General features: G+C 44.1%; 1 protein-coding gene across 1 annotated transcript; it reads right to left on the bottom strand.

Annotated features, from left to right (window-relative positions):
- Positions 1-23,041: 23,041 nt before the first annotated feature.
- LOC137586089 (uncharacterized) lies at positions 23,042-46,173 on the bottom strand. Its single transcript, XM_068302090.1, has 10 exons — positions 46,132-46,173; positions 44,904-45,478; positions 41,035-41,698; positions 34,416-35,049; positions 33,949-34,081; positions 30,579-31,242; positions 29,936-30,261; positions 23,644-23,783; positions 23,427-23,534; positions 23,042-23,358 (listed from the first exon to the last, which is right to left on the bottom strand). The coding sequence occupies exons 1-10, from the start codon at positions 46,171-46,173 to the stop codon at positions 23,042-23,044; spliced, it is 3,603 nt and encodes a 1,200-aa protein (XP_068158191.1).
- Positions 46,174-72,089: the final 25,916 nt, after the last annotated feature.

Genomic DNA, 72,089 nt, shown 5'->3' with positions numbered 1-72,089 from the left:
AGCTATGTAAATACCATCTTTAATTTCCTGGTTTGGAATCAATACACTGTCTTCTTGGGAATTTAATTGAATGTTTCTAATAACTTGGGATCTTGCTGGTAACAGTATTGAGTTGTTGCCAGAACTGTATGTTATTGGTATATAAATTGGATATTTAAGGTTATCGGGTCCGATTATTAACCAATCTTCAGACGGCTTGAAGACTAATTGACAGTTGTATTTCTTTATGAAGTCGATTCCTAATATGCCATCGCATGGAATAGCGAAATGTAAATCCACGATATGAAAGTCGTGTTGGATTATATATTTAGTTGTCTGTATCTCAATAGAGGTTAAACCTTTCGATTTTGTTACCTCCTGACTTATTCCTTTTATGTCTATTATATAGTTAACGTTTATGTCATGATAGACATCAGAATTTTCTTTGACTATTGAAATGTCTGCACCTGTGTCTACTAGAAAAACCAGTTATTTTCCTGTAGATACGTTAGAAAAAGTGACAAATATATTCTGACTGAGATTAAAGGGGCTTGAGAGTTTCCCGATGTATTTTGGGCTATTCTCACGTTGTTATTGTTATTGTGGCCTCGATTTGAGTTACCACGTCTTCGATTATTTCCTCTGTATTGACCTTTTCCATTATTATTATAGCTGGTACCATTGTAGTTGTTGTGATTATTATTACGACCACGATAGTTACCTCTGGAATTTCCAAGTCCGCGGTTTCCACCACGCTGAGGATAATTTCCATAATAAAGGACAGTATTTGGTTGTCCAGTTACCAGCCTGCATGACAAGTTTTACCTTATCAATTGCGCAATTTTTCGTCATTGCCTTAACTGCAAACTGTGTAGAATAACTTCTGGCTAACGCAAGGGGTAGTCCGTCCGTTATGTACGCACTTTCTAGAGCTTTTGTCATCTGCTCAACCTCTGAAGTATATTGGTTAGCTGTTTTGTTGCGTTGCTGTAGATTCATCAGCTTAGCTGATAATACTTCTACAGTTTCGCCTTTGACATTGCCTCTTAGTCCGGAAATGACTTCTGATATAGTTGTCTCATTTCCGACTAGGTTTCTGGCGAGACCTTTTAGCTTTGTTTTTATTATTGAAATAGCTAATTGTTCGCGTTCGCCTTTTATTGATTCTATAATTTCCAATGCATCGAGAAAACTTGTTAAGTTCTCTGCTTTACCATCAAATACTGGTATAAGCTTTGATGCAGTGTTGATAAAATCAGTATTTGACTGTGCCATTGTAATCAATTTCTTTTCAACTACACTCGAGCTAGTGTCTGAATCTGTAGAATCGTCCAAACCAGACATTAATATAGCGGGGATAGTGAGATTATCTATTCCTTCCTCTTCCAAATCCTTTTGCTCGATATTAATAACTCTTTTTGATTCTGGTTCTTCACCAGTTTCAATTGTTACTGAGGTATTGAGAATATTAGGTATTGATATATCGAGGTCGAATTTTTCTCTAATAGTTGTCAAATTGGATCTTAGTCTGATCAAAAACTTTGATACGTGAGACCAATGATCTTGAGTAAGTTTATCTTTGTTTTCTAACTGTGGTTTTCTGTATCGGTCTATTTTGTGTTAGTGACTTATGCGATTTGTCGAATTCTGCTTTAATGTTTGATAATTCCTTTGATAATTCATTCCATTCCATTATATTATGGATGTGAATTATTTCTTGGATACCATCATAACAATTACTCTACCTAAAATTGGATGTTCATCTATTCTTGATCTAACCTGCACACCTGGAATTGTTGTTAATACTATTGCTTTTTGGGTTCCAGTGCAGTGAAACAGTGGTGAGTGATAACAGTTAAATGTCTCTATAAAAAGTATTTCTAACTCGTATACACTAACAGGGGTTGTGGATACTAACTGCTGAACTCTTCTACTGAAATATAGGTCCCTTTCATATGTTTTTCTTATGGCTCTTTGGGTATCCATACTTGATATGCATATATATATATATATATTGTTTTAATTTTTTTCTTTATTTATTTCATTTTCTTGTCGTTACTTATTTAATAACATTTAAGTCCAAGTCGTTTGCTCGGCTCATATATTTTTTTCTCAAACATTTATTGTGCACTTTGTACAGTTTATAAAAGCAATTGGCACACATTATAATGACGATTATTAGAAGCATTATGTTTACATATTCTAATTCAATGTTATTTGGTTCAACTTTATTTATCACGTTAGCAGTGGAATCCACTGATTTAACGTCTACTACTTAGACCCATTATGGTTTTGTTAAAATTATAATTAGAATTATGATTATTATCTACATCCTCACTGAATTTACTTACTTACCATCATAACCTGGGATTTTCTCCGCTTTAAGGCGGTCAATTTCGAACCTGACTTCCTTTGGAGTGATTCGAACAATTGGGAGAGCCATTTGGTATGGGGCCTCGAGGAAAGACGAGATGGCGACCACATCTTCGGCGCTGCATGTGCTGAAAGGGATAAATGTGTTCTCCAGATGTGTTGCAAACTCTTCGGGCCTGCGCTGCCTTGAACCCGTAGTTATTGGGCTTCCTTATACACCCAGCATCCTCTGTAAGTGGCGGTGTGACTACCTCCGCAGTTCACCAATTCTGGGGATTGAGCATCGTCCTTAGGGCACTTGCCTGGCTCGTGTTGCTTGGTGCACTTGACGCATCTACTCTGTTTTCCACAGAAATTTTGAGGTTGAATTCCTGGCACTTGAAGCATTGTGGGACTTCCTTTTTTTTCCTGGGAGGCTCTATTGTAATAATGGCATTACAAAGGCGTTTCACGTTGAATATGTCCTTAATGTTCGTCGATGGCTCAAAGTCGATGAAAAACAAAGTCATTGGGTTTTTCGTTTGGGGCTGTTTAGCGTTCGTCAGCTGACGCACTCTATGACCTAGCTTTGCAAGTTCTTCGCGGATGAAGTCAAGTGGAGTGCTGTGGTGGAGATTACGGATTACAGCCCTGTAAGCTCTTTGCATAGGAGGGTTGAATTTCCTTCTTTTAGGTCTTCCTTCCTTCAGAAATTGCAAACGCACAGAGAATTTTTTTTTCACTATATGTTTTGTATTCACAGATAAATTGCAACTAACTCTCGCTTAACTAAGAGCGGTGAACCAAGCCCCGCTTGGAGCGAAGTGTGGGGAGTTCTTTTCGTGGGGAGAGCGATGGACATCATCGGAAGAGCGGCGCGAGGTGAAAGATCCCGCCTCCCTTAACCCTTGTGTTGCCCGTTGGGCATAAACATTGTCCCACTCGGCGTACGACGGAGCATGGAGTGCGTCGACGTGGCTCCTCGTGGAAATGGAGTAGCGTGTGGTGGTCCTCCCTACATATGCGGCACCTATCACCGCTCAAACAGCTTCCTCCGGAGTGTTGGTGGGCCAGGCAGTTGGCGCAGTACTTGTTGGCAAGCACTGCCCTCATCCTCTTCTCCACGTTCAGCCACAGGAAGCGACGGCATCGCTTCAGAGGATGGATTCCGCGACAGACTCGGTAACGGAAGGACTCAGTTGCTCGCGAACATCTGCGCTCCTCCTTCGATGCCTGTACTGAACGTGGTCTCGGAGCCATGGAAACGGGATATAGAGTGAAGGATATTAGGAAGCTGCCGGGACAAATAACGAAAAAAGCTGATTAATGTAGGACTATAGAATACACATATTACTACTGGCAGTTCGGCCGTTCTTATTTGGGAGGAAGGACCAAGTGCTGGACGCTACTGTAACTTTACGTAATGAGTTTGAATTCTTTCTTCTGGAAGAAGAAAGATCAGCTTTGCGACTGGACGCTTTACAACACCGCGAGCGGTAAGCAGATCGACGACGCGGACGTTGCCGTCACTGCAAGGGTACGTTTGGTGGATTCGCCCGAGACGCCATTCGTTAAATGGAAGATTGTCATCCTTAAGTACCACCAGATCGCCCACTTCAAGATTTTTAGAAGGGAATCGCTACTTATTGTGCTTATGTAACTCCTTTAGATATTCCTCTTTCCACCGGGTGCAGAACTGCTGACTCACAGCCTTCAGACGCTGCCACCGGTTAATGATAGACGGAACCTGATCCTTGATTTCAGGTTCCGTGACGGATAGCAATGGACCGCCCACTAGGTCAAAGCCAAAGAATCGGTGGGGTCTTCAGACATAGGAGAAATCGGCCGCGAGTTCAAACAAGCTTCTACCTTAGCAAGCAGAGTAGAGAACTCTTCAAAGGTATACTTTTGGTTGAAAGTGGCCTTGTAAGACAGAGTTTTAAAACTCTTAACTCCAGCCTCCCACAACCCTCCCATGTGTGGGGACCCGGGAGGGGTGAAATGCCAGGACAGATTCTGATGGCTATAATGGGATAAGATTTTCTGCTGGGTAGACCTCAGGCAATCTTTTTCAAAAACTCTGGATGCACCTACGAAGTTTTTACCGTTGTCAGACTGCACTTGCTGGGGACACACTCGCCTCGATACAAAGCGAGCGAATGCTGCCAGAAATGTTTCGGTACTTAAGTCCGAAGTGAATGGCTTTTGTGGAAAAGCCAACAAAGACACACACATATCCCTTTGATATGCGACAGGCGCGGCCGGTGAAACTCTTGGTCGTAAAAGGACGTGCGAAAGTGGTTCGCTGGGACGGAAGGGTGCCCATTAGCTGTGATTGCAGCCTTCTTTTGTAAACCACACAGACCTTGCATGAATTGACCACCGATTTGACTAGATTCCGCAGTCTTGGAATCCAGTATCTCTGTCGGATGAGACGGACTACCAGTTGACTGCCCCCATGGAGAGAGATTTGATGCGTGAAAAGCACCAACAGCCGGGGCAATGAACTTACGAATGGCAACAGAATGGGGTTACGCTCATCGTAACTGAGGGCCGCTGCTTGTTGCACGCGCCCACATGCTCGCATTACACCTGATGCGTCAATGAACGGATTCAAATTGAGAATGGTGCTAGACGTGGGCGTGTTCAGTCGGGAAGTATTAAGTGTCACCAGACAGTTCATTAACATACTGATTCAGCCCTGGGCAAGCGACGTTATGCTCTACCCCTGGTGTTATCGATAAGTATCAAAGAGTTGGTAACAAAACGTTGACGAGAAAGGGTGCGAACGAATAAGCTCCTACGATCGGTGGTAACGAACGGCCACCACGAACGAATCCAACGGCATCGCCTTGCAAACGTCACTTTATTGTTAAGTCTCAATTAGTTAATAAACTTATATTAATTATCTACCTAAACGTACGAGTCTGGCATTTCTATTGTTCCTATAAGTCGCACTCCCCGCCGAAGCCTTCCTGACAGCTTCTCCATCTACAATCTTCTACTGGGTAATGTGATTTGCAACCGACATTCTCAGAAGTGGGTTTTAGGTGTGACAATTTTCAGAAGTGGGATGGTGTCCACTTTAGAATTTGGATAGTGTGCAAAAAGGAACTGATATTTCTCATAAGTAGAAGTGTGTGAAGACAAAGGTAACGCGCAATTTTCCGCGGTAAAATAGCGTGGCATGAGAAACTCGCAAAGTGTAATAGTGTGTGTTCTGCGCATAAACGAACTAGTGGAAACGAGAACGAAAGACGAATAAGCAAAACGAAAAATCAACGAACATACAAGTGTGAAAGAGACAACAATAATGCCGCAGAAAAACTACGTTTCAAAGAAAGCTTTGCAGCAAAAATGTAGACAAGCTGGATTGTCAACATCAGGAAATCGAGAACAATTACAGAGAAAATTAACCGCGATCTGTAGTGACGACGAATACACCAGTGCGGAAAATCAATCAATGGCTAAAAAGATAAACGAACTAGAAAAAACGATTAGAGTATTGCAGGAGCGTTCATTCCAACCTGCAATGATTTCGTCACCAATTGTGCTTAGTGACGTAAACGTACAAGAAGTTTCTGGAGAAAGAAACGTGCTTGTGACAAACGAACAAACAAACGTAACGTATTTGCCAAACGGTAACACTGCTACGTCTCAGCAGTACGGTAATGTTGCTACGTTCCAGCAACTCGGTAACACTGCTACGTCTCAGCAGTATGGTAATGTTGCTACGTTCCAGCAACTCGGTAACACTGCTACGTCTCAGCAGTACGGTAATGTTGCTACGTTCCAGCAACTCGGTAACACTGCTACGTCTCAGCAGTACTGCAATGCTACGTCTCAGCAGTACGATCATGTCGATACTTCGCAACAACTCGGTAACACTGCTACGTCTCAGCAGTACTGCAATGCTACGTCTCAGCAGTACGATCATGTCGATACTTCGCAACAACTCGGTTACGCAGCTACGTCTCAGCAGCACGCTTACTTTGCTACGTCTCAGCAACCCAATTACATTGTTACATCGCAACACGGCTATATGGTTACGCCTCGCCAACACGTACCCTTCGCTCCGACTCATCAAAGTGGTAACATTGCTACGATTCAGCACTACAATAACGTTGTTACATCACAGCAAGATAATTATGTTCCAACGTCACGGAATTACGTAAGCAAATGTAGGTCAAATGTAAATGTAGGTCAGTATTCGGAAAGTTCTCAAGATTTCGCAACCCAACGACAACAACGACACGATGTCAACTGCGAAGAAAAATATAATAATTTTAATCATTCTTTTGGAAACATGAACGAAATTATAGCTCTTGTTCCTGAATTTAATCCATCGTCCGTAAAATCATTGGATTCGCATCAGTTTGTTAAACGTGTGGAAACTCTGAAAAACGCATATAACTGGGACGACAGAAAGGTAATTTTTGCAGTTCAACAAAAGATGCAAGGTGCAGCTCGTTACTGGGTGGATGCAACGGATGAAATATTTCAAACATGGCCAGAATTTGTTTCGAAATTTCTATACGACTTCCCATGTATCAGCAACGCAGCTGATGTTCATTTAAAAATGCTGAAAACCAAACGGGAAACAACGGAATCACCACAAGATTATTTTTATAAAATGCTAGCTATTGGTAAAAAGGGTGAGTTAGCTGATTCAGCAATTGTAACACATATTATAAACGGCATCAACGATTACGATCTTAAGAGAAAGATATCTAACCATTATACCTCATGTAACGAACTTTTACGAGATATACATGCCTATGCGGCTCATAACGAAATCAAATATAATCCACATAGCTTTCAAAATAAACGTGAGCCCAACGGTAATACGCAGAAGTCAAGTCAATCCGTAATAAAACGGATATCCAAAGAAAAGATAGAGTCGTCAATCAAATGCTTTAATTGTCAAAAGATGGGACATTATTCCTCAGATTGTCCTATTCCACAGCGTAAGCCTCGATGTACTCATTGTAATCGTACTAATCACGACTCTACCAACTGCCCTGAAAAATTTAAAAACGTTTCGAAAGTAAATAAAATTGACTCAAACATCAACTCAGATATTTGTAAATTTATTTCAGTTAACGGAAACGAAACAAACGCATTCGTCGATCCAGGTAGTACACGTACTCTGATTCGAAAATCATTTGCCGAAAACGTAGGCGTTTTGCAACGATGTGCAATCACACTGAACTGATTTGGAGGAGGAAAATTCTTCTGTAACCAAAAACTAAATGCGAAAATCGTTGTGGACAAGATAGGTCACGAAGTCGAAATCCTTGTAGTGGAAAATGACTTAATATCTGAAAACGTTTTATTGGGTAAGGATATTCTTTGTCGGGATGGCAATAAACTAATTATTCACGGAAACAAATGTTTTATCGAAAACATACGCCAAATAGAAACAGTTCGAAATCTAGCAGATACCGAAAACGAAGAATTGGAAAAGGCCTTAATAGATAATGCTGCTTGTTTTGCGCAGAAAACTAACGAATTAGGTAAATGCTCAATATCGAAAATGGAAATCACTTTAACATCAAACGTCCCATGTTATACGAAACCATACCGAACACCGTTTGCGCTCAGACCTATTGTTACGAATATCATATCTGAGCTACTGGAAAACGACATAATTCGTCCTTCGGATTCGCCGTACGCCTCGGGAATCGTCATCGTAGATAAAAAGAATGGAGAACATCGTCTTTGCGTCGACTATCGTCGCCTTAACAGTATTACGGTCAAAATTCCATTTCCTATGCCAAACATGGAAGAGCAATTCGCTCAACTAGCTGGAAACGTATATTTTACGCAACTTGATCTACGTATGGGATACCATCAAATCGAGATAAGTGAATCGTCCAAACAGTACACGGCGTTTGTTACAGCTGACGGGCATTACGAATACAACAGAATGCCTTTTGGACTCATTAACGCTCCGGCAGTCTTTCAGTCGGTAATGAACCAAATCATAAAACGTATGGAATCAGGTGAGGTCCTCGCATATTTAGATGACGTAATAATCCCAAGTAAGACCTTCGAATCTGGTATGCAACGAATTAAGAAGTTTTTCTCAATCTTACAAGACAGTGGCTTAACCCTACGATACGACAAATGCAAGTTTCTGCAATCCGAAATTACGTTCTTGGGCCACATAGTCAATAAAGATGGAATAAAACCTGGCGAATGTAAAGTAAGCGCAATTAAAAATTTTAAAGTACCTACAAACGTAAGAGAACTAAGAAGATTCCTTGGTCTCACAGGTTTCTTCAGAAAATTTATTGAAAATTATTCATTAATATCACGTCCTTTAACAGAACTGCTACGCAAAACGGAGGCGAATACATTTAGTTGGGGAGAAGCCCAGCAACATGCATTTATTGAACTAATCGAAAAACTATGTAGCGAACCTGTTCTCACTCTATACGATTTTTCGGCTATGCACGAAGTACACACCGATGCTTGTGCTTTAGGCCTAGCAGGAGTTTTGCTGCAGTTGCATATTCTTTTACAGTAGCGGACGTTGACGATACTATGCGCAGTACGTTCAAGTGGCCCCTACGACACCAGGACATAGCCTGTTACGCGCGAGCCCAAGCAGATAACTGCCCACCTCCCACCCGACCGACCGAGGGGTGCAGCCGTATAACGCACGGCACGAATCGCGTGGACAAATACACAATAGAAAAAACAGACAAACAAATAATACTATAGCTATCTATTAACTAAATGGGATAGGATAGATGTTTTTAGCATATTAATAGAAAACTCTGAGCTGATTACAGGGAATAGAAGGTTGTAATCAGAGCAGAGGACCCTAAAAGGTTCATGCATAGCATAGTTAGAAGAACAACGACTAAGGGATAAAGGTATCAAAGGATGTCTACTCCGTCTACATGGTACCGACAGATTCACCTGAGCTAATAACTCAGGCGAGTCGATATCACCAATTAGGAGCTTGTGCATAAAAATAACACCAAGCATAATTCTACGGTTAGTTAGGGACGGAAGGTTAATCAAGAGAAGTCTACTAGAATACGAAGGCAAATTGACATTGCGATCCCAGCTTAAGCCACGAAGAGCAAATAGCAAAAACTGCTTTTGAACGGATTCAAGTCTAATCTGGTGCGACTCATATTGAGGTGACCAAATGCAAGATCCATACTCTAAAATAGGACGGACAAGCGAAGTAAAAAGAACTTTAGTTGTATAGGGGTCATCAAATTCTTTTGACCATCTTTTAATGAAACCCAGGACACTCATGGCCTTTGCGACCGTGGTGGAAATGTGGGTGTTAAAATTTAACTTATGGTCCATAAGTACGCCCAAATCATTTATATTATTTAAACGTTCTAAAGGGCTATTGTTTAGAAAATAAGTGACCAGTTGAGGAGAGTTACGGAAAAAAAGTCATTACCTTACATTTGGTAGTGTTAAGATTTAGTAGATTAAACTGGCACCAGGATTGAAAGTTTTTAAGATCAGCTTGTAGCCGACTAAATGAATCTGTATCTTTATGAGTAAGACAAATCTTGACATCGTCAGCATACATAAGCACACGCGAATGAACAATGACTGATGGAAGATCGTTAATGAATAGTGTGAAGAGCAGAGGGCCAAGATGACTACCTTGAGGTACACCAGAAGTCACAGGAATGGAAGCGGAAAAAGAAGACTTAAAAAGTACCTTCTGTTTTCTATTTGTTAAATATTCACGAACCCAAGAAAGGAAAAGGGGTGGAAACCCAATGTCGCTCAGCTTAGAAAGTAATAGGGTATGATTAACGGAATCAAAGGCTTTGCTAAAGTCAGTATATATTACATCAGTTTGTTTACCATTTTTAAACCCCTTGATAATTACTGATGTAAATTCTAAAAGGTTAGTGGTTGTAGATCTACGTTTCACAAACCCATGTTGGGATGGCGAAATAATAGAGCTGCAAAAATGTTGCAATTGAGAAGTTATAATTTTCTCAAAAGCTTTCGGAATAGCGGACAATTTTGAGATACCCCTATAGTTAGAGGCTTCGGACTTTTTGCCATTTTTATGCAGAGGAATGATATACGACTCCTTCCAAATAGATGGAAAAGAGGAAGATTCGACAGACAATAGAAACAATTTTAAAATGGGTTTACATAATGCGTTTGCACAGAACCTGAGTACGCATCCAGGAAGACCATCTGGCCCCGGAGAATAAACAGGTTTAACTAATTTAAGTTCGCTAAGAATAGAACTTTCATCAATCACTGGATTGAAAATGCAATTAGCTTTTTTTAAATGATAAGGATACGGACTTGCTCGATATTCCGTTGAGGAATAAGTTGTTTTGAAAAAACTCGCAAACATATCGGCAATTGCCTGATCAGTGCTTGCTTTTTTATTTTGAAAAGACAAAAAAGATGTGTGCACAGAGGTCTTACGTTTAGAATTAACAAAGTTATAAAATTGTTTAGGGTCAGAAGAAAACTGAAGCTTACACCGCTGAAGATAATTCTTATAGCATTGTGTATTAAGCATCATGAATTTTGAACAGCTGAGTTCATATCTCTACAATTGTACAGATAAGACCAATCGGTAGTAGCAATGTTTTCATTAAGGCTGGCAAAGTCAGTCTTACGAAAGCACCTAGTTAGAGGTAACTTATTTAAACCAAGTAATGGTGAAAGCAAGGGCAAATCAATCTTTAAATTTAATGTAGGATGAAATTTGTCTTCTGGAAGAACAAATGGTTCGATCCTAGAAACCTCACAATAAGAAGAATCCAATACAAAAATAAGATCTAACGATTTTCTATTAGAATTTAAGACGGGATTGACTTGGGATAAAGATAAGCCTAGAAGGCCATCAATAAAGTCATGTGACAAAGAGGGCAGCAACGTGGTAGATTCATCTGTTAGTGACCATGCTAAAGCGGGTAAATTAAAATCACCTACAACTATGAGCAAGTCTTGACTGGAAACTAAAGAGGAGACAAACTGAATTGCCTCTAAATGATTTAAATATACCACCATGTCTCACAATGGTGGAATATAGGAACAAGTAATGAAAGCATTAAAAGATTTAAAATTTACTTTAACACCGACAAACTCAATCTCCTGGGTACTAGAAAATTGAATCATTTCAGATGATAAAGCAGCATCAACAGCTATCAGAACGCCACCGCCTATACGAGAAATCCGGTCACGTCTGAATATAGAAAAGTTTGTGGAAAAAACCGATGCATCAGCAATATCAGGTTTTAGCCACGTCTCTGTAAAAGCTAGAATGTTATGTTCAAAAGAAAGACTATCTACATAGAGATTAGAAAGTTTAGATTTCAGCCCTCTAACGTTCTGGTAACCCAGGTTAAGGGACGAAGCTAGTTTTTTGACACACCAGCAGATGCTGATGTGGCAGGAATGGTATTAGTTGTTGTTGTTGGCAAGCGAATCGGTTTCCGATTTTTCTTTTTCACAGTATATTCCTTAACTAGTATATGTTTTGGCCAAACATCTTCTCGACATATAGTGTCGAAGATATTGGCAGAAACACTAATTTTAAAGGACGAAATGTCCCGAGAGTAAGAAAATTTAAACTTCTCCACCGCAATATTCGAGACGTTAACTTTCTTCCGAATATAGGCTATTACATCATCAGATGTGACAACAGGGTCTAGCCTAGAAACAAATATATGTTTCTTTGGTGGTATGCCAACGAGAGGCCGCGGTCCCGAAGCGTCAGCCGCAGCAGTAACGTTGGACAAGTCACCCACTGCAGCAGTCAACTTGTTTACGGGGCCCTCGATACTTTTAGAACTATCGGCAATTTCCATTGGAATGGGTAATTGCCCGGACACATCGGACACTACAATAGGAATCGTTTTTAAGAGATCATTCCCAGGTGATACCGGTAATTCCTTACTAATAGCATTCACAACCGGGCTCTTAAACGAAATCAATTGCTGTACATTAGGAGTGGACGGTGCATGAGACCGGTCGGGGACGATAAGAGACGCTGGCGGGTCTACAGATGCAGAAACACCGCAAGGACTGGTCCTTTTACGTTTCGGAGACTCATTCATAAGCGATAAACTTCTGAACTGAGTCTCCACCGCAGTAAACTCCGCTTGGAGTTTATTAAAACCTGCCCTTAAAGTGTCAAAACTATCTCTAGTCCGCCTCATGAAAGAGCGCATCTCATTCTCGACCTCTCGGCAAGCATCACATCCATATTTTAAGCCACCACCTTTAGCGATAGACTCCTTGATTATGCCTGTGTAACCTGCACACTTAACGTGAACCGCATTGTCACACAACCAACAAAGAATATAATCATGGGAGTCAACCGCATTAGTGGCAACTATGCAATTATTTTTTGAGCATTAATTAAAAAGGAAATACAAAAAATAAAAATTCTAAGGGTAAAAATTCTGTGTATAAGAATATACTGACCAGTTCTGACACAAGGGTTAATGTGCAGAGTAAGCCTTCACAACTAGAGAATAAAAAGAGATGAAAGCACAAAAAACAAAAACACGTATCACAGAGTCGCGGGTAGGCAAAAGACGAGAGCGCAAATCAATCAAGAATGACAAAGATTGGCGTCCCGTTTGTTATTTTAGTCGACACTGTACCAACGCTGAGAGTAAATACCACAGTTACGCATTGGAAACGCTTGCAGTAGTAGAAACACTCCAAAGGTTCAGAGTCTATCTTTTGGGAAAATCATTCCGTCTGGTGACCGATTGCTCATGTAGATGCGTTGAGCCGTGCTCCAAATTTACCCCCGGAAGGATCACTAGATGAATTTGTTAGAACCATAATTTCAGAAATCGACGACTGGTTGTTAACAATGCAACTACAGGACAAAATACTTGCCGAAATAATCGCAGTACTGAAGGGAAAGCGTCACAGTGATCAACTGAAGCAACTACGTATTGATTATGTCATCGAAAATCATCGCCTTTATCGGAAAATGGAAAACACTATTCTCTTCGTTGTGCCAAAGGCAGTAAGATGGCGCATTGTTAAAAGTTGCCATGATGATGTCGGACACTTCGGTCTTGATAAAACCATTGAGAGGATTCAAAAACGTTTCTGGTTTCCAAAGATGAGGAAATACGTGAAGGACTATATTTCCACATGCATCCAATGCTGCTACTATAAGTCAAAAGGAGGAAAGCCTGAAGGTCGCATGCATTACAACTATGTTGAACCGGTTCCTTTTCGTCGACTTAACGCGGATCATTTGGGTCCTTTTATTCGAAGCAAACGAGGAAATACTCATATACTGGCTATATCTGATTCATTCAGTAAATTTCTAATCGTAAAGGCAGTTAAAAGTACAAAATCATTACCTGTTCTATCAACGCTAAACGAAGTTTCTAGTTACTTTGGCTTGCCAAATTTTATTATAACAGACCGTGGAACAGCGTTTACGTCAAAATTATTTGAAGATTACTGTAAGCAAAACCATATCCAACACGTTAAGAATGCTGTACGAACACCCCGTGCAAACGGTCAAGTAGAACGCGCTAATCAAATAATTCTCAATTATATACGAACGATGAACGAAAATCCAAAGGTAAGCAGATCGACGACGCGGACGTTGCCGTCACTGCAAGGGTACGTTTGGTGGATTCGCCCGAGACGCCATCCGTTAAATGGAAGATTGTCATCCTTAAGTACCACCAGATCGCCCACTTCAAGATTTTTAGAAGGGAATCGCTACTTATTGTGCTTATGTAACTCCTTTAGATATTCCTCTTTCCACCGGGTGCAGAACTGCTGACTCACAGCCTTCAGACGCTGCCACCGGTTAATGATAGACGGAACCTGATCCTTGATTTCAGGTTCCGTGACGGATAGCAATGGACCGCCCACTAGGTCAAAGCCAAAGAATCGGTGGGGTCTTCAGACATAGGAGAAATCGGCCGCGAGTTCAAACAAGCTTCTACCTTAGCAAGCAGAGTAGAGAACTCTTCAATAGTATACTTTTGGTTGAAAGTGGCCTTGTAAGACAGAGTTTTAAAACTCTTAACTCCAGCCTCCCACAACCCTCCCATGTGTGGGGACCCGGGAGGGGTGAAATGCCAGGACAGATTCTGATGGCTATAATGGGATAAGATTTTCTGCTGGGTAGACCTCAGGCAATCTTTTTCAAAAACTCTGGATGCACCTACGAAGTTTTTACCGTTGTCAGACTGCACTTGCTGGGGACACACTCGCCTCGATACAAAGCGAGCGAATGCTGCCAGAAATGTTTCGGTACTTAAGTCCGAAGTGAATGGCTTTTGTGGAAAAGCCAACAAAGACACACACATATCCCTTTGATATGCGACAGGCGCGGCCGGTGAAACTCTTGGTCGTAAAAGGACGTGCGAAAGTGGTTCGCTGGGACGGAAGGGTGCCCATTAGCTGTGATTGCAGCCTTCTTTTGTAAACCACACAGACCTTGCATGAATTGACCACCGATTTGACTAGATTCCGCAGTCTTGGAATCCAGTATCTCTGTCGGATGAGACGGACTACCAGTTGACTGCCCCCATGGAGAGAGATTTGATGCGTAAAAAAGCACCAACAGCCGGGGCAATGAACTTACGAATGGCAACAGAATGGGGTTACGCTCATCGTAACTGAGGGCCGCTGCTTGTTGCACGCGCCCACATGCTCGCATTACACCTGATGCGTCTATGAACGGATTCAAATTGAGAATGGTGCTAGACGTGGGCGTGTTCAGTCGGGAAGTATTAAGTGTCACCAGACAGTTCATTAACATACTGATTCAGCCCTGGGCAAGCGACGTTATGCTCTACCCCTGGTGTTATCGATAAGTATCAAAGAGTTGGTAACAAAACGTTGACGAGAAAGGGTGCGAACGAATAAGCTCCTACGATCGGTGGTAACGAACGGCCACCACGAACGAATCCAACGGCATCGCCTTGCAAACGTCACTTTATTGTTAAGTCTCAATTAGTTAATAAACTTATATTAATTATCTACCTAAACGTACGAGTCTGGCATTTCTATTGTTCCTATAAGTCGCACTCCCCGCCGAAGCCTTCCTGACAGCTTCTCCATCTACAATCTTCTACTGGGTAATGTGATTTGCAACCGACATTCTCAGAAGTGGGTTTTAGGTGTGACAATTTTCAGAAGTGGGATGGTGTCCACTTTAGAATTTGGATAGTGTGCAAAAAGGAACTGATATTTCTCATAAGTAGAAGTGTGTGAAGACAAAGGTAACGCGCAATTTTCCGCGGTAAAATAGCGTGGCATGAGAAACTCGCAAAGTGTAATAGTGTGTGTTCTGCGCATAAACGAACTAGTGGAAACGAGAACGAAAGACGAATAAGCAAAACGAAAAATCAACGAACATACAAGTGTGAAAGAGACAACAATAATGCCGCAGAAAAACTACGTTTCAAAGAAAGCTTTGCAGCAAAAATGTAGACAAGCTGGATTGTCAACATCAGGAAATCGAGAACAATTACAGAGAAAATTAACCGCGATCTGTAGTGACGACGAATACACCAGTGCGGAAAATCAATCAATGGCTAAAAAGATAAACGAACTAGAAAAAACGATTAGAGTATTGCAGGAGCGTTCATTCCAACCTGCAATGATTTCGTCACCAATTGTGCTTAGTGACGTAAACGTACAAGAAGTTTCTGGAGAAAGAAACGTGCTTGTGACAAACGAACAAACAAACGTAACGTATTTGCCAAACGGTAACACTGCTACGTCTCAGCAGTACGGTAATGTTGCTACGTTCCAGCAACTCGGTAACACTGCTACGTCTCAGCAGTATGGTAATGTTGCTACGTTCCAGCAACTCGGTAACACTGCTACGTCTCAGCAGTACGGTAATGTTGCTACGTTCCAGCAACTCGGTAACACTGCTACGTCTCAGCAGTACTGCAATGCTACGTCTCAGCAGTACGATCATGTCGATACTTCGCAACAACTCGGTAACACTGCTACGTCTCAGCAGTACTGCAATGCTACGTCTCAGCAGTACGATCATGTCGATACTTCGCAACAACTCGGTTACGCAGCTACGTCTCAGCAGCACGCTTACTTTGCTACGTCTCAGCAACCCAATTACATTGTTACATCGCAACACGGCTATATGGTTACGCCTCGCCAACACGTACCCTTCGCTCCGACTCATCAAAGTGGTAACATTGCTACGATTCAGCACTACAATAACGTTGTTACATCACAGCAAGATAATTATGTTCCAACGTCACGGAATTACGTAAGCAAATGTAGGTCAAATGTAAATGTAGGTCAGTATTCGGAAAGTTCTCAAGATTTCGCAACCCAACGACAACAACGACACGATGTCAACTGCGAAGAAAAATATAATAATTTTAATCATTCTTTTGGAAACATGAACGAAATTATAGCTCTTGTTCCTGAATTTAATCCATCGTCCGTAAAATCATTGGATTCGCATCAGTTTGTTAAACGTGTGGAAACTCTGAAAAACGCATATAACTGGGACGACAGAAAGGTAATTTTTGCAGTTCAACAAAAGATGCAAGGTGCAGCTCGTTACTGGGTGGATGCAACGGATGAAATATTTCAAACATGGCCAGAATTTGTTTCGAAATTTCTATACGACTTCCCATGTATCAGCAACGCAGCTGATGTTCATTTAAAAATGCTGAAAACCAAACGGGAAACAACGGAATCACCACAAGATTATTTTTATAAAATGCTAGCTATTGGTAAAAAGGGTGAGTTAGCTGATTCAGCAATTGTAACACATATTATAAACGGCATCAACGATTACGATCTTAAGAGAAAGATATCTAACCATTATACCTCATGTAACGAACTTTTACGAGATATACATGCCTATGCGGCTCATAACGAAATCAAATATAATCCACATAGCTTTCAAAATAAACGTGAGCCCAACGGTAATACGCAGAAATCAAGTCAATCCGTAATAAAACGGATATCCAAAGAAAAGATAGAGTCGTCAATCAAATGCTTTAATTGTCAAAAGATGGGACATTATTCCTCAGATTGTCCTATTCCACAGCGTAAGCCTCGATGTACTCATTGTAATCGTACTAATCACGACTCTACCAACTGCCCTGAAAAATTTAAAAACGTTTCGAAAGTAAATAAAATTGACTCAAACATCAACTCAGATATTTGTAAATTTATTTCAGTTAACGGAAACGAAACAAACGCATTCGTCGATCCAGGTAGTACACGTACTCTGATTCGAAAATCATTTGCCGAAAACGTAGGCGTTTTGCAACGATGTGCAATCACACTGAACGGATTTGGAGGAGGAAAATTCTTCTGTAACCAAAAACTAAATGCGAAAATCGTTGTGGACAAGATAGGTCACGAAGTCGAAATCCTTGTAGTGGAAAATGACTTAATATCTGAAAACGTTTTATTGGGTAAGGATATTCTTTGTCGGGATGGCAATAAACTAATTATTCACGGAAACAAATGTTTTATCGAAAACATACGCCAAATAGAAACAGTTCGAAATCTAGCAGATACCGAAAACGAAGAATTGGAAAAGGCCTTAATAGATAATGCTGCTTGTTTTGCGCAGAAAACTAACGAATTAGGTAAATGCTCAATATCGAAAATGGAAATCACTTTAACATCAAACGTCCCATGTTATACGAAACCATACCGAACACCGTTTGCGCTCAGACCTATTGTTACGAATATCATATCTGAGCTACTGGAAAACGGGAATCGTCATCGTAGATAAAAAGAATGGAGAACATCGTCTTTGCGTCGACTATCGTCGCCTTAACAGTATTACGGTCAAAATTCCATTTCCTATGCCAAACATGGAAGAGCAATTCGCTCAACTAGCTGGAAACGTATATTTTACGCAACTTGATCTACGTATGGGATACCATCAAATCGAGATAAGTGAATCGTCCAAACAGTACACGGCGTTTGTTACAGCTGACGGGCATTACGAATACAACAGAATGCCTTTTGGACTCATTAACGCTCCGGCAGTCTTTCAGTCGGTAATGAACCAAATCATAAAACGTATGGAATCAGGTGAGGTCCTCGCATATTTAGATGACGTAATAATCCCAAGTAAGACCTTCGAATCTGGTATGCAACGAATTAAGAAGTTTTTCTCAATCTTACAAGACAGTGGCTTAACCCTACGATACGACAAATGCAAGTTTCTGCAATCCGAAATTACGTTCTTGGGCCACATAGTCAATAAAGATGGAATAAAACCTGGCGAATGTAAAGTAAGCGCAATTAAAAATTTTAAAGTACCTACAAACGTAAGAGAAGTAAGAAGATTCCTTGGTCTCACAGGTTTCTTCAGAAAATTTATTGAAAATTATTCATTAATATCACGTCCTTTAACAGAACTGCTACGCAAAACGGAGGCGAATACATTTAGTTGGGGAGAAGCCCAGCAACATGCATTTATTGAACTAATCGAAAAACTATGTAGCGAACCTGTTCTCACTCTATACGATTTTTCGGCTATGCACGAAGTACACACCGATGCTTGTGCTTTAGGCCTAGCAGGAGTTTTGCTGCAGTTGCATAATGACAAAGATTGGCGTCCCGTTTGTTATTTTAGTCGACACTGTACCAACGCTGAGAGTAAATACCACAGTTACGCATTGGAAACGCTTGCAGTAGTAGAAACACTCCAAAGGTTCAGAGTCTATCTTTTGGGAAAATCATTCCGTCTGGTGACCGATTGCTCAGCTATTGCCAAGGTTAAAACGAATAAAGAACTCATTCCACAGGTGGCGCGCTGGTGGATTAAAATAATGGATTACGACTGTGAATTTATTTATCGAGATGGTAGCAAAATGGCTCATGTAGATGCGTTGAGCCGTGCTCCAAATTTACCCCCGGAAGGATCACTAGATGAATTTGTTAGAACCACAATGCAACTACAGGACAAAATACTTGCCGAAATAATCGCAGTACTGAAGGGAAAGCGTCACAGTGATCAACTGAAGCAACTACGTATTGATTATGTCATCGAAAATCATCGCCTTTATCGGAAAATGGAAAACACTATTCTCTTCGTTGTGCCAAAGGCAGTAAGATGGCGCATTGTTATAAGTTGCCATGATGATGTCGGACACTTCGGTCTTGATAAAACCATTGAGAGGATTCAAAAACGTTTTTGGTTTCCAAAGATGAGGAAATACGTGAAGGACTATATTTCCACATGCATCCAATGCTGCTACTATAAGTCAAAAGGAGGAAAGCCTGAAGGTCGCATGCATTACAACTATGTTGAACCGGTTCCTTTTCGTCGACTTCACGCGGATCTTTTGGGTCCTTTTATTCGAAGCAAACGAGGAAATACTCATATACTGGCTATATCTGATTCATTCAGTAAATTTCTAATCGTAAAGGCAGTTAAAAGTACAAAATCATTACCTGTTCTATCAACGCTAAACGAAGTTTCTAGTTACTTTGGCTTGCCAAATTTTATTATAACAGACCGTGGAACAGCGTTTACGTCAAAATTATTTGAAGATTACTGTAAACGAAACCATATCCAACACGTTAAGAATGCTGTACGAACACCCCGTGCAAACGGTCAAGTAGAACGCGCTAATCAAATAATTCTCAATTATATACGAACGATGAACGAAAATCCAAAGGATTGGGATCTGACTCTTCATAATCTTCAATGGACCGTCAACTCGCAGAAAAACAGCACCACTGGATTCAGTCCAATTGATCTCGTATTTAATTTCAACGCTATTGATGTCGTGCAAAACAACCTTACTGCAGCGATACACGCAGATCTGGATAAGCCATATTCCAACGAAACCGTCACCGAAATTCGAAGTCAAGCCGCAGCCAATATCGCATCAGAACGAGCTAAATGGAAGAAACGTTTTTCACGCCAAACATGCTAACCCCTTTGTTTATTCCACAGGTGATCTTGTAGTAGTAGAAAACGAACCAGCCGCGACAGGCGAATCGCGTAAACTGGAACCACGATACCGAGGTCCTTATCAAGTGGCCAAAAGCCTTGGAAACGATCGTTATTTAATCAAAGATGTCCCCGGCATACAGGTTACAGGACGTAAATACTGTTCTGTATATTCCTCGGATAAGATGAAACCCTGGTGTTCAAATATTCCCGAATTGGATGTATCTGACGACGAAGATACTCGAATCGAGGGCGAGCTGTCACCAGACAGTTCATTAACATACTGATTCAGCCCTGGGCAAGCGACGTTATGCTCTACCCCTGGTGTTATCGATAAGTATCAAAGAGTTGCTAACAAAACGTTGACGAGAAAGGGTGCGAACGAATAAGCTCCTACGATCGGTGGTAACGAACGGCCACCACGAACGAATCCAACGGCATCGCCTTGCAAACGTCACTTTATTGTTAAGTCTCAATTAGTTAATAAACTTATATTAATTATCTACCTAAACGTACGAGTCTGGCATTTCTATTGTTCCTATAAGTCGCACTCCCCGCCGAAGCCTTCCTGACAGCTTCTCCATCTACAATCTTCTACTGGGTAATGTGATTTGCAACCGACATTCTAAGAAGTGGGTTTTAGGTGTGACATAAGTCTGAGTGATTTGGATCAACGCCTGGAGTACTTGATTGATCCCATTAGAGGTCCCCGGAATAATCGTTTGGAAGTTTTCGACACCTTCTGCCAAAACGGACCACATACATATGCTGTCACTCGTAAGGCACGTGCCAGATTGGAAAAACGAGAAAGTATCTTCTTGACTGGCTTAGCGATCGCGACGTGGTCCTTCACTACCCGATTCTCCAAGATAGTGTCTTGTAGTTCCCGTAGCCATGGTGGGCCGTGCCACTGTGCACTTAGGCCGCGACTAGGGAGACCTGCTAGATTGTCCTCTGAACGGACGTGATTCCATGGGGCGCTTTTTGTTGCCCTCACAATTTTAGCTACCCGATTAGCGAAAAACGTTGTCCATGTGCAGGGTGGCTTCTGACCATGCCTCAGCATTATCAACTGGAAGTTGTGGAAGAACTGCAGCTGCCAGTTCAGCTAGAAGCGTGGCTCCGCATAGCTCAAGGCGGGGCAATGAAACCGCTTTAACTGGGGCTACTATAGATTTCGCTGCAAGAAGGCAGCACGATATACCTTGGTCATTACTAACGCGCACGTAAATTGCGGCACCGAAGGCCCGCTGTGACGCATCGCAAAAACAATGGAATTGAATGTCGGAATTCGGATCATGAAGAACCCACCACGGAATTCGGATCTGGTCAAGGAAGGAGAAGCTCTTTGTAAAATCCTGCCACATGTGATGGACAAAAAATGGATTGGATCGACCGTAATTTGGCGGTACATTTTTATGATGTCGGCATTGAAAACTACTCGGAAAAAACGCCACTTGACAATCTGAGTAGTGAGATCAGACTGAAGTACCGGACCAGGGTAAAGTATGTCGTTGAGACTTACTCCGTTTGTGGACTTGCTAGAGGCGTTAAAGACTACCCGCACTTTTGTTGTGGTGCTGTCGGGCTTGAAAACTGCATGGTGTGGCAAATAAAAATTGTCATTATTGGCGTCAAATGGCACCTGACGCATATGGCCCAAGTCCAAATATTCTTGGATGACGGCGTCATACTCAGTTTTCACCGGAAAATTTTTTAGGAGCCGGCTTTCGTTTTTTAGGAATTGAGCCATTGCCCCTGGTCTGGAGTGACCAAGGTTGATGTTGGTTGGGTCGAAACATCTCATCTTGCGGTCTTCTGGAAATTCACCTCGCAAACAGAACCAGAATCTTCTACAGGTTCGACCGGTAGATCCTCCACCTCCAAAAACCTTGTGAGAAGAGTTTTAAGGTCCTCCCCTCTGCTAACAGCGACCCTCGTGGTGAACGCGGCAGACGAACTAACTGGGACCCCTTGCAACGGGCCTGAAATGACCCAACCAAATCTCGTCTCTTGAGCCATTAAAGTTCCGCACACTTCGGTCTGGATGCCGGAGAAGGTCACCGCTGGTATGACATCAATGCCAAGAAGTAGATCGATCTTTGCCTTTAATCTGAAGGAGGGGTCGGCTAAAGGAATATTGGGCATTCCTTCCAGTGTGGCTTGGGCTATCGTACATGACGGCAAATCATCAGCAACTTGGGACAAGACAAAAGCTTCGATCTCTATCTGGACTGGAGGTCCATGCGATGACCGAATGCTTATGCGACAGACCTTGAAGGTTCTATTTACCTTTCCGTTAATGCCTGTCACTTCAGCCCTCGTGAGGACCTTGCTTCAGATGTAAAGAAGGTCCGGACAATATTGTGAGAACTGGGCTGTGCTGGGACCGGCGTTGGATCCGGTCGGGCATCCTTGTGCAAGAGCGTATTGTGACGACCCTTGCACGTGAAGCAGTTGTGCTGACTCGGGCAATCTTTTACTTGATGCTTCGCAAGAGCGAAACAGTTTAGACAAAGGGACTTTTTCTTTATGTATGCCCCCCCTCTCCGGCACCGGCATCTGAAGGAAGCGGGGACATCGACGCACCGGGTGTTTTTCCATCATACAGAGATCACAGGATTTTGCTATGGTCATCTTGGCTTCAAATGTATTAGCCTGTCGGGTGGCTGGAAGTAGATTTTGCGGAGGTTTCGGTGTGGGAAGCGAAATAGCCATTGCAGTTGTATTTTCAACCGCTTCAAACGTACGGAACGGCTCGGTGAGGAAATCGTCCATCGTTTGTCATTCTGGAATGGCAGTCTTATCTCCAGGAGATTGGGTGATCTTCGGCAATTTGAGGGAACAGAAAAATACGAACATGCCACCCCACGTGGTGACTGGCAGGCCACAGTGCTCAAAAGCGCGAATGGATGCCTGCAGAGCATTCTGATGATCTTGTAATGCCTTTCCGGACTCATGGGAAATTTGAGGCAGATCAAGAAATGCTCGGAATTGGCTGTTTACGATAAGTCGCCCATGACGGTTCGGAGGAGTAGGAGCAGACGCTTCGTGGATAAGCTCGCTTAATCGAGCCGTGCATCGCTCGTAGATTTGATAGCCTTTGTCAAATTTAGATGGATGGCTAAATTTTCAGAGCTACCGTCTTTAGTATCTGGGAGTGCCTCACATTTCTCATATTCCTGCTCGATCCTCTCACACAACGCTCGTACTCGATCACGACGGACTTGGAGCGTAAAAACGCTGACCTCGGACAGTGAAGTGACTTGGGTGTCGACTTCAAATTGAATCAGTTTATCACCGATCGAGATAAACTTTTGCAAACCCATGGTGGAAGCAACTAAAGTCCTTTTGGATTCGGACCGAGTGATTCTTGGGCCGGTTACCAAAATCTGTGGAGGTGGCCAGCGGTACCAGTGGCTTGACCTTTTTTGGCCTGCTCGACGTGGCCGCAGTGGTCCTAGTGATCTGGTTTGGCACGGCTTGAAAATTGGCGAAAAACACAAACTGGAACGTTTGGGAAAACCTGGAACAGTAGCAAACCACGCAAGGAACGGCTTTGAAACGCCTTGAAAATTGATTAAAAAACCCACAAAACGAGTTGGTACGGTTGGGATAACTTGGAACGCTGCCAAAGAACCCTATGCACGGCTTTGAACGCTTTGGAATTGAAAAATAAAACCCAAGGATACCACTTGGACCGCGTGGTACACTTTGGAATTGAAATATAACCCCAAAGATACGACTTGGAACGCGTGGAACACTTTGGAATATAAATATAGCCCCAAAAATACGACTTGGAACGCGTGGAACACTTTGAAATTGAAACATAACCCCAAAGAAACGACTTGGAACGCGTGGAACGAGAATTTAGCAAAATTATGAAAAATTAAATTTCCATACGCATAGAAATAAATTTTGCTCTCTGAACCGAAACGGAATTGGAACAGAAATTACACCCTTGCAGAGGGTATTATAAAATTGATCAGATGTTTGTAACGCACAGAAGGAGACATTTCCGGCCCCATAAAGTATATATATTCTTGATCAGCGTGAGAAGCTGAGTCGATATAGCCATGTCCGTCTGTCCGTCCGTCTGTGCGTACGCGTTTTACTCAGCCGTCTTAAGAGCTATCGGGCTGAAATTTTTTTTCGTGGGTTTTTATTACCCGGCAAAAATAAAGTATGAAAACCATAAGGATCGGACCACTATATCATATAGCTCTAGAAGAACTAGAAGAAACATTTTACTAAAAATCAAGTATGTGATAATATGAGAGTAAAATTGTTTTGTTTGTATATTGATGAATTGAGTTGCAGAAAACAAATTTTGAACATGTAAAATTATTATTACCAAGAACTGCAAGGGTATACAAACTTCGGCATAGCCGATGTTAGCTTCTTTGATTTTTTATTTTTGTTTTTGATTTTCTCGGCTCCTAACAAACTTAATGAAATAATTTCTTTTATAATTTGTTGGTTATTGTGTTCAGATTACGAACCGTAAGAATGGTCTTCATATTTTCATCCGTTTTTTTCACAGGTGCATTTGAACAAAGAAAAGTCCGTTTTTTGGAGGGCATATATTTAAGACGTTTTTTCCAAAATTTTAAATATTACAGATAGAAGTTTAAACCAACATTACATAATAAACTCAATATCATAAAATACCTAGCAAGTCCCAAATTCAACTGCAACACACACACACTGATCAACCTAACAAAATCTATATTGATATCTAAAATAGACCACTCAATATTTATCTACGGGCACGCACCAAAATCAACGCTCAACAAGCTTTAATCTTTGTTTAACGCAGCAATACGCACATCACTTGGCGCGCTACGATCAACGCCCATATCAAACTTACTTTTCGAATCAAATATACCCACAATAGAACAACAGAGAGACCTTATTACAGCCAAAACATACAAAACATTACTTGACAGTTCAAATTCACCACTCTACAAACATATTAAGCAAAGTAACAAAACTAAAATATATAAAATATCATCGACATTAGAAAAAATCATCCTTTTATGCAATGAAAACCATATCCCCTACCTCCCGGTACCAAACAGAGCAATAACCCCTCCATGGACTTTCGCTACCGTTATAAATACTACACTACAAAAATACAGCAAACCCAATACACCGACGAGTATTTATAGGCGGCACTTCCTCGATCTCAAGGCTAAATACAACAAATACACATTTATATATACCTACAGACGGCTCGAAATCAGCCGAAACTATAGTCATTCTTGACGCAATTAAACTAATTCAAAGTAGAAAAGGTAACTTTGTAATTTGTTCGGATTCTCTCTCATCTATTAAAACTATCGGGAACATTGACAACAACAACTTTTATCCAACTTTAATTAGGAATCTGCTTACCAAATCTGCACCCAAAATAAAACTTCTTTGGAACCCCAGCCATTGTGGCATTGAAGGGAACGAACTTGCCGATTCGGTAGCCAAGTCTACAATCTTTAGTCCGTTACACTGCACCCCTAACTTCAACACTAAAGACATCAACAAATTTCTTAGAAGCAAAAATATTCAACAACTTAGGAATAACATTGAACACTGCAATAGATGGTATCAACAAGTCAACACTAGCCTAACGGACTCAAGACTCTATCTAAAATCATTTAGCCAAAACATAATAACACGTAGAGACCAAATAAAAATAGTAAGGCTTAGATTAGGACACACACGGCTCACCCAAGAAGTTTATATCGACCCCAACAACATCACCCCATCCCCAAACTGTTTATGTGCAAGTAACCTCAACATTACCCACATCCTTAAAGAATGCCCAGCAACCCAGCACCTTAGGAACCAAATTTTCAAAAATACCTGCACCCTTTCCATCCTTTCAAATCCCACACCAGAAAATACATCGCAAATAATCCAATTCCTTAACCTTACAAAAATCTACCACTAATTGTAATTATACATAAGTATGTTAATATGTAAATTTGTAAATATGTAAATACCAAGCCGAAGGCCTTAGCTGCCAGCGCTTTAGTTCATAAGTTAGCAATAATTTAATAATTTTATTATAAATAAATAAAATTTGTAAGAAAATTTGAGTTTGTGATTTTAGTAAGAAGTCTCCTTTGCGTTTAGCAGTTTCTTTCGCACCAATTTTTGCTGCTTGCCAAGTGGGTCTTTTTAAATTCCCAATTTCGGGTGAGCACGTGGCGCTATTGCAACCCATGCCGCCGGTTAGGGGGCGAACAGGCTCCGTTATTTGATTGCACCAGTACTCAGTAGGAGTGAGCGAGATGACTATATTAGCTCAACCAATCAGGTTAAGCTAGGTAAGTGGCGTGATTACGCCAGCCAACCAGAGCGAAGATAGTAAGAGGATTCCGTTATTCGGAATCGGATTGTCCGCTAATTGTTTAGGAACGTCTGCTCTTGACGAGAGTAGGCTCGCGACTATAAAAATACATATAAAAATTTATTGTTGAGTGGTACCTTCAAATATAAATGGGCGATTTCGAAAATGCGTGGCACAAAATCTACTTACATAGGTGGTGTGATGTCGAGCATGGTCAGTCACATGCAATATATAGTAATATACAATACAGTACTAAAATACATATGTATGTCTTATGCATTTATAATCGGCAATGTTTATTTATTGAATATTATATTGAAGTTTAATGGTATTTATAAAAATACTTTTTTTTTTTTTGTGGTTCAGTGTTCTTTATTTAAGATCTATCCGGGGGACAATTATTAAATTTGTTCAAACATTAACATATGGGAAAAAATACTAAATGTGATGATACTAGACTTGGGTAAAAGCAGCCCATCGAGGTGAACTGGCTCACTCATTCTTTTTGCCGAAGTCAGCCAACTCACTCATTTGGCTCACTGGATCACTTGCTGATAGCTCATGGGCGCCAGTTGTAACGATCCTTTTCGTCCTTCGGGATATTTACAATATCTCTTGGGCTAGGTTCGGCACAACAAATTTATTTTGTGCTCCGCTGAAATTAAAACACGTTCGATTTCAGATGCTAATGTTTAATTGTATGTTTATTCAAATCGTTAATGGAGTGGGTCGGATATGACGGTTTCTCGATGGTAGTGCTGGGCTTGGACAGCGTTGGTGAGTCACTTCGAATCCCTCGTCGTCCTTTCCTGTCTTCCTCTTGTTTCTGTAGCCGTTGCTGGCTACTGCCTCGATTTGTACAATGTGCTTGATTTGCGATACACCTTTGCACCCTTTTCGCTAAATTTGTTGAGAATGCTTTTGCTTTAAGGCTGTTATCACGACGCAGGATGTTTCCTCAGAAATTGGTACTCATCAGGATATATAGATCCTGGAATTTCGGCAGTAGGAAATATCCTCGTGCCTACCACTGACTTTGGACGCTCCTGGAGATTGCTTGGCTTCTCTCAAATTTACTTTAGCTTGGGTACGGTGTTTGTTATCCTTGTTTAAGGACTTGTTATAATTGAATGAAGCTGTACAGGTTACTCGTAAGGCCTGTATAGTTCTTAGTTTTGCTGTTGTTTCTTGTGTTTCCTTGATAAGTTTCTTAAGGTTACTCGTAAGGCCTTAATTACTTGTTACTTGATCACGACTTGTTGACTTGATGATTTGCTTGATGGGCATTGCCTTTATATAGGCAGATCCCCCCGGCCTCAGGAATATCTTGGTGTAGTACCGCTATACAGCTGGTATATTTCCATCGACCCTCTGCTTTCACCCACGCATCCACTTGTTGCTATGCGTGGTGAAAGTCCCGTAAATCCTTGGCGCATATTACCACTTTCTTTGTGGCTGAGCGCCCATTTACGCCTTGTCCTTGTCGTTCTTGTTTGTACATCTTGACTTGCATCACTTTCTCGCATTGGCGTCGCCTTTCTATTGGCCGCCCTCCGAATCCCGATGACTCTCTCTGCTTTCTCTGCCAACGCTGCCGTCGCCCGTCGCTCCCTTTGATCCACTCGTCATACCCAAATTCACCCACATTTACTCAATATTATTATCTACATACATATATGCTAATTGTATTAACTAAATTAACGTTTAAACATAATTAGCTTGATTACTTTAATATATAACAATATTTAATTCCCCACGCAAAACACTTTCATACGCATCTCGTATCTATTAGATAGAGGGCTTCCCCATGGCTCATCCCTCCCCCTTCGGCTTGCATATTCCCCTCACAAATCCACAAACCATTTTCGTTTTACAATTTCTTTACTCTCCCCCCTACTCCCCGTTTCATAAGCATAGCCCTCACTTGGTTTCATTTCGGTACCAAGCGTCCCCCGCACCCGTCTTTCGGGTTTGCTTGGCCCTCACTTTTGTTTTCTCTCGCTCACAAAATTCTTTTGGTGCTTGCAATTTACTGCTTTCGCTCTCATGAGCGTGACGTATGCATAGCGCGGCCCATTGGCCACCGGTATTCTCCCTTGCCGTCACTCACGCATAGTGTACGTGTGACCTATATGTATGTATGCTAATGCATGCATTTATTTGCCTCTCCATGCTCTTAATTTATCTAATGAAGCCAATGCCCCCTTTTTACATGCAATTGTGCCCTCAAGCCCAGCTTCATTTACTCTTATACAGCCACTCATATTTGTTATGCTTCCCACGCATCTTCCCGCTTGTACGAAATCGCCAAACGGTTGCATGTGGTTCGATTCGGTTCGATCGAGCCATGTTGGACTTGGTTGCCCGTCGCCTGTGCACGTATATTGGTTTTTCGTTATGCCTCCCACGCATCTTCCCGCTTGTACGAAATCGCCAAAAGTTGCGTGGGGTTCGATCGGCCATGTTCGACCGGTCTCTCTCATTGGCTCTTATACGATCGAACTTAATGTATTATGCTTCCCACGCATCTTCCCGCTTGTACGAAATTGCCAAACGGTTGCGTGGGGTTCGATCGGCCATGTTCGGCCGGCCTTGCTTCATTTGCTCATTCACAGCCGATTTCACTCTTATACGACCAATTCTGTGCTTGGTCTTATATCGTGTATTTAGTTTGTGTCTTGGCTGTGTTTGTATCTGGCTGTTTGTTGTATCTTTGTAGTTTGTTTGTTGTATCTTGTTTGTTGTAGCTTGTTTGTTGTGTGGGACATTATTCTTGTCTATATAATGTTCCTCACACTCCCCCTTCTTCGGGAGGGATTTGCCCTCCCCTGTCCCTTGTACCTTGTGTTGGTTTTCTGTATGTGTATTTTCCATTCTCGTATTTGTGCATTTAATATGTTTGCCTTTGTAGTTTTGGCATGTGTTTTGCTCGTTTTGTGTGCTTTTTTTTTCTTTTTGCTTTTTTTTGTGTGTTTTTGCTTGTTTTGTGTTTTTCTTTGGTTTTGCTTGTGTTTTGCTTGTTTTGTGTGTTTTGCTTATTTTGTGTTTTTCTTTGGTTTTGGCTTGTCTTTTGCTTGTTTTGTGTCTTTTTTTTCTTTGGGACTCAGCTCGCATCTTTTATTGGCCAATTGGCATCTTCTAATGTTGGCGATTACTGAGTATCTTTTCGTTAAATGTTGGCGGATTAGGGCATCTTTTCATTGTTTTTTTTTCTTTGGCCCGTTCCGCATCTTTTTTTTTTCCTACTTACATCTAATTATCCTACTTATTATACCCTCCTTTCCCGATATACCCGAACTACCCCCTGCGCTATCCTAATCCTATACCTTGTTTGACCCGCCCACACCAATCTCACTACTCGTGGCCCTTCGTGCTGGGCCATTTGGCCCACGACATCCACCACCATTTCTGGCCATTCTTCTTCTGGCACTGCCTCATACCTTTCATGCCCGTATGGCACTGGGCATGATAGCTGCCGGGCCAATATGGGCCGAGCACTGACGTTGTGCCCCATGGGTGCAGACACTTGCCTATTTAATGCCGGTCTTGGCTCCACCCATGGGCACTCTTGATGTTCTAGCTCGTGTTGTTGTTGCTGTTGCTGCTGCTGTTGTTGTTGTTGCTGTTGCTGCTGCTGTTGTTGCTGTTGCTGCTGCTGTTGTTGTTGTTGCTGTTGCTGTTGCTGCTGCTGTGTTGTTGCTGTTGCTGCTGCTGTTGTTGCTGTTGCTGTCGTTGCTGCTGCTGCTGATGTTGTTGCTGTTGTTGCTGCTGCTGTTGTTGCTGTTGCTGCTGCTGTTGTTGTTGTTGCTGTTGCTGCTGCTGTTGTTGCTGTTGCTGCTGCTGTTGTTGTTGTTGCTGTTGCTGTTGCTGCTGCTGTTGTTGCTGTTGCTGCTGCTGTTGTTGCTGTTGCTGTCGTTGCTGCTGCTGCTGATGTTGTTGCTGCTGCTGTTGTTGCTGTTGCTGCTTTACTGCGTCCGCCAGCCTTTCCCTGGCCCTTGCTAGCTCGTCTTGCTGGTGCCTTTCCCACGCCAGCAGATCCCTCTCCGCCTCCTGCTGCTGCAGGATCTGCTGGCGCCACCAACTCATCCATTGCTGGTTCTCCAGCATAGCCCGTTCGGACTCCCAATCTATCCCCTCTGGCTCGAGTGGAGGTGGGCTGGCTACTCCATCAGCCGCACCTTCATCAGCCACGGCCACCTCCGCCGTTTGGCTGGCCTCTGACCTTGAGTCCACCATACGAAACGGCGTTGGTGGCCGCGCTGGCTCCCACAATCTTGCCGGCGGCTCGTATATCTCATTCTGCTCCCACGGCGCATACTCCTCTGGGCTACTTCGGCCGCTGCTTGCTTCCTCCGCCACTTCGTCCTCCATCATGGCTATCGCCTCGCCCAGCTCTCTCCACATCTCGTCGTCTTCATCCTCCTCCTGGTGGCCCTGATTTATCGCCGACTCTGCTTCGCTCTCTTCTGACCCGTATCCACTGTCCTCTACGTCCTCATCGTTCTCCTCGTCCGATGAGGCGGCGATTACCGGATCCATCATATCCGGCTCATCGTCGTCGGACTCCTCATCGGAGGATGAGGAGTTGTAACGATCCTTTTCGTCCTTCGGGATATTTCCAATATCTCTTGGGCTAGGTTCGGCACAACAAATTTATTTTGTGCCCCGGTGAAATTAAAACATGTTCGATTTCAGTTGCTAATGTTTAATTGTATGTTTATTCAAATCGTTAATGGAGTGGGTCGGATATGACGGTTTCTCGATGGTAGTGCTGGGCTTGGACAGCGTTGGTGAGTCACTTCGAATCCCTCGTCGTCCTTTCCTGTCTTCCTCTTGTTTCTGTAGCCGTTGCTGGCTACTGCCTCGATTTGTACAATGTGCTTGATTTGCGATACACCTCTGCACCCTCTTCGCTAAATTTGTTGAGAATGCTTCTGCTTTAAGGCTGTTATCACGACGCAGGATGTTTCCTCAGAAATTGGTACTCATCAGGATATATAGATCCTGGAATTTCGGCAGTAGGATATATCCTCGTGCCTACCACTGACTTTGGACGCTCCTGGAGATTGCTTGGCTTCTCTCAAATTTACTTTAGCTTGGGTACGGTGTTTGTTATCCTTGCTTAAGGACTTGTTATAATTGAATGAAGCTGTACAGGTTACTCGTAAGGCCTGTATAGTTCTTAGTTTTGCTGTTGTTTCTTGTGTTTCCTTGATAAGTTTCTTAAGGTTACTCGTAAGGCCTTAATTACTTGTTACTTGATCACGACTTGTTGACTTGATGATTTGCTTGATGGGCATTGCCTTTATATAGGCAGATCCCCCGGCCTCAGGAATATCTTGGTGTAGTACCGCTATACAGCTGGTACATTTCCATCGACCCTCTGCTTTCACCCACGCATCCACTTGTTGCTATGCGTGGTGAAAATCCCGTAAATCCTTGGCGCATATGACCACTTTCTTTGTGGCTGAGCGCCCATTTACGCCTTGTCCTTGTCTTTCTTGTTTGTACATCTTGACTTGCATCACTTTCTCGCATTGGCGTCGCCTTTCTATTGGCCCCCCCTTCATATCCCGTTGACTCTCTCTGCTTTCTCTGCCAACGCTGCCGTCGCCCGTCGCTCCCTTTGATCCACTCGTCATACCCAAATTCACCCACATTTACTCAATATTATTATCTACATACATATATGCTAATTGTATTAACTAAATTAACGTTTGAACATAATTAGCTTGATTACTTTAATATATAACAATATTTAATTCCCCACGCAAAACACTTTCATACGCATCTCGTATCTATTAGATAGAGGGCTTCCCCATGGCTCATCCCTCCCCCTTCGGCTTGCATATTCCCCTCACAAATCCACAAACCATTTTCGTTTTACAATTTCTTTACTCTCCCCCCTACTCCCCGTTTCATAAGCATAGCCCTCACTTGGTTTCATTTCGGTACCAAGCGTCCCCCCGCACCCGTCTTTCGGGTTTGCTTGGCCCTCACTTTTGTTTTCTCTCGCTCACAAAATTCTTTTGGTGCTTGCAATTTACTGCTTTCGCTCTCATGAGCGTGACGTATGCATAGCGCGGCCCATTGGCCACCGGTATTCTCCCTTGCCGTCACTCACGCATAGTGTACGTGTGACCTATATGTATGCTAATGCATGCATTTATTTGCCTCTCCATGCTCTTAATTTATCTAATGAGGCCAATGCCCCCTTTTTACATGCAATTGTGCCCTCAAGCCCGGCTTCATTTACTCTTATACAGCCACTCATATTTGTTATGCTTCCCACGCATCTTCCCGCTTGTACGAAATCGCCAAACGGTTGCATGTGGTTCGATTCGGTTCGATCGAGCCATGTTGGACTTGGTTGCCCGTCGCCTGTGCACGTATATTGGTTTTTCGTTATGCCTCCCACGCATCTTCCCGCTTGTACGAAATCGCCAGAGGTTGCGTGGGGTTCGATCGGCCATGTTCGACCGGTCTCTCTCATTGGCTCTTATACGATCGAACTTAATGTATTATGCTTCCCACGCATCTTCCCGCTTGTACGAAATTGCCAAACGGTTGCGTGGGGTTCGATCGGCCATGTTCGGCCGGCCTTGCTTCATTTGCTCATTCACAGCCGATTTCACTCTTATACGACCAATTCTGTGCTTGGTCTTATATCGTGTATTTAGTTTGTGTCTTGGCTGTGTTTGTATCTGGCTGTTTGTTGTATCTTTGTAGTTTGTTTGTTGTATCTTGTTTGTTGTAGCTTGTTTGTTGTGTGGGACATTATTCTTGTCTATATAATGTTCCTCACACTCCCCCTTCTTCGGGAGGGATTTGCCCTCCCCTGTCCCTTGTACCTTGTGTTGGTTTTCTGTATGTGTATTTTCCATTCTCGTATTTGTGCATTTAATATGTTTGCCTTTGTAGTTTTGGCATGTGTTTTGCTCGTTTTGTGTGCTTTTTTTTTTCTTTGCTTTTTTTTTATGTGTTTTTGCTTGTTTTGTGTTTTTCTTTGGTTTTGCTTGTGTTTTGCTTGTTTTGTGTGTTTTGCTTATTTTGTGTTTTTCTTTGGTTTTGGCTTGTCTTTTGCTTGTTTTGTGTCTTTTTTTTTTTTGGGACTCAGCTCGCATCTTTTATTGGCCAATTGGCATCTTCTAATGTTGGCGATTACTGAGTATCTTTTCGTTAAATGTTGGCGGATTAGGGCATCTTTTCATTGTTTTTTTTTCTTTGGCCCGTTCCGCATCTTTTTTTTTCCCTCCTACTTACATCTAATTATCCTACTTATTATACCCTCCTTTCCCGATATACCCGAACTACCCCCTGCGCTATCCTAATCCTATACCTTGTTTGACCCGCCCACACCAATCTCACTACTCGTGGCCCTTCGTGCTGGGCCATTTGGCCCACGACATCCACCACCATTTCTGGCCATTCTTCTTCTGGCACTGCCTCATACCTTTCATGCCCGTATGGCACTGGGCATGATAGCTGCCGGGCCAATATGGGCCGAGCACTGACGTTGTGCCCCATGGGTGCAGACACTTGCCTATTTAATGCCGGTCTTGGCTCCACCCATGGGCACTCTTGATGTTCTAGCTCGTGTTGTTGTTGCTGTTGCTGCTGCTGTTGTTGCTGTTGCTGCTGCTGTTGTTGTTGTTGCTGTTGCTGCTGCTGTTGTTGTTGTTGCTGTTGCTGCTGCTGTTGTTGCTGTTGCTGCTGCTGTTGTTGCTGTTGCTGTCGTTGCTGCTGCTGCTGATGTTGTTGCTGTTGCTGTTGTTGCTGCTGCTGTTGTTGCTGTTGCTGCTTTACTGCGTCCGCCAGCCTTTCCCTGGCCCTTGCTAGCTCGTCTTGCTGGTGCCTTTCCCACGCCAGCAGATCCCTCTCCGCCTCCTGCTGCTGCAGGATCTCGCTGGCGCCACCAACTCATCCATTGCTGGTTCTCCAGCATAGCCCGTTCGGACTCCCAATCTATCCCCTCTGGCTCGAGTGGAGGTGGGCTGGCTACTCCATCAGCCGCACCTTCATCAGCCACGGCCACCTCCGCCGTTTGGCTGGCCTCTGACCTTGAGTCCACCATACGAAACGGCGTTGGTGGCCGCGCTGGCTCCCACAATCTTGCCGGCGGCTCGTATATCTCATTCTGCTCCCACGGCGCATACTCCTCTGGGCTACTTCGGCCGCTGCTTGCTTCCTCCGCCACTTCGTCCTCCATCATGGCTATCGCCTCGCCCAGCTCTCTCCACATCTCGTCGTCTTCATCCTCCTCCTGGTGGCCCTGATTTATCGCCGACTCTGCTTCGCTCTCTGACCCGTATCCACTGTCCTCTACGTCCTCATCGTTCTCCTCGTCCGATGAGGCGGCGATTACCGGATCCATCATATCCGGCTCATCGTCGTCGGACTCCTCATCGGAGGATGAGGAGTTGTAACGATCCTTTTCGTCCTTCGGGATATTTACAATATCTCTTGGGCTAGGTTCGGCACAACAAATTTATTTTGTGCCCCGGTGAAATTAAAACATGTTCGATTTCAGTTGCTAATGTTTAATTGTATGTTTATTCAAATCGTTAATGGAGTGGGTCGGATATGACGGTTTCTCGATGGTAGTGCTGGGCTTGGACAGCGTTGGTGAGTCACTTCGAATCCCTCGTCGTCCTTTCCTGTCTTCCTCTTGTTTCTGTAGCCGTTGCTGGCTACTGCCTCGATTTGTACAATGTGCTTGATTTGCGATACACCTCTGCACCCTCTTCGCTAAATTTGTTGAGAATGCTTTTGCTTTAAGGCTGTTATCACGACGCAGGATGTTTCCTCAGAAATTGGTACTCATCAGGATATATAGATCCTGGAATTTCGGCAGTAGGATATATCCTCGTGCCTACCACTGACTTTGGACGCTCCTGGAGATTGCTTGGCTTCTCTCAAATTTACTTTAGCTTGGGTACGGTGTTTATTATCCTTGTTTAAGGACTTGTTATAATTGAATGAAGCTGTACAGGTTACTCGTAAGGCGTGAATAGTTCTTAGTTTTGCTGTTGTTTCTTGTGTTTCATTGATAAGTTTCTTAAGGTTACTCGTAAGGCCTTAATTACTTGTTACTTGATCACGACTTGTTGACTTGATGATTTGCTTGATGGGCATTGCCTTTATATATGCAGATCCCCCGGCCTCAGGAATATCTTGGTGTAGTACCGCTATACAGCTGGTACATTTCCATCGACCCTCTGCTTTCACCCACGCATCCACTTGTTGCTATGCGTGGTGAAAGTCCCGTAAATCCTTGGCGCATATGACCACTTTCTTTGTGGCTGAGCGCCCATTTACGCCTTGTCCTTGTCTTTCTTGTTTGTACATCTTGACTTGCATCACTTTCTCGCATTGGCGTCGCCTTTCTATTGGCCGCCCTCCGTATCCCGTTGACTCTCTCTGCTTTCTCTGCCAACGCTGCCGTCGCCCGTCGCTCCCTTTGATCCACTCGTCATACCCAAATTCACCCACATTTACTCAATATTATTATCTACATACATATATGCTAATTGTATTAACTAAATTAACGTTTAAACATAATTAGCTTGATTACTTTAATATATAACAATATTTAATTCCCCACGCAAAACACTTTCATACGCATCTCGTATCTATTAGATAGAGGGCTTCCCCATGGCTCATCCCTCCCCCTTCGGCTTGCATATTCCCCTCACAAATCCACAAACCATTTTCGTTTTACAATTTCTTTACTCTCCCCCCTACTCCCCGTTTCATAAGCATAGCCCTCACTTGGTTTCATTTCGGTACCAAGCGTCCCCCGCACCCGTCTTTCGGGTTTGCTTGGCCCTCACTTTTGTTTTCTCTCGCTCACAAAATTCTTTTGGTGCTTGCAATTTACTGCTTTCGCTCTCATGAGCGTGACGTATGCATAGCGCGGCCCATTGGCCACCGGTATTCTCCCTTGCCGTCACTCACGCATAGTGTACGTGTGACCTATATGTATGCTAATGCAGGGCCCGGCACAAAGAGAGCGCTGAAAAGATGTAGTTGTATGTGTGCGCTTGCTTGTGTGCGTAAGTTACTTTACACTGCGCAAATTGCATGTGACAAAAGCAAGAAAAATTAGAAATGCGATGGAAAACCAATAATTTTGAATTAATATTTTTTTTGAAACTCAACTATTTCCTTTACTTCTATATTATTTGGATAACTTTTTATCCGAAGGAGATTTTCTAAATGGCTATCAGTTAGACTGTTTCGAATAGAATTTTTAATTAATTTCATTGTAGAAAATGTGTTTTCACAAATATATGTTGTGGTAAACATAGAACATAATTTTAACATTGCCTTTTTGCAAATCGGAAATTTATCTATAGGGATTTCTCGCCAAAATTCTATTCCACTACTTAACGGCAGCATCAAGTCAGTTTTCATGACCTGTATTTCCTCGCTAATTTCTTTTGGAATTGACTCAGATTCCGCTTCTAGGGGGTTATTAAAAACTGCAATGAGCCAATTGATTTGTTGAAAATCAGAAAATTTTTCCGCTATTTCAGAGGAAAAGGTATTAACTGCCTCTGCGTATTCCTGAATTCGGGAAGGGTTGGGGTGCAATGTAGCAATTTCTGCAGTTCGCTGAAGGCTGGACAGGTCATTGTTTTTTATTTGAATTTTAAGACCATTTATTTTGCAAGTAAATTTATTGATTGCTGCAATTAAATCGGACGGAAGTTTGTTGCGGCCTTGAAGCTGAAGATTTAATTGATTAATGAAAAGGACTATGTCAGTTAGAAATGCCAAGTCTAAAATAAATAATGGATTTTTTAATGAAGCTAACAATTCTTTGTCTTTTTCTAAGTTCTCGCTTTCTAAGAATGAAATTACTTCATTACGAAGAGTGTATAGTCTGTCTAAACTTTGGCCTCGGCTCAGCCACCTAACATCAGTAAAAAGGCAAAGATCCTCATATTCAGCGCCGAATTCTGACAGAAAAGATTTAAACTTTCTATGGGTTAGCGAATTATGACCACCTTTAATGCGATTAATAATTCTAATTGCTACACCCATTGCATCCACAACTTGAAAAATTTTTGCAAACAATGCTTGCTGATGGATGAAACAATGGAAAAATGGTATTTCTTCTACATGTCTATTGACATGGCCAAGAAATCCTTCATTCTTTCCCTTCATGGTGGCGGCACCATCAGTGCAAATTGAGGACATTTTATTTGATAATTGGAATGAAAGTACATGCTTCTCAAAGGCATCAAACGTACTTTTCCCATTAACATGACTATGAAAAGAATGTAACTTTAAAAATTCATCGCAAATGTTAAAGTCGTAATCAATAGTCCTAACACAAATAACCATTTGACTAATATTTCTAACATCTACGCTTTCATCCAAACAAATTGAAAAGAAGGCACAGCCCTCTATTCTTTTCTTAGTTTCTGAGTATAAGTATTGGCCTATTTCCTCGGTCCTGCGAGTTATAGTTCGACTTGATAAAGGAGTATCGTTTATTAAACTATAACACTCCTGGTCCCTATGCCCCAAAATATCAAGCACCTCCAAGCAAAGGTCTTTAAAAAAACATACCGTCTTCGAATGGGCGACATTTTCGAGCTAATGCTAGTGCAATGGCAAAAGACGCTTTTAATTGCACATTTTCCGAGTCACCATCAGGACCGTTTTCTAAAACAGGTTGGCGAACTCGATTGTTTTTGAGATAAAACAAACGTTTAAGTTTATGAAATAAATTTAATCTCTCGTTTTCGTTTTTAATCTGGGACTCGTTATGAGTGGAAAAGTGACGATTAAGGTGAAATTTATATTTTTTGGCAATTACGCGATGACATATTAAACATTCTGCCTCATTGTTTAAATTTAATCCAAAAAAAAAATTGGTTTTCCCATTCGACATCCCACATGTTTTCGGTAAAGAAAAAAATATAAAAATAATATACGAAATTAAAATAAGTCACACAGCAAATCGCAATGGTTAATCACATCAAAAAGTCTTTAGAAAGACTATTTTCTAAACAAATTACTATTCACAAAAAATGAAACCAATTGCACAACACTTTCACACAAATTAGAGGGTCAATTACGACTAAAAAGTGGACCGCGGATTCGCGAAAATCTTGACCTTTAGGTAGCAAGTTAACCCTTTTTACCTAATTTTGCTAAAAATAGATTTTTTGTCCCACTTCCCATTCCCTTTTTTTATCGTTTCCATTTCTAAACAACGACAAGTGCAAGAAACCGCAAGTGCAGGTAGAATGCTCTGAAATGTTACCCTTTTTACCTACTTCGGCCGATGCTCGAAGATTCGAAGATGCATTTTTGCCCATGTTTTCTGCAAATCTGTGACAAGAAAAATGTCTACATATGTAATTGTAAGTGGAATATTTGCATAATATGAATGTTTTATATACATATACATACATATGTACATATGTATACATTTTTCAAATTTTTGGAATGCTGAAAGCTTCCATATTCCGTTTTTATGTATGTAGATTGCATACTTTTTTTGCGCTTATGCTTTAAATTTTCAATTAAAAATATTATATCATAATATTTTTGCAAAAGTTGCCAGTTACATAAAAAGAATAAAGGCATTAATTTTTTCATGTGTACCGATCGAGCAAAGCGACATAGATGTGCTTGCGTCGAAATGCTGACGGCAACTAAATCAACCCTCATGCTCTGTGTGAGGTCTTCGGCAGCCGTTCGGTTACACGCATACGAGGTGCCGAACGTGTTCGTCCCCCGGGGGATATGAGTGCCGGGCTCTGTGCTAATGCATGCATTTATTTGCCTCTCCATGCTCTTAATTTATCTAATGAGGCCAATGCCCCCTTTTTACATGCAATTGTGCCCTCAAGCCCGGCTTCATTTACTCTTATACAGCCACTCATATTTGTTATGCTTCCCACGCATCTTCCCGCTTGTACGAAATCGCCAAACGGTTGCATGTGGTTCGATTCGGTTCGATCGAGCCATGTTGGACTTGGTTGCCCGTCGCCTGTGCACGTATATTGGTTTTTCGTTATGCCTCCCACGCATCTTCCCGCTTGTACGAAATCGCCAGAGGTTGCGTGGGGTTCGATCGGCCATGTTCGACCGGTCTCTCTCATTGGCTCTTATACGATCGAACTTAATGTATTATGCTTCCCACGCATCTTCCCGCTTGTACGAAATTGCCAAACGGTTGCGTGGGGATCGATCGGCCATGTTCGGCCGGCCTTGCTTCATTTGCTCATTCACAGCCGATTTCACTCTTATACGACCAATTCTGTGCTTGGTCTTATATCGTGTATTTAGTTTGTGTCTTGGCTGTGTTTGTATCTGGCTGTTTGTTGTATCTTTGTAGTTTGTTTGTTGTATCTTGTTTGTTGTAGCTTGTTTGTTGTGTGGGACATTATTCTTGTCTATATAATGTTCCTCACACTCCCCCTTCTTCGGGAGGGATTTGCCCTCCCCTGTCCCTTGTACCTTGTGTTGGTTTTCTGTATGTGTATTTTCCATTCTCGTATTTGTGCATTTAATATGTTTGCCTTTGTAGTTTTGGCATGTGTTTTGCTCGTTTTGTGTGCTTTTTTTTTCTTTGCTTTTTTTTTTTATGTGTTTTTGCTTGTTTTGTGTTTTTCTTTGGTTTTTGCTTGTGTTTTGCTTGTTTTGCTTATTTTGTGTTTTTCTTTGGTTTTGGCTTGTCTTTTGCTTGTTTTGTGTCTTTTTTTTCTTTGGGACTCAGCTCGCATCTTTTATTGGCCAATTGGCATCTTCTAATGTTGGCGATTACTGAGTATCGTTTCGTTAAATGTTGGCGGATTAGGGCATCTTTTCATTGTTTTTTTTTCTTTGGCTCGTTCCGCATCTTTTTTTTCCTACTTACATCTAATTATCCTACTTATTATACCCTCCTTTCCCGATATACCCGAACTACCCCCTGCGCTATCCTAATCCTATACCTTGTTTGACCCGCCCACACCAATCTCACTACTCGTGGCCCTTCGTGCTGGGCCACTTGGCCCACGACATCCACCACCATTTCTGGCCATTCTTCTTCTGGCACTGCCTCATACCTTTCATGCCCGTATGGCACTGGGCATGATAGCTGCCGGGCCAATATGGGCCGAGCACTGACGTTGTGCCCCATGGGTGCAGACACTTGCCTATTTAATGCCGGTCTTGGCTCCACCCATGGGCACTCTTGATGTTCTAGCTCGTGTTGTTGTTGCTGTTGCTGCTGCTGTTGTTGTTGTTGCTGTTGCTGCTGCAGTTGTTGCTGTTGCTGCTGCTGTTGTTGTTGTTGCTGTTGCTGTTGCTGCTGCTGTTGTTGCTGTTGCTGCTGCTGTTGTTGCTGTTGCTGTCGTTGCTGCTGATGTTGTTGCTGTTGCTGTTGTTGCTGCTGCTGTTGTTGCTGTTGCTGCTTTACTGCGTCCGCCAGCCTTTCCCTGGCCCTTGCTAGCTCGTCTTGCTGGTGCCTTTCCCACGCCAGCAGATCCCTCTCCGCCTCCTGCTGCTGCAGGATCTGCTGGCGCCACCAACTCATCCATTGCTGGTTCTCCAGCATAGTCCGTTCGGACTCCCAATCTATCCCCTCTGGCTCGAGTGGAGGTGGGCTGGCTACTCCATCAGCCGCACCTTCATCAGCCACGGCCACCCCCGCCGTTTGGCTGGCCTCTGACCTTGAGTCCACCATACGAAACGGCGTTGGTGGCCGCGCTGGCTCCCACAATCTTGCCGGCGGCTCGTATATCTCATTCTGCTCCCACGGCGCATACTCCTCTGGGCTACTTCGGCCGCTGCTTGCTTCCTCCGCCACTTCGTCCTCCATCATGGCTATCGCCTCGCCCAACTCTCTCCACATCTCGTCGTCTTCATCCTCCTCCTGGTGGCCCTGATTTATCGCCGACTCTGCTTCGCTCTCTTCTGACCCGTATCCACTGTCCTCTACGTCCTCATCGTTCTCCTCGTCCGATGAGGCGGCGATTACCGGATCCATCATATCCGGCTCATCGTCGTCGGACTCCTCATCGGAGGATGAGGAGTTGTAACGATCCTTTTCGTCCTTCGGGATATTTCCAATATCTCTTGGGCTAGGTTCGGCACAACAAATTTATTTTGTGCCCCGGTGAAATTAAAACATGTTCGATTTCAGTTGCTAATGTTTAATTGTATGTTTATTCAAATCGTTAATGGAGTGGGTCGGATATGACGGTTTCTCGATGGTAGTGCTGGGCTTGGACAGCGTTGGTGAGTCACTTCGAATCCCTCGTCGTCCTTTCCTGTCTTCCTCTTGTTTCTGTAGCCGTTGCTGGCTACTGCCTCGATTTGTACAATGTGCTTGATTTGCGATACACCTCTGCACCCTCTTCGCTAAATTTGTTGAGAATGCTTTTGCTTTAAGGCTGTTATCACGACGCAGGATGTTTCCTCAGAAATTGGTACTCATCAGGATATATAGATCCTGGAATTTCGGCAGTAGGATATATCCTCGTGCCTACCACTGACTTTGGACGCTCCTGGAGATTGCTTGGCTTCTCTCAAATTTACTTTAGCTTGGGTACGGTGTTTGTTATCCTTGTTTAAAGACTTGTTATAATTGAATGAAGCTGTACAGGTTACTCGTAAGGCGTGAATAGTTCTTAGTTTTGCTGTTGTTTCTTGTGTTTCATTGATAAGTTTCTTAAGGTTACTCGTAAGGCCTTAATTACTTGTTACTTGATCACGACTTGTTGACTTGATGATTTGCTTGATGGGCATTGCCTTTATATATGCAGATCCCCCGGCCTCAGGAATATCTTGGTGTAGTACCGCTATACAGCTGGTACATTTCCATCGACCCTCTGCTTTCACCCACGCATCCACTTGTTGCTATGCGTGGTGAAAGTCCCGTAAATCCTTGGCGCATATGACCACTTTCTTTGTGGCTGAGCGCCCATTTACGCCTTGTCCTTGTCTTTCTTGTTTGTACATCTTGACTTGCATCACTTTCTCGCATTGGCGTCGCCTTTCTATTGGCCGCCCTCCGTATCCCGTTGACTCTCTCTGCTTTCTCTGCCAACGCTGCCGTCGCCCGTCGCTCCCTTTGATCCACTCGTCATACCCAAATTCACCCACATTTACTCAATATTATTATCTACATACATATATGCTAATTGTATTAACTAAATTAACGTTTAAACATAATTAGCTTGATTACTTTAATATATAACAATATTTAATTCCCCACGCAAAACACTTTCATACGCATCTCGTATCTATTAGATAGAGGGCTTCCCCATGGCTCATCCCTCCCCCTTCGGCTTGCATATTCCCCTCACAAATCCACAAACCATTTTCGTTTTACAATTTCTTTACTCTCCCCCCTACTCCCCGTTTCATAAGCATAGCCCTCACTTGGTTTCATTTCGGTACCAAGCGTCCCCCGCACCCGTCTTTCGGGTTTGCTTGGCCCTCACTTTTGTTTTCTCTCGCTCACAAAATTCTTTTGGTGCTTGCAATTTACTGCTTTCGCTCTCATGAGCGTGACGTATGCATAGCGCGGCCCATTGGCCACCGGTATTCTCCCTTGCCGTCACTCACGCATAGTGTACGTGTGACCTATATGTATGCTAATGCATGCATTTATTTGCCTCTCCATGCTCTTAATTTATCTAATGAGGCCAATGCCCCCTTTTACATGCAATTGTGCCCTCAAGCCCGGCTTCATTTACTCTTATACAGCCACTCATATTTGTTATGCTTCCCACGCATCTTCCCGCTTGTACGAAATCGCCAAACGGTTGCATGTGGTTCGATTCGGTTCGATCGAGCCATGTTGGACTTGGTTGCCCGTCGCCTGTGCACGTATATTGGTTTTTCGTTATGCCTCCCACGCATCTTCCCGCTTGTACGAAATCGCCAGAGGTTGCGTGGGGTTCGATCGGCCATGTTCGACCGGTCTCTCTCATTGGCTCTTATACGATCGAACTTAATGTATTATGCTTCCCACGCATCTTCCCGCTTGTACGAAATTGCCAAACGGTTGCGTGGGGTTCGATCGGCCATGTTCGGCCGGCCTTGCTTCATTTGCTCATTCACAGCCGATTTCACTCTTATACGACCAATTCTGTGCTTGGTCTTATATCGTGTATTTAGTTTGTGTCTTGGCTGTGTTTGTATCTGGCTGTTTGTTGTATCTTTGTAGTTTGTTTGTTGTATCTTGTTTGTTGTAGCTTGTTTGTTGTGTGGGACATTATTCTTGTCTATATAATGTTCCTCACACTCCCCCTTCTTCGGGAGGGATTTGCCCTCCCCTGTCCCTTGTACCTTGTGTTTGTTTTCTGTATGTGTATTTTCCATTCTCGTATTTGTGCATTTAATATGTTTGCCTTTGTAGTTTTGGCATGTGTTTTGCTCGTTTTGTGTGCTTTTTTTTTCTTTGCTTTTTTTTTATGTGTTTTTGCTTGTTTTGTGTTTTTCTTTGGTTTTTGCTTGTTTTGCTTATTTTGTGTTTTTCTTTGGTTTAGGCTTGTCTTTTGCTTGTTTTGTGTCTTTTTCTTCTTTGGGACTCAGCTCGCATCTTTTATTGGCCAATTGGCATCTTCTAATGTTGGCGATTACTGAGTATCTTTTCGTTAAATGTTGGCGGATTAGGGCATCTTTTCATTGTTTTTTTTTCTTTGGCCCGTTCCGCATCTTGTTTTTTTCCTACTTACATCTAATTATCCTACTTATTATACCCTCCTTTCCCGATATACCCGAACTACCCCCTGCGCTATCCTAATCCTATACCTTGTTTGACCCGCCCACACCAATCTCACTACTCGTGGCCCTTCGTGCCGGGCCATTTGGCCCACGACATCCACCACCATTTCTGGCCATTCTTCTTCTGGCACTGCCTCATACCTTTCATGCCCGTATGGCACTGGGCATGATAGCTGCCGGGCCAATATGGGCCGAGCACTGACGTTGTGCCCCATGGGTGCAGACACTTGCCTATTTAATGCCGGTCTTGGCTCCACCCATGGGCACTCTTGATGTTCTAGCTCGTGTTGTTGTTGCTGTTGCTGCTGCTGTTGTTGTTGTTGCTGTTGCTGCTGCAGTTGTTGCTGTTGCTGCTGCTGTTGTTATTGTTGCTGTTGCTGTTGCTGCTGCTGTTGTTGCTGTTGCTGCTGCTGTTGTTGCTGTTGCTGTCGTTGCTGCTGATGTTGTTGCTGTTGCTGTTGTTGCTGCTGCTGTTGTTGCTGTTGCTGCTTTATTGCGTCCGCCAGCCTTTCCCTGGCCCTTGCTAGCTCGTCTTGCTGGTGCCTTTCCCACGCCAGCAGATCCCTCTCCGCCTCCTGCTGCTGCAGGATCTGCTGGCGCCACCAACTCATCCATTGCTGGTTCTCCAGCATAGTCCGTTCGGACTCCCAATCTATCCCCTCTGGCTCGAGTGGAGGTGGGCTGGCTACTCCATCAGCCGCACCTTCATCAGCCACGGCCACCCCCGCCGTTTGGCTGGCCTCTGACCTTGAGTCCACCATACGAAACGGCGTTGGTGGCCGCGCTGGCTCCCACAATCTTGCCGGCGGCTCGTATATCTCATTCTGCTCCCACGGCGCATACTCCTCTGGGCTACTTCGGCCGCTGCTTGCTTCCTCCGCCACTTCGTCCTCCATCATGGCTATCGCCTCGCCCAGCTCTCTCCACATCTCGTCGTCTTCATCCTCCTCCTGGTGGCCCTGATTTATCGCCGACTCTGCTTCGCTCTCTGACCCGTATCCACTGTCCTCTACGTCCTCATCGTTCTCCTCGTCCGATGAGGCGGCGATTACCGGATCCATCATATCCGGCTCATCGTCGTCGGACTCCTCATCGGAGGATGAGGAGTTGTAACGATCCTTTTCGTCCTTCGGGATATTTACAATATCTCTTGGGCTAGGTTCGGCACAACAAATTTATTTTGTGCCCCGGTGAAATTAAAACATGTTCGATTTCAGTTGCTAATGTTTAATTGTATGTTTATTCAAATCGTTAATGGAGTGGGTCGGATATGACGGTTTCTCGATGGTAGTGCTGGGCTTGGACAGCGTTGGTGAGTCACTTCGAATCCCTCGTCGTCCTTTCCTGTCTTCCTCTTGTTTCTGTAGCCGTTGCTGGCTACTGCCTCGATTTGTACAATGTGCTTGATTTGCGATACACCTCTGCACCCTCTTCGCTAAATTTGTTGAGAATGCTTTTGCTTTAAGGCTGTTATCACGACGCAGGATGTTTCCTCAGAAATTGGTACTCATCAGGATATATAGATCCTGGAATTTCGGCAGTAGGATATATCCTCGTGCCTACCACTGACTTTGGACGCTCCTGGAGATTGCTTGGCTTCTCTCAAATTTACTTTAGCTTGGGTACGGTGTTTATTATCCTTGTTTAAGGACTTGTTATAATTGAATGAAGCTGTACAGGTTACTCGTAAGGCGTGAATAGTTCTTAGTTTTGCTGTTGTTTCTTGTGTTTCATTGATAAGTTTCTTAAGGTTACTCGTAAGGCCTTAATTACTTGTTACTTGATCACGACTTGTTGACTTGATGATTTGCTTGATGGGCATTGCCTTTATATATGCAGATCCCCCGGCCTCAGGAATATCTTGGTGTAGTACCGCTATACAGCTGGTACATTTCCATCGACCCTCTGCTTTCACCCACGCATCCACTTGTTGCTATGCGTGGTGAAAGTCCCGTAAATCCTTGGCGCATATGACCACTTTCTTTGTGGCTGAGCGCCCATTTACGCCTTGTCCTTGTCTTTCTTGTTTGTACATCTTGACTTGCATCACTTTCTCGCATTGGCGTCGCCTTTCTATTGGCCGCCCTCCGTATCCCGTTGACTCTCTCTGCTTTCTCTGCCAACGCTGCCGTCGCCCGTCGCTCCCTTTGATCCACTCGTCATACCCAAATTCACCCACATTTACTCAATATTATTATCTACATACATATATGCTAATTGTATTAACTAAATTAACGTTTAAACATAATTAGCTTGATTACTTTAATATATAACAATATTTAATTCCCCACGCAAAACACTTTCATACGCATCTCGTATCTATTAGATAGAGGGCTTCCCCATGGCTCATCCCTCCCCCTTCGGCTTGCATATTCCCCTCACAAATCCACAAACCATTTTCGTTTTACAATTTCTTTACTCTCCCCCCTACTCCCCGTTTCATAAGCATAGCCCTCACTTGGTTTCATTTCGGTACCAAGCGTCCCCCGCACCCGTCTTTCGGGTTTGCTTGGCCATCACTTTTGTTTTCTCTCGCTCACAAAATTCTTTTGGTGCTTGCAATTTACTGCTTTCGCTCTCATGAGCGTGACGTATGCATAGCGCGGCCCATTGGCCACCGGTATTCTCCCTTGCCGTCACTCACGCATAGTGTACGTGTGACCTATATGTATGCTAATGCATGCATTTATTTGCCTCTCCATGCTCTTAATTTATCTAATGAAGCCAATGCCCCCTTTTTACATGCAATTGTGCCCTCAAGCCCGGCTTCATTTACTCTTATACAGCCACTCATATTTGTTATGCTTCCCACGCATCTTCCCGCTTGTACGAAATCGCCAAACGGTTGCATGTGGTTCGATTCGGTTCGATCGAGCCATGTTGGACTTGGTTGCCCGTCGCCTGTGCACGTATATTGGTTTTTCGTTATGCCTCCCACGCATCTTCCCGCTTGTACGAAATCGCCAGAGGTTGCGTGGGGTTCGACCGGTCTCTCTCATTGGCAGAATGAGATATACGAGCCGCCGGCAAGATTGTGGGAGCCAGCGCGGCCACCAACGCCGTTTCGTATGGTGGACTCAAGGTCAGAGGCCAGCGAAACGGCGGAGGTGGCCGTGGCTGATGAAGGTGCGGCTGATGGAGTAGCCAGCCCACCTCCACTCGAGCCAGAGGGGATAGATTGGGAGTCCGAACGGGCTATGCTGGAGAACCAGCAATGGATGAGTTGGTGGCGCCAGCAGATCCTGCAGCAGCAGGAGGCGGAGAGGGATCTGCTGGCGTGGGAAAGGCACCAGCAAGACGAGCTAGCAAGGGCCAGGGAAAGGCTGGCGGACGCAGTAAAGCAGCAACAGCAACAACAGCAGCAGCAACAACATCAGCAGCAGCAGCAACGACAGCAACAGCAACAACAGCAGCAGCAACAGCAACAACAGCAGCAGCAACAGCAACAGCAACAACAACAACAGCAGCAGCAACAGCAACAACAGCAGCAGCAACAGCAACAGCAACAACAACAACAGCAGCAGCAACAGCAACAACAGCAGCAGCAACAGCAACAACAACAACAGCAGCAGCAACGACAGCAACAGCAACAACAGCAGCAGCAACAGCAACAACAGCAGCAGCAACAGCAACAGCAACAGCAACAACAACAACAGCAGCAGCAACAGCAACAACAGCAGCAGCAACAGCAACAACAACAACAGCAGCAGCAACAGCAACAACAACACGAGCTAGAACATCAAGAGTGCCCATGGGTGGAGCCAAGACCGGCATTAAATAGGCAAGTGTCTGCACCCATGGGGCACAACGTCAGTGCTCGGCCCATATTGGCCCGGCAGCTATCATGCCCAGTGCCATACGGGCATGAAAGGTATGAGGCAGTGCCAGAAGAAGAATGGCCAGAAATGGTGGTGGATGTCGTGGGCCAAATGGCCCAGCACGAAGGGCCACGAGTAGTGAGATTGGTGTGGGCGGGTCAAACAAGGTATAGGATTAGGATAGCGCAGGGGGTAGTTCGGGTATATCGGGAAAGGAGGGTATAATAAGTAGGATAATTAGATGTAAGTAGGAAAAAAAAGATGCGGAACGGGCCAAAGAAAAAAAACCATGAAAAGATGCGCTAATCCGCCAACATTTAACGAAAAGATACTCAGTAATCGCCAACATTAGAAGATGCCAATTGGCCAATAAAAGATGCGAGCTGAGTCCCAAAGAAAAAAAAGACACAAAACAAGCAAAAGACAAGCCAAAACCAAAGAAAAACACAAAATAAGCAAAACAAGCAAAACACAAGCAAAAACCAAAAAAAAAAAAAAAGCACACAAAACGAGCAAAACACATGCCAAACCTACAAAGGCAAACATATTAAATGCCCAAATACGAGAATGGAAAATACACATACAGAAAACAAACACAAGGTACAAGGGACAGGGGAGGGCAAATCCCTCCCGAAGAAGGGGGAGTGTGAGGAACATTATATAGACAAGAATAATGTCCCACACAACAAACAAGCTACAACAAACAATTAAGGCCTTACGAGTAACCTTAAGAAACTTATCAAGGAAACACAAGAAACAACAGCAAAACTAAGAACTATACAGGCCTTACGAGTAACCTGTACAGCTTCATTCAATTATAACAAGTCTTTAAACAAGGATAACAAACACCGTACCCAAGCTAAAGTAAATTTGAGAGAAGCCAAGCAATCTCCAGGAGCGTCCAAAGTCAGTGGTAGGCACGAGGATATATCCTACTGCCGAAATTCCAGGATCTATATATCCTGATGAGTACCAATTTCTGAGGAAACATCCTGCGTCGTGATAACAGCCTTAAAGCAAAAGCATTCTCAACAAATTTAGCGAAAAGGGTGCAGAGGTGTATCGCAAATCAAGCACATTGTACAAATCGAGGCAGTAGCCAGCAACGGCTACAGAAACAAGAGGAAGACAGGAAAGGACGACGAGGGATTCGAAGTGACTCACCAACGCTGTCCAAGCCTAGCACTACCATCGAGAAACCGTCATATCCGACCCACTCCATTAACGATTTGAATAAACATACAATTAAACATTAGCAACTGAAATCGAACATGTTTTAATTTCACCGGAGCACAAAATAAATTTGTTGTGCCGAACCTAGCCCAAGAGATATTGTGAATATCCCGAAGGACGAAAAGGATCGTTACAACCCGATAGTAAAATACGCTACATTTTAAGCCATTTAAAAATTTTTTTTCTTTGAACTAGCAGAACAAACAAAATAACAAAACAAAATAAAATATGACAGAAAATTAAAAACAAAATAAACATTTTTTGAGATCCATTCATTGAACGCGAAATGAGCCATAAGAGTGAGTGAACAAAACTGAGCTGGTTAACAAAAACTGAACTACTGAGTCAAAATGAGCTAGTGAGCCAAAAAGAGCCATATTGAAGGACCCAGCTCAGTGGCTCAGTTCAGTGAGCCATTCATCTTGGCTCACTCACTCATTAGCTACCCAAGCCTAGATGATACATACAATTTACAAAAACAATTAATAAATTTGATTAGACGTTAACATTTGGGAGACAATTAGTACGGACTGATTAGGATAATGTCACTGTGTTTGTCTTGGGGCTGCTCAGCTCGGTCGGAAAGGTAGGTCCAGTGGATGGTGATGTTTAAGCTTTCTGGTGTGCAAGCTGTTGTCCAGCAGGTTGATCGCTAGGTTGTTTTCATGGTTGCTCAGCCTCTCCATGTGGTTCTTCGCTCTGCTCTGAATGGTCTCGAGTACCGTCTCCACTTCACGGTGTAGGATTCTGTTGGTCATATAGAACGGTGCACCAGTTATCACGCGTAGGAGTTTGGATTGGAAGCTTTGTACTCTCTGGATATTGGAGGCGCTAGCTGTGCCCCATAGCTGAATTCCGTATGCCCATATTGGTTTCAGCATCGTATTGTATAGGAGGATTTTATTTTGGAGTCTCAACTTGGACCTGCCTCCCACGAGCCAGTACATTTTTCCGAGCTTAGCATCCAGCTGCTTGCGTTTATTTCTTGTATGTGAGGCCCAGGTTAGACGCCTGTCCATGGTCAGTCCCAGGTACTTGGCTTCATCCGATCTGGGGATGGTTTGATCATCCAACGCTACTGGTGGGCAGTCGTCTCTTTTCAATGTGAAGGTGGTGTGTTGGGACTTTTCTGCGTTGATTGTTATGCACTACTTTTCCAGCCATGGACTCACCAAATTGAGCTGTTCTTGGAGGATTAGTGATGCCGCCGATGCATCTTTAGCATGCGCCAGGAATGCAGTGTCGTCGGCATATGTGGCAACCAACAGGTCTTGGTGATAACAGATAGGAAGGTCTGCCGTGTAAAGAGTGTATAGGATTGGGCCAAGTAGGCTTCCCTGCGGCACTCCCGCATTCACTGGTAGGATCCTGGACTCTTCACCGCCTACCCTGACGTAGAGGCACCTTCCAAGCAGGTAGCTCTTCAGGAGTAGGAAGTAGGGCATTGGAAGTTGCTTCTTTAACTTATGTATAAGCCCGGTGTGCCAGACGCGATCAAAAGCTTGTTTGACATCCAGGAATACGGCTGAGCAGTATTCCTTCCTCTCGAATGACATAGTGATTGTCTCCACTAAGCGATGACATTGATCAGGGGTGCCGTGTCTAGTCCTGAATCCGAATTGATGGTTAGGGATTAGGCCATCGTCTTCTAGAATTCGCAATACTCTTCTTTAAATTACTCTTTCGAGTAATTTAGAGAGCACTGGCAAAAGACTGATTGGTCGGTATGAGGTTACTAGGGTTTCAGGCTTATATGGCTTGGGAATGGGGATAACCTCAGCACACTTCCACTGGGATGGGAAATGTCCAAGCAATAAGCATTTGTTGAAAATACGGCTGATGAGGTTCCAGGCAACAGAAGTGTCACCAGACAGTTTATTAATATAATGATTAAGCCCTGGGCGAGCGACGTTATGCTCTACCTCTGGTGTTATCGACAAATGAAGAAGAAAATGAAGCCCAGCACTACCATCGAGAAACCGTCATATCCAACCCACTCCATTAACGATTTGAATAAACATACAATTAAACATTAGCAACTGAAATCGAACGTGTTTTAATTTCACCGGGGCACAAAATAAATTTGTTGTGCCGAACCTAGCCCAAGAGATATTGTAAATATCCCGAAGGACGAAAAGGATCGTTACAACTCCTCATCGTCCGATGAGGAGTCCGACGACGATGAGCCGGATATGATGGATCCGGTAATCGCCGCCTCATCGGACGAGGAGAACGATGAGGACGTAGAGGACAGTGGATACGGGTCAGAAGAGAGCGAAGCAGAGTCGGCGATAAATCAGGGCCACCAGGAGGAGGATGAAGACGACGAGATGTGGAGAGAGCTGGGCGAGGCGATAGCCATGATGGAGGACGAAGTGGCGGAGGAAGCAAGCAGCGGCCGAAGTAGCCCAGAGGAGTATGCGCCGTGGGAGCAGAATGAGATATACGAGCCGCCGGCAAGATTATGGGAGCCAGCGCGGCCACCAACGCCGTTTCGTATGGTGGACTCAAGGTCAGAGGCCAGCGAAACGGCGGAGGTGGCCGTGGCTGATGAAGGTGCGGCTGATGGAGTAGCCAGCCCACCTCCACTCGAGCCAGAGGGGATAGATTGGGAGTCCGAACGGGCTATGCTGGAGAACCAGCAATGGATGAGTTGGTGGCGCCAGCAGATCCTGCAGCAGCAGGAGGCGGAGAGGGATCTGCTGGCGTGGGAAAGGCACCAGCAAGACGAGCTAGCAAGGGCCAGGGAAAGGCTGGCGGACGCAGTAAAGCAGCAACAGCAACAACAGCAGCAGCAACAACATCAGCAGCAGCAGCAACGACAGCAACAGCAACAACAGCAGCAGCAACAGCAACAACAGCAGCAGCACCAGCAACAGCAACAACAACAACAGCAGCAGCAACAGCAACAACAGCAGCAGCAACAGCAACAACAACAACAGCAGCAGCAACAGCAACAACAACACGAGCTAGAACATCAAGAGTGCCCATGGGTGGAGCCAAGACCGGCATTAAATAGGCAAGTGTCTGCACCCATGGGGCACAACGTCAGTGCTCGGCCCATATTGGCCCGGCAGCTATCATGCCCAGTGCCATACGGGCATGAAAGGTATGAGGCAGTGCCAGAAGAAGAATGGCCAGAAATGGTGGTGGATGTCGTGGGCCAAATGGCCCAGCACGAAGGGCCACGAGTAGTGAGATTGGTGTGGGCGGGTCAAACAAGGTATAGGATTAGGATAGCGCAGGGGGTAGTTCGGGTATATCGGGAAAGGAGGGTATAATAAGTAGGATAATTAGATGTAAGTAGGAAAAAACAAAGATGCGGAACGGGCCAAAGAAAAAAAAAACAATGAAAAGATGCGCTAATCCGCCAACATTTAACGAAAAGATACTCAGTAATCGCCAACATTAGAAGATGCCAATTGGCCAATAAAAGATGCGAGCTGAGTCCCAAAGAAAAAAAGACACAAAACAAGCAAAAGACAAGCCAAAACCAAAGAAAAACACAAAATAAGCAAAACAAGCAAAACACAAGCAAAAACCAAAGAAAAAAAAGCACACAAAACGAGCAAAACACATGCCAAACCTACAAAGGCAAACATATTAAATGCCCAAATACGAGAATGGAAAATACACATACAGAAAACAAACACAAGGTACAAGGGACAGGGGAGGGCAAATCCCTCCCGAAGAAGGGGGAGTGTGAGGAACATTATATAGACAAGAATAATGTCCCACACAACAAACAAGCTACAACAAACAAGATACAACAAACAAACTACAAAGATACAACAAACAGCCAGATACAAACACAGCCAAGACACAAACTAAATACACGATATAAGACCAAGCACAGAATTGGTCGTATAAGAGTGAAATCGAACATGGCCGAACATGGCCGATCGAACCCCACGCAACCGTTTGGCAATTTCGTACAAGCGGGAAGATGCGTGGGAAGCATAATACATTAAGTTCGATCGTATAAGAGCCAATGAGAGAGACCGGTCGAACATGGCCGATCGAACCCCACGCAACCTCTGGCGATTTCGTACAAGCGGGAAGATGCGTGGGAGGCATAACGAAAAACCAATATACGTGCACAGGCGACGGGCAACCAAGTCCAACATGGCTCGATCGAACCGAATCGAACCACATGCAACCGTTTGGCGATTTCGTACAAGCGGGAAGATGCGTGGGAAGCATAACAAATATGAGTGGCTGTATAAGAGTAAATGAAGCCGGGCTTGAGAGCACAATTGCATGTAAAAAGGGGGCATTGGCCTCATTAGATAAATTAAGAGCATGGAGAGGCAAATAAATGCATGCATTAGCATACATATAGGTCACACGTACACTATGCGTGAGTGACGGCAAGGGAGAATACCGGTGGCCAATGGGCCGCGCTATGCATACGTCACGCTCATGAGAGCGAAAGCAGTAAATTGCAAACACCAAAAGAATTTTGTGAGCGAGAGAAAACAAAAGTGATGGCCAAGCAAACCCGAAAGACGGGTGCGGGGGACGCTTGGTACCGAAATGAAACCAAGTGAGGGCTATGCTTATGAAACGGGGAGTAGGGGGGAGAGTAAAGAAATTGTAAAACGAAAATGGTTTGTGGATTTGTGAGGGGAATATGCAAGCCGAAGGGGGAGGGATGAGCCATGGGGAAGCCCTCTATCTAATAGATACGAGATGCGTATGAAAGTGTTTTGCGTGGGGAATTAAATATTGTTAAATATTAAAGTAATCAAGCTAATTATGTTTAAACGTTAATTTAGTTAATACAATTAGCATATATATGTAGATAATACTATTGAGTAAATGTGGGTGAATTTGGGTATGACGAGTGGATCAAAGGGAGCGACGGGCGACGGCAGCGTTGGCAGAGAAAGCAGAGAGAGTCATCGGGATTCGGAGGGCGGCCAATAGAAAGGCGACGCCAATGCGAGTTAGTGATGCAAGTCAAGATGTACAAACAAGAAAGACAAGGACAAGGCGCAAAGAAAGTGGTAATATGCGCCAGAGATTTACGGGACTTTCACCACGCATAGCAACAAGTGGATGCGTGGGTGAAAGCAGAGGGTCGATGGAAATGTACCAGCTGTGTAGCGGTACTACACCAAGATATTCCTGAGGCCGGAGGATCTGCCTATATAAAGGCAATGCCCATCAAGCAAATCATCAAGTCAACAAGTCGTGATCAAGTAACAAGTAATTAAGGTCTTACGAGTAACCTTAAGAAACTTATCAAGGAAACACAAGAAACAACAGCAAAACTAAGAACTATACAGGCCTTACGAGTAACCTGTACAGCTTCATTCAATTATAACAAGTCTTTAAACAAGGATAACAAACACCGTACCCAAGCTAAAGTAAATTTGAGAGAAGCCAAGCAATCTCCAGGAGCGTCCAAAGTCAGTGGTAGGCACGAGGATATATCCTACTGCCGAAATTCCAGGATCTATATATCCTGATGAGTACCAATTTCTGAGGAAACATCCTGCGTCGTGATAACAGCCTTAAAGCAAAAGCATTCTCAACAAATTTAGCGAAAAGGGTGCAGAGGTGTATCGCAAATCAAGCACATTGTACAAATCGAGGCAGTAGCCAGCAACGGCTACAGAAACAAGAGGAAGACAGGAAAGGACGACGAGGGATTCGAAGTGACTCACCAACGCTGTCCAAGCCTAGCACTACCATCGAGAAACCGTCATATCCGACCCACTCCATTAACGATTTGAATAAACATACAATTAAACATTAGCAACTGAAATCGAACATGTTTTAATTTCACCGGAGCACAAAATAAATTTGTTGTGCCGAACCTAGCCCAAGAGATATTGTAAATATCCCGAAGGACGAAAAGGATCGTTACAACCCGATAGTAAAATACGCTACATTTTAAGCCATTTAAAAATTTTTTTCTCTTGAACTAGCAGAACAAACAAAATAACAAAACAAAATAAAATATGACAGAAAATTAAAAACAAAATAAACATTTTTTGAGATCCATTCATTGAACGCGAAATGAGCCATAAGAGTGAGTGAACAAAACTGAGCTGGTTAACAAAAACTGAACTACTGAGTCAAAATGAGCTAGTGAGCCAAAAAGAGCCATATTGAAGGACCCAGCTCAGTGGCTCAGTTCAGTGAGCCATTCATCTTGGCTCACTCACTCATTAGCTACCCAAGCCTAGATGATACATACAATTTACAAAAACAATTAATAAATTTGATTAGACGTTAACATTTGGGAGACAATTAGTACGGACTGATTAGGACAATGTCACTGTGTTTGTCTTGGGGCTGCTCAGCTCGGTCGGAAAGGTAGGTCCAGTGGATGGTGATGTTTAAGCTTTCTGGTGTGCAAGCTGTTGTCCAGCAGGTTGATCGCTAGGTTGTTTTCATGGTTGCTCAGCCTCTCCATGTGGTTCTTCGCTCTGCTCTGAATGGTCTCGAGTACCGTCTCCACTTCACGGTGTAGGATTCTGTTGGTCATATAGAACGGTGCACCAGTTATCACGCGTAGGAGTTTGGATTGGAAGCTTTGTACTCTCTGGATATTGGAGGCGCTAGCTGTGCTTCATAGCTGAATTCCGTATGCCCATATTGGTTTCAGCATCGTATTGTATAGGAGGATTTTATTTTGGAGTCTCAACTTGGACCTGCCTCCCACGAGCCAGTACATTTTTCCGAGCTTAGCATCCAGCTGCTTGCGTTTATTTCTTGTATGTGAGGCCCAGGTTAGACGCCTGTCCATGGTCAGTCCCAGGTACTTGGCTTCATCCGATCTGGGGATGGTTTGATCATCCAACGCTACTGGTGGGGAGTCGTCTCTTTTCAATGTGAAGGTGGTGTGTTGGGACTTTTCTGCGTTGATTGTTATGCACTACTTTTCCAGCCATGGACTCACCAAATTGAGCTGTTCTTGGAGGATTAGTGATGCCGCCGATGCATCTTTAGCATGCGCCAGGAATGCAGTGTCGTCGGCATATGTGGCAACCAACAGGTCTTGGTGATAACAGATAGGAAGGTCTGCCGTGTAAAGAGTGTATAGGATTGGGCCAAGTAGGCTTCCCTGCGGCACTCCCGCATTCACTGGTAGGATCCTGGACTCTTCACCGCCTACCCTGACGTAGAGGCACCTTCCAAGCAGGTAGCTCTTCAGGAGTAGGAAGTATGGCATTGGAAGTTGCTTCTTTAACTTATGTATAAGCCCGGTGTGCCAGACGCGATCAAAAGCTTGTTTGACATCCAGGAATACGGCTGAGCAGTATTCCTTCCTCTCGAATGACATAGTGATTGTCTCCACTAAGCGATGACATTGATCAGGGGTGCCGTGTCTAGTCCTGAATCCGAATTGATGGTTAGGGATTAGGCCATCGTCTTCTAGACTTCGCAATACTCTTCTTTAAATTACTCTTTCGAGTAATTTAGAGAGCACTGGCAAAAGACTGATTGGTCGGTATGAGGTTACTAGGGTTTCAGGCTTATATGGCTTGGGAATGGGGATAACCTCAGCACACTTCCACTGGGATGGGAAATGTCCAAGCAATAAGCATTTGTTGAAAATACGGCTGATGAGGTTCCAGGCAACAGAAGTGTCACCAGACAGTTTATTAATATAATGATTAAGCCCTGGGCGAGCGACGTTATGCTCTACCTCTGGTGTTATCGACAAATGAAGAAGAAAATGAAGCCCAGCACTACCATCGAGAAACCGTCATATCCAACCCACTCCATTAACGATTTGAATAAACATACAATTAAACATTAGCAACTGAAATCGAACATGTTTTAATTTCACCGGGGCACAAAATAAATTTGTTGTGCCGAACCTAGCCCAAGAGATATTGTAAATATCCCGAAGGACGAAAAGGATCGTTACAACTCCTCATCGTCCGATGAGGAGTCCGACGACGATGAGCCGGATATGATGGATCCGGTAATCGCCGCCTCATCGGACGAGGAGAACGATGAGGACGTAGAGGACAGTGGATACGGGTCAGAAGAGAGCGAAGCAGAGTCGGCGATAAATCAGGGCCACCAGGAGGAGGATGAAGACGACGAGATGTGGAGAGAGCTGGGCGAGGCGATAGCCATGATGGAGGACGAAGTGGCGGAGGAAGCAAGCAGCGGCCGAAGTAGCCCAGAGGAGTATGCGCCGTGGGAGCAGAATGAGATATACGAGCCGCCGGCAAGATTGTGGGAGCCAGCGCGGCCACCAACGCCGTTTCGTATGGTGGACTCAAGGTCAGAGGCCAGCGAAACGGCGGAGGTGGCCGTGGCTGATGAAGGTGCGGCTGATGGAGTAGCCAGCCCACCTCCACTCGAGCCAGAGGGGATAGATTGGGAGTCCGAACGGGCTATGCTGGAGAACCAGCAATGGATGAGTTGGTGGCGCCAGCAGATCCTGCAGCAGCAGGAGGCGGAGAGGGATCTGCTGGCGTGGGAAAGGCACCAGCAAGACGAGCTAGCAAGGGCCAGGGAAAGGCTGGCGGACGCAGTAAAGCAGCAACAGCAACAACAGCAGCAGCAACAACATCAGCAGCAGCAGCAACGACAGCAACAACAGCAGCAGCAACAGCAACAACAGCAGCAGCAACAGCAACAGCAACAACAACAACAGCAGCAGCAACAGCAACAACAGCAGCAGCAACAGCAACAACAACAACAGCAGCAGCAACAGCAACAACAACACGAGCTAGAACATCAAGAGTGCCCATGGGTGGAGCCAAGACCGGCATTAAATAGGCAAGTGTCTGCACCCATGGGGCACAACGTCAGTGCTCGGCCCATATTGGCCCGGCAGCTATCATGCCCAGTGCCATACGGGCATGAAAGGTATGAGGCAGTGCCAGAAGAAGAATGGCCAGAAATGGTGGTGGATGTCGTGGGCCAAATGGCCCAGCACGAAGGGCCACGAGTAGTGAGATTGGTGTGGGCGGGTCAAACAAGGTATAGGATTAGGATAGCGCAGGGGGTAGTTCGGGTATATCGGGAAAGGAGGGTATAATAAGTAGGATAATTAGATGTAAGTAGGAAAAAAAAAGATGCGGAACGGGCCAAAGAAAAAAAAACAATGAAAAGATGCGCTAATCCGCCAACATTTAACGAAAAGATACTCAGTAATCGCCAACATTAGAAGATGCCAATTGGCCAATAAAAGATGCGAGCTGAGTCCCAAAGAAAAAAAAGACACAAAACAAGCAAAAGACAAGCCAAAACCAAAGAAAAACACAAAATAAGCAAAACAAGCATAACACAAGCAAAAACCAAAGAAAAAAAAAGCACACAAAACGAGCAAAACACATGCCAAACCTACAAAGGCAAACATATTAAATGCCCAAATACGAGAGTGGAAAATACACATACAGAAAACAAACACAAGATACAAGGGACAGGGGAGGGCAAATCCCTCCCGAAGAAGGGGGAGTGTGAGGAACATTATATAGACAAGAATAATGTCCCACACAACAAACAAGCTACAACAAACAAGATACAACAAACAAACTACAAAGATACAACAAACAGCCAGATACAAACACAGCCAAGACACAAACTAAATACACGATATAAGACCAAGCACAGAATTGGTCGTATAAGAGTGAAATCGGCTGTGAATGAGGAAATGAAGCAAGGCCGGCCGAACATGGCCAATCGAACCCCACGCAACCGTTTGGCAATTTCGTACAAGCGGGAAGATGCGTGGGAAGCATAATACATTAAGTTCGATCGTATAAGAGCCAATGAGAGAGACCGGTCGAACATGGCCGATCGAACCCCAGGCAACCTCTGGCGATTTCGTACAAGCGGGAAGATGCGTGGGAGGCATAACGAAAAACCAATATACGTGCACAGGCGACGGGCAACCAAGTCCAACATGGCTCGATCGAACCGAATCGAACCACATGCAACCGTTTGGCGATTTCGTACAAGCGGGAAGATGCGTGGGAAGCATAACAAATATGAGTGGCTGTATAAGAGTAAATGAAGCCGGGCTTGAGGGCACAATTGCATGTAAAAAGGGGGCATTGGCCTCATTAGATAAATTAAGAGCATGGAGAGGCAAATAAATGCATGCATTAGCATACATATAGGTCACACGTACACTATGCGTGAGTGACGGCAAGGGAGAATACCGGTGGCCAATGGGCCGCGCTATGCATACGTCACGCTCATGAGAGCGAAAGCAGTAAATTGCAAGCACCAAAAGAATTTTGTGAGCGAGAGAAAACAAAAGTGAGGGCCAAGCAAACCCGAAAGACGGGTGCGGGGGACGCTTGGTACCGAAATGAAACCAAGTGAGGGCTATGCTTATGAAACGGGGAGTAGGGGGAGAGTAAAGAAATTGTAAAACGAAAATGGTTTGTGGATTTGTGAGGGGAATATGCAAGCCGAAGGGGGAGGGATGAGCCATGGGGAAGCCCTCTATCTAATAGATACGAGATGCGTATGAAAGTGTTTTGCGTGGGGAATTAAATATTGTTATATATTAAAGTAATCAAGCTAATTATGTTCAAACGTTAATTTAGTTAATACAATTAGCATATATGTATGTAGATAATAATATTGAGTAAATGTGGGTGAATTTGGGTATGACGAGTGGATCAAAGGGAGCGACGGGCGACGGCAGCGTTGGCAGAGAAAGCAGAGAGAGTCATCGGGATTCGGAGGGCGGCCAATAGAAAGGCGACGCCAATGCGAGAAAGTGATGCAAGTCAAGATGTACAAACAAGAAAGACAAGGACAAGGCGCAAAGAAAGTGGTAATATGCGCCAAGGATTTACGGGACTTTCACCACGCATAGCAACAAGTGGATGCGTGGGTGAAAGCAGAGGGTCGATGGAAATGTACCAGCTGTATAGCGGTACTACACCAAGATATTCCTGAGGCCGGGGGATCTGCCTATATAAAGGCAATGCCCATCAAGCAAATCATCAAGTCAACAAGTCGTGATCAAGTAACAAGTAATTAAGGCCTTACGAGTAACCTTAAGAAACTTATCAAGGAAACACAAGAAACAACAGCAAAACTAAGAACTATACAGGCCTTACGAGTAACCTGTACAGCTTCATTCAATTATAACAAGTCTTTAAACAAGGATAACAAACACCGTACCCAAGCTAAAGTAAATTTGAGAGAAGCCAAGCAATCTCCAGGAGCGTCCAAAGTCAGTGGTAGGCACGAGGATATATCCTACTGCCGAAATTCCAGGATCTATATATCCTGATGAGTACCAATTTCTGAGGAAACATCCTGCGTCGTGATAACAGCCTTAAAGCAAAAGCATTCTCAACAAATTTAGCGAAAAGGGTGCAGAGGTGTATCGCAAATCAAGCACATTGTACAAATCGAGGCAGTAGCCAGCAACGGCTACAGAAACAAGAGGAAGACAGGAAAGGACGACGAGGGATTCGAAGTGACTCACCAACGCTGTCCAAGCCTAGCACTACCATCGAGAAACCGTCATATCCGACCCACTCCATTAACGATTTGAATAAACATACAATTAAACATTAGCAACTGAAATCGAACATGTTTTAATTTCACCGGAGCACAAAATAAATTTGTTGTGCCGAACCTAGCCCAAGAGATATTGTAAATATCCCGAAGGACGAAAAGGATCGTTACAACCCGATAGTAAAATACGCTACATTTTAAGCCATTTAAAAATTTTTTTTCTTTGAACTAGCAGAACAAACAAAATAACAAAACAAAATAAAATATGACAGAAAATTAAAAACAAAATAAACATTTTTTGAGATCCATTCATTGAACGCGAAATGAGCCATAAGAGTGAGTGAACAAAACTGAGCTGGTTAACAAAAACTGAACTACTGAGTCAAAATGAGCTAGTGAGCCAAAAAGAGCCATATTGAAGGACCCAGCTCAGTGGCTCAGTTCAGTGAGCCATTCATCTTGGCTCACTCACTCATTAGCTACCCAAGCCTAGATGATACATACAATTTACAAAAACAATTAATAAATTTGATTAGACGTTAACATTTGGGAGACAATTAGTACGGACTGATTAGGACAATGTCACTGTGTTTGTCTTGGGGCTGCTCAGCTCGGTCGGAAAGGTAGGTCCAGTGGATGGTGATGTTTAAGCTTTCTGGTGTGCAAGCTGTTGTCCAGCAGGTTGATCGCTAGGTTGTTTTCATGGTTGCTCAGCCTCTCCATGTGGTTCTTCGCTCTGCTCTGAATGGTCTCGAGTACCGTCTCCACTTCACGGTGTAGGATTCTGTTGGTCATATAGAACGGTGCACCAGTTATCACGCGTAGGAGTTTGGATTGGAAGCTTTGTACTCTCTGGATATTGGAGGCGCTAGCTGTGCCCCATAGCTGAATTCCGTATGCCCATATTGGTTTCAGCATCGTATTGTATAGGAGGATTTTATTTTGGAGTCTCAACTTGGACCTGCCTCCCACGAGCCAGTACATTTTTCCGAGCTTAGCATCCAGCTGCTTGCGTTTATTTCTTGTATGTGAGGCCCAGGTTAGACGCCTGTCCATGGTCAGTCCCAGGTACTTGGCTTCATCCGATCTGGGGATGGTTTGATCATCCAACGCTACTGGTGGGGAGTCGTCTCTTTTCAATGTGAAGGTGGTGTGTTGGGACTTTTCTGCGTTGATTGTTATGCACTACTTTTCCAGCCATGGACTCACCAAATTGAGCTGTTCTTGGAGGATTAGTGATGCCGCCGATGCATCTTTAGCATGCGCCAGGAATGCAGTGTCGTCGGCATATGTGGCAACCAACAGGTCTTGGTGATAACAGATAGGAAGGTCTGCCGTGTAAAGAGTGTATAGGATTGGGCCAAGTAGGCTTCCCTGCGGCACTCCCGCATTCACTGGTAGGATCCTGGACTCTTCACCGCCTACCCTGACGTAGAGGCACCTTCCAAGCAGGTAGCTCTTCAGGAGTAGGAAGTAGGGCATTGGAAGTTGCTTCTTTAACTTATGTATAAGCCCGGTGTGCCAGACGCGATCAAAAGCTTGTTTGACATCCAGGAATACGGCTGAGCAGTATTCCTTCCTCTCGAATGACATAGTGATTGTCTCCACTAAGCGATGACATTGATCAGGGGTGCCGTGTCTAGTCCTGAATCCGAATTGATGGTTAGGGATTAGGCCATCGTCTTCTAGAATTCGCAATACTCTTCTTTAAATTACTCTTTCGAGTAATTTAGAGAGCACTGGCAAAAGACTGATTGGTCGGTATGAGGTTACTAGGGTTTCAGGCTTATATGGCTTGGGAATGGGGATAACCTCAGCACACTTCCACTGGGATGGGAAATGTCCAAGCAATAAGCATTTGTTGAAAATACGGCTGATGAGGTTCCAGGCAACAGAAGTGTCACCAGACAGTTTATTAATATAATGATTAAACCCTGGACGAGCGACGTTATGCTCTACCTCTGGTGTTATCGACAAATGAAGAAGAAGTAGATGGCGAATAAACGTTGAGAAGGAAAGGTGCGAACGAATAAGCTCCTACGATCGGTGGTAACGAACGGCCATCACGAACGAATCCAACGGCATCGCTTTACAAACGTCTCTATATTGTTAAGTCTCAATTAGTTAATAAATTTATATTAGTTATCTACATAAACGTACGAATCTCGCAGTTCTATTGGTTCCGAAAGTCGCACTCCTCCGCCTGAGCCTTCCTGACAGCTTCTCCATCTACAACTGGGTAATGAGATTTACAATCGACCTTCTCAGAAGTGGGTTTTAGATGTGACAGAAGGTAGTGCCTTAATCGGTGCTGCTTCTATGCAGTCATATCCAGGTGCTTTCGTGAGCTTAAGTTTGCTGGCTTCCTCTATGAGTTCTTCTGGACCAACTTCACGAATGGGCAAGTCCATTTGGCAGGGTATGTCTATGAAATTTGTTATATTGTCGTGATCTTCCTGAGAGCAGGTCAGCACAGGGGTGAAAGTGACGCTTAGGTGGCTTAGTCGTACTGCTGCAGCGACTTCGGGAGCCCATAGGTGACGTTCGAGTTGAGCAGTTTTTCTGGGGCCAGGCAGTGGTGGCGGTGTTGCTTGGAAAGCTGCCTCGTGGATTAGCTTAGTTAGCTTTTCAGCCTCATTATCGATTTCCATTTCGTTATCCATTTGCCCGTTGGTGCTGATGTTTCTCTCGATCCATTTTTGGTAGCGACTTATGGTTGGTGCTTTTGCGGAAAATCCTATCAGGGCCTTTTGTAAAGTTGGCGGGCAAGTTTAGCAGCATCTTGACTGTGCAATGGTCCGAGCATAGGTCCATGGAGTTTTGGAGCACAATTTTATTCGGGTTAATTCCCTTGCTGATTGCGATGTCCAGAACGTCAGCTGTTGCCCCGGTGTTAGTAGGCCAGTATGTGGGTTCTCCGGATGAGTGGGCGCACAGATTTCTTAAGCCTAGACAGCGTTGCAGTGCTCTGCCCTTGGGATTTGTTAACCTCGACAGCTGCTATGAATCTTGGCCCCAGTTCTTAGAAGAACTGCTCGAACATCTCAGTATCTACCGAGTTGGGTGGGGGTATGTAGACTGCTCCAATTGTCAGGTCTCCTGTTGGGCTTGATAGCGTTATTTGGGCACACTGGATCCAGGTTTGTTCAATTAGTGGAAGTGCTGTGCACTTGATTCCACATTTCACCAAGATAGCTGATCCTCCTCGAGCGCGTTCATTTGGGTGATTTGCGATGACAAGCTCATATCCTGGGATTTTGAAGTATTGCGTGGTGTTAAGGTGGGTCTCTGAAACCAGCATAATGTCCACGTGTTGAGTTTTTTTTTTGTGCGCAGAGACCGTTAGCATTAAATATGATTGCTCTAAGACCTGTTTGCATAGCTTTGCCACAACGGTGGTAAGCAGTTGTGTGAGCATGCTGAATTGGTTGAACATATTCTCTATCATAGCTTCTATTTGGCAAGGATGGATATCTCGTTTGCACTGTGGGTATTGGCCTGAGTGCCTTGATTTGGAGTTTTGGCAGCATCTGCGTAGCTGAGGCCAGGTTGGATATGACTGTTGGTATGATTAGCAGTTTCATTTACCTCGTTGATACTAGCACGTTGCGGTCTGGGTGGTTTCCATTCCTCTGCTTTGCAAGCAAGTATATTCTGCAACCTTTATAGGAAGCTGTGTGGGACTCGCCGCAATGTGTGCATTTAGGTGGGTCTTCCCTAGGTTTTGTGCACTCGAGTGTGTTATGGTTGCCGGCACACTAGTATACACTTGAACGGGCGATTGCAGTACCGCTTGGTGTGTCCAAAATCTTGGCAGCGGTAACATTGGACCAGGTCATCGAATTTTCTGGGTGGTTTGATTGTGACCACAGCATGGCATAGATATCTCATTCTGAAAACATCTTTATTGTTCACTTGTGGCTCAAGGTTGGCGAAGAAAATCGACATTGGCTTTTTATTTGTTTTGCTCTTTGATGATATTGCGCACAGCATGTCCAGCAGCATTTAGTTCCTCAGCTATGGTGGATTCCCTTGATGACAATGCGATATGAATTATTGGGCTTCGGTTTAGGTGGCTCTGCTTTGTTGTTGGCCAATGATGAGCTTGCAGCTTCTTTGGTTTCGCTTGTGATGTTGTCGTTATGCAGGTTTGCAAGCAATGCAAACCGGTTGGCGTAATTCCAATGGGAAGTACTTGCAAGTTCCCCACTTTCAATCACTGCTTTGCTGACTGTGGCCCTCCTTCCACAATCAACCGCTATTCTCTTTAACTCGCCTTCTTCAGTGGAAGCAGAGTCAGCTATTGACATGTCAGAGTCAGTTGACGATTCTTCTAATGACACCAGAGCTCTTGGATTTTTGGTCCTCACCTTTTTCTATCGGACTTAAGAGAAGAGTCTTTTTTGCGTTTAGCAGTTTCTTTCGTACCAATTTTTGCTGCTTGCCAAGTGGGTCTTTTTAAATTCCCAATTTCGGGTGAGCACGTGGCGCTATTGCAACCCATGCCGGCGGCTAGGGGGCGAACAGGCTCCGTTATTTGATTGCACCAGTACTCAGTAGGAGTGAGCGAGATGACTATATTAGCTCAACCAACAACAAGAACAGTTTCTGTTTGAGTCTTTATTATTGTGTCAGTCAAAGACACTTATTTGCAGACAATGGAAAAGTGTCAACAGTTATTTGCGAGCTATGTATGCAGTTTATTGAATATTATATTATTATTATTTTTTTTTTGTGTGTAAGTATATTTAAAATCTGTCCATTGTAGGACAATAATTAAATTTGTTAACAAACATAGTATACATAACATTGAAATACAATCAAATGAAAAGCCGCTGCAGGATTTATTGATTTGGGGTCATCACTCTTCACTGGCCGAAATTAGGGAGGTGCAGCTAGCACCACCAATTGGGATCTGACTGGAAGGGAAGGTCAAGAGGATGCAACCTCTTCAGCCTACGAAGACAATGGTCATCTACTAAGTCAGCTGTAAGCCTGTTGGTGTGACTGGTTAGTCTGCCGAGGTGGCGAACCCCATATCTGAGGATCTCCCTGTGGACTGATGGGATTTTCAAGTCTCTGTGTAGAACTGAGTTCCGGACGTAGAACGGAGCACGCACCAGTTTGCGCAGAAGCTTGTTTTGAAATCTTTGCAGGATTTCAAAGTTGGAATGGCGCTGTTCCATCTGAGCAGCCAAAGCTCAATAATGTTCAGCTGTCTTTGTACAATTTCGATGGCTTGACTTCGAACTGAGGCTGATCCTATAAATGCAGTGTCATCGGCATAGGTTGCAATCAGTAGCTCGTGTGACTGGAGAGCTGGGATATCAGCCGTGTATATGGTGTACAAGATGGGGCCGAGGACGCTTCCCTGAGGGACACCTGCCTTCATTTTCTTAATTCGAGATACCGCAGTGTCACATCTGATGTAGAAGATTCTGTCGGCCAGGTATGATTTGAACAAGAGAAAGAAAAGGGCCGGGAGCAGAGACTTAAGTTTGAACAGGATTCTCTCGTGCCAAACTCTGTCGAACGCCTGCTTTACGTCCATGAAGACGGCTGAACTATATGTTTTCTCTTCGTACCGTCGTAACCTGGGCTTTTTGTTGTTTTTAGCCTGTCAATTTCCGTTTTTACTTCCTCCGGGGAAACTCTACTGATGGGACTGTGGTGTCGTCTTGTTCGGCCTGGGTGCACATGTTGAAAGGGGAGAAGGCATTAGCTACATCAGTGGCAAACTCCTCTGCCTTGTCCTCTGCTGATCTGCATCAAGCTCCGTCGGTACCTCGAATAGGAACTTTCTTGCTTATAGGTCTTTTGAGGTATCTCGTCGCATTCCAGAGGCTTTTCTCAGGGTTGTTGGGCTCGAGGCTCTCCAGATATTCAGCAGTAGCTGCAATTCCTTGATCAGAAAAGAGTCTTCAGGTGTTTAGTGGCTCTGTTAAGTGCTGCAACCTCTTCGAAGTCTTTTCTTATTCCTGATTGCATCTGATATCTCAATTGACCAGGAAAACTTGTCCCTTTGGTTGCAACGGGGTTGTGTGGCTCGTGCAGGTGGTGTGCAAGAGGTAGCAGCTTTACAAATGTTGAGGGTAAATTTTTCAGCGGTTTCGTCAATGTCCCCACCAGAGTTGCGGCGAACTGATGGGTTGACTACGTCCTCTAAGATGGATTGGAAAAGTTCAATGTTAGAGTTTTCGCTAACCAGCCAAGTGTTGCATGTCTTGACTTCAGCAGGGGTGTCTACCCAGATTTTGATTGCGCTGTGGTCAGACAGCAGGTCTGGTTCATCAGCCACGACGATTCTGCTGTGGTGAATGCCTCTGGTAACAACAATGTCTAAGACATGAGGAACCTTGTTTGGGTCGGTTGGCCAGTATGTAGGCTGACCAGTTGAGGCGATCTTCAGGTTGAGCGTGTTGACACAAGGTCTGAGGGCAATTCCATTGGGGTTGTTTAGCTTTGAGCCCCACCATGAGTGCTTGGCATTGAAGTCGCCTGCAATGAGGAACCTGTTGCCAAAAGTGCTCAGGCCTTGTTGAAACATTTGCGTGTCGATTGCGTGTCGTAGAGAGATGTAGCATGAAGCAATTGTCAGAAGTCCGAGTGAGGTTTTGATGACTATTGATGCAGCTGACAACCAAAGATGTCAGCACCACCTCTGAAGTTGGCGCTCAGATGATTCGCCTGAAGCAAATCAAATCCGTGAATTTTGAAATAGGATCTGTCGGTAAGGTGTGTTTCACTTAGGAGCATTATGTCAGTGCGGATGCGTTTTAAATAAAGGTGGATTTCTGCCCAGCTTTTGCATAGGCCGTTGACATTCCAAGATACTAGTTTGAGGCCTTTTTGCATAAGGCTGCCATTAGGGTGTTGAACATTTGGGTCATCTGAACCAATTGAGCATGCATAACCTTAATGATTTGCTCCAGCTGGGAGGATTGGGAATTGTGTTCCGGGAGCGGGGGAAGGGGTTGGTTGGGGAGGTTGAATACTGTTATAGGAATGTTCCCAGGGAAGGGAGCTCCTTTGGCAGCGTTGGCATATGATAATCCAGTAGTGACGTGCTTAGTATAAGCATTCTGCGTGGTTGCGTTGTTGGTTATCTTGGGTTGGTTTGCAGTTCGCAGTGTGTTCTTCAGCTTTTGTAGGAGGCAGTGTGGTTCCCGTTGCCGTGAACGCATTTGGTTGGGGCTTCCTTGTCTTTTGTGCATATTGAAGATTTGCGGTTACCTGCGCACTTGACACATCGGGCAGGCATGTTACAGAAGTGCTGTGTGTGCCTTAACTCCTGGCATTTGTGGCATTGGACGACGTTTCTGACCATGACTACGACTGCGTTGCAGAGGCGCTTGATGGAAAAGACTTCTTTATTGTTAGCGGTTGGCTCGAAATCAACTAAGAAGGTGGGCATGGGGACCTTTGTGTGTCTATTTTTGGCGTTGATGATATGCCGAACTGGGTGTCCAAGAGCTGCCAATTCATCTCGGATGTCTTCAAGGGAGGTAGAATGATGCAGGTGCCTGATTACCGTTCTGTAGGCTCTTTCTTGCTTTAGTTGGTAGCAGGAGAACGATCTATTCTCGGTTTCCAGGGCTGCTCTAAGGAGCTTGTAGTCTCGAGCGTTAGCAGTCATCACACGGACCTCGCCGTTTTTACCTGCCTTGTAGGAATAGTCCTTACCGATGGATTTCGATATGAATTTTTGCATTTCGGCAATATCTGAAACAGCCGGAATAAAAATGGGCCTGGTCTTGGGTTCAGCGCTCAAAACTGTTGATGTTGTTGATAGACGAGTATTTGTCCTTGGTTTGGGCTTTGCACAGGATTTTGCCGGGTTCTGGCGAACCGTCAGCGGATTCAGATTGCACCGACATGGATGAATCCGAGCTGCTCGATGAAGACTTTTCTTGACAAACGTTCTTCTGGCGCTTTATTTTAGGGAAAACTCCTTTACGTTTTATCGGAACTGTTTTCCAGATTTGCCCTTGCCAGGGTGCTGAGGTGGCATTATAACTGCCGCTTGGTGCTTCTTTATTGCTCATAATGACGGAGGGTTGTGATAGTATTCTTTATGGGCAAAGCGCACAAGTATGCTACACTTTTTTCAATTTTATTTTGGTTTGCACAGTAAGTATGCAATGGTTTTTATGTTGGGTTCAGTGATTGTCTGACCAATCAGGAGTAAGTAGCGGGACCGACTAATGTTGATTAGAACGAGCTCCGCAAGCACAGTTATTAATTGGTTTTGTTTTGATGTTTTCTTAATTACCGTTGGTTAGTACTGGGATTTATCCGCACATACATACGTCCGTTTGGTTTGGAGATCGCAACAAGACTGATGATAAAAATACATATGGAAATTTATTGTTGACTGGTACCTTCAAATATAAATTGGCGATTTCGAGAATGCGTGGCACAAAACCTACTTAGGTGGTGTGATGACGAGCATGGTCAGTCATATGTAATATATAGTAATATACAATACAGTACTAAAATATTTATTTGCAACCTATTTTAGAAGGACAATAAGCAAATTAAGTATGAGGGGTTAACAATAACTTGAGGTGTAGTAATTTATATATGGGAGGAAAAGAGATAGAAAAATAAAAAAGATAGGAGATATTGGGTGGTTATGACAAATTACCAAGATTCAAAATTTAAAAAATTTCATGTTCAGCTAAATGCTTTGCGGCCAGTCCACGCATTTGTAGGGTTCACCAGTCCTGTTCTTGCCTGAAGGGTAGGTCCAGGGGGTGACATCTTTTGAGGCACCTTGTTTGGGTGCTGTTATCTAGCAGGGCGAGTGCCAGAATGTTGTTCTGCATCTCCAACCTAGAGCAGTGCCGAGTGCCATATCTTTTAATTTCGCTGCTTACTAATGGGACGTTCAGGTTTCTGTGGATGACCGAGTTGCGAACGAATGGTGGCGCACCAACTATTTTACGGAGCAGCTTGCTCTGGAAGAGCTTTAAGATGTTCACGTTCGAATCTGAGGCCGTGCCACAGGGCTGAATGCCATAGGTCGACACCGGTTTGATGATGGCCTTGTACAGCAGCACCTTGTTGCTAATACTGAGCTGTGACTTGGTGCCGATGAGCCACTGCATCATAGCCAGCTTCATGTTGAGTTGAGCACGTTTGGCTTTAAGGTGCGCTTTCCAGTTTAATCGCCTGTCCAGAGTAGGGCCCAGATATTTGACCGAATCCACGCTCGGGAGAAGGGTTCCATGAAGACTGACTGGAGGGCAGTCGAGTCTGCGTGTGGCGAAAGTCAAGTGCAGCGACTTGTCTGTATTAACAGCGATGTTCCACCTGCTTAGCCAGGGCTCAAGTGTGAGCAGTTGTTCCTGGATGATCTCTGATGCCTCCGTAGGGTTTGGTGCGCTGGCAATGAATGCAGTGTCGTCTGCATATGAGGCAATCAGGAGTCGCGGGTGTTGCAGCACTGGTAGGTCATCAGTAAATATGGTGTGTAGTATAGGCCCAGTACACTGCTCTGAGGGACGCCCGCTTTGATGTGCTCTATTCTATCCTCCTGTTCAAGACGTATGATTTCAGTACCATGTGGTACTGGGCGGGGAGGATCAGCTTTATTTTGTGCAGGAGCCCATCAAGCCAGACAGCGGAGGAATACTGCTTGTCTTCGAAAGCATAAAGCACGTTCTGCACGATGCGATGGCATTGCTCAGGAGTGCCATTGTGTTGCCGGAATCCAAACTGGTATTCTTTCCTTCGTCCAGTAGCGGCAACAATCTGGCCAAAAATATTCTTTCGAATATCTTGGAGAGTATTGCGAGCAAACTGATCGGACGATACTTCATTCTCAGGTTTAGGAATCATTATAATCTCTGCGCACTTCCATTGGGTGGGGAAGTGGCAGAGATCAAAGATCCTGTTGAAAATGTTGGCTAGTAGCTGGATCACTCTTGTCGGTAAGCATTTGATGGTGACTGCATCAATGCCATCGTAGCCAGGGCTTTTGGTTGTCTTAAGGCAGTTGATTTCCATTTTGATTTTCTCAGGGGTGACTCGATCTATGTTGGAGTTTTTCCTGAGTAGTCTGGTGGTGCGTATTGTTGACTCGACTGGGATGTCTATCCAGAACTTAACAGCGCTGTGGTCGGATTGCAAGTTGTTGTCTGCATCTGTGTATATGTAACTGCTGTTTATGCCTCTGGAAATAGAGAGGTCCAAGCATCAGGTGTCTTGGCCGGATCAGTCGGCCAGTAGTTAGGTTGGCCAGATGAATGGGTGGTCAGGTTGACGGTGTGTATGCATGTTGTGTTGAGCCTGGACCCCCACCAGGTGTGCTTGGCGTTGAAATCGCCTCCGCCTGGGGCCGAAACTGCTGAGTGCTTGATGGAACATCTGTGTGTCTGGAAGGGAAATAGCAGGAGGCGATGTTGATATTGCCTATGGAGGTAGCAATGCTGAGAGAAGCTTGAAGCCACGGATGACAGAGAGGCGCGTTTGCAGAGTATTTCAGTCTGGACTTTATGAGGAAGCCACAACCTCCTCTGGCATAGCCGCTTGGGTAGTTAGAGTGCAATAAGTCATAGCCGCTGACCATGAAGTATGACTGGTCTGTGAGGTGAGTTTCAGAGATTAAAAGATTACTTGAATAATGATGTCATTAGCGTAACCATCATTTTGGTCATCTGCTCCATTTGGGCTTGAAGAAGTTTGATGATTTGCTCAATATGAGCAACGGTAGGGCCTCTCTGCTGCAACGGTGGAGGAGCATTTATGGTTTCAGCTGGCATGCTGGCTGAGGCCAAATTTTTTGGTCACACCGGCATAGGACATTCCGGGTTGGGTGAAGCTAGGCATGAAAGGTGTTGGTGCAGCTCGATTCTCATGCGTGGTCCGGAGCGTGCCTGACCTTGCTCCCGTAATTTTTTCGCCTCTTTGTACACTCGACATCCTCTGTACGATGCGGCGTGGTTTTCCCCGCAGTTTACGCATTCCGGGGGCTGCTCGTTGTCCTTGGTACACTTGCCTGGTTCGTTGTTATCGTTATTTTTCCTTGGCGGCTCAATGGTTACCACAGCGTTGCAAAGGCGTTTGATAGAATAGATTTCCTTATTATTCGAGGCAGGCTCAAGATCAATGAAAAAAATTGGCATCGGGTTCTTGGAGTGCCGGTGCTTGGCGTTTGTGATCTGGCGCACGTTACGTCCCAGCTTTGCCAGTTCTTCCCGGATGTAATTCGTAGGAGTGC

This window comes from Drosophila tropicalis, unplaced genomic scaffold (genome assembly GCF_018151085.1).
Source record: "Drosophila tropicalis isolate 14030-0801.00 unplaced genomic scaffold, ASM1815108v1 contig_9, whole genome shotgun sequence".
In the NCBI taxonomy this organism is placed as follows: domain Eukaryota; kingdom Metazoa; phylum Arthropoda; class Insecta; order Diptera; family Drosophilidae; genus Drosophila; species Drosophila tropicalis.
This window is presented reverse-complemented; position numbering and strand designations above follow the sequence as displayed.

Bases quoted from the DNA above. Each gene is read 5' to 3' on its own strand.
- LOC137586089 (XM_068302090.1), bottom strand. From the start codon at position 46,173: ATGCCCATCAAGCAAATCATCAAGTCAACAAGTCGTGATCAA. The intron at 31,243-33,948 runs GTATAGGATTAG...TGCCGAACCTAG, and splicing joins GTGTGGGCGGGTCAAACAAG to CCCAAGAGATATTGGAAATA. The intron at 30,262-30,578 runs GTAAAGCAGCAA...CAACAACAGCAG, and splicing joins GGGAAAGGCTGGCGGACGCA to CAGCAACAGCAACAACAGCA.